Below are 72,089 nucleotides of genomic sequence, written 5' to 3' on the forward strand. Positions count from 1 at the left end.
GTTCCTAAAGATCCTCTGCTACATCCAATCGATTAAGATCAACTCAATTTCTTGATTCAGTTATTCATTTAGATATATGCTCTATCCTTTGTAAATCTCGAAGTAAATTCATTTATGATTTGATGCACAGAACTTGTCAAGGGTAGAGTTGTTCGCTCTTGGCGCTGCTGGTGTGCAAACCCTTGTGGTGCTATTCTCTTTGACTACTCTAAATTGGTTTCAGGTACTATGTTTATTTCCTCTGTCTTTATTTAAATTTTTGACTACTCCAAATTGGTTTCAGGTACTTTGTTTATTTTCTCTGTCTTTATTTAAATTTAATGTAATTTGTTGTTAATGTAAATTTGTTGTTCTCATAAAATCTTTATTTCATTTTCTTTAATTAGTTTAACCTCCTTAGCCTTAGTTTAGTGTCTTTAAACCGGGCTCCCATCCTTGCTGATTTTGATAATTATTTTATCATGTTCGATTTAGGTTTCATTTTTGTATCGACTTTCAAATTTGTGTGGGTTGCAACAAAAATAACTTGTAATATTTTGAGGGTCTCTCTTAAGTTAGGCTTTAATAACAATTATAAACTCATTTTTACATATTAGTGTAAAATTCATAGAGTTCTTGATATGAATTTCAACTATCCAACCTAGGATTGAAATCCAAAACCAGAGATCATGAGACAATGCTTATTTTTCATGAGGGCCACACGAGATTGAATCTGTCATTGCAATTTTCGATAGATTTCAAGGAAACTGCACTAGCTGTATGGTGGCCCAGTATGTAAAACATAGGCTATGTTTGGAACTCATCTCATCTTCGGAGGAGATAATCTTCCATCTTCATTTAATTCGTCCAAGCCCACACGAGATTGAATCCTTCCTCAGATGTGCAAGCAAGATCAGAAAAAATTGTTGGAATGCTTAACTTATTTCATGATGGCTGGCTATTCGATCTTGGAATCTCATTATATGATCTGATCTGTGTAGGAATACATCGTTGGAGTAGATGAACTTTCATGTTCAGCACATAAATATATTTTCCCACCCTACACAACACCTATACTACTACATAATCAACATAAATCATAGGCTTAATATCTTAAAAATAATCAATATTTTTATAACATATAGTTGCATAGAAGTTGCTTATCGATAGCAAGATAGGCCTTGTTTTCTGCAACTGTTGATAGCATTTATGGATAATTTGAAATGTTGAGCTCTTGTTTATAATTATTTTTCTGCATTTATAGGACACACTTATTGACATTTATAGGAAAGTCTTAGCACTTAATCATCAAGATTCGTCCATCCTCGCACTCAATGAACTAAATTGCCTCTGTTTTTCTATAATCATGATCAATTAGTTGAAACATAGAGAAGGTATTGAAATACACCTATACATTAGGAGGGAGGAATTGATGGCATACTATTTTTTTTGTAATCTTGTGTTTCACCCACCGTAACCTTATTTGGTCTAATGAAGAGGAACATATCGTAGTTCCATTTGAGACTATATATGTCAGATTATAATATTATTATTATTGTAGAACATGCATGGTGCTTTTCCATGGTAACACTAGGTTTTCTGAAGTTTTGTTATGTTTTGTGTTTGAATGTTACTTATATTTATATTTAGGGTTTCCAAATTATTGTTTATTTTATTTATTAAATATTTTATATAATGAATTTATTGATTTTAAATAATACTAGATATACAGAATAAATATTGATTTTTGTGTGATCTCTCAATATCATTACATATTATTTATATAAAATTTACAATTTTTTATTAATTAAATTGTTGTTCTCATAATTACTAATTTATATGGCAATTTTTTTTACATATTATTTGTTACATTATCATGTATATATTGATCTCAATTATCATGGTAAAGAATGGATCAATAAGTATTATAAATAAAGAGAATGAAATGATATACAATTTTAATTTATTCTTTTTACCTTTCCCAGGAGGAGGAGGAAACAATGACTCAATAAGTATTCTAAATAAAGAGAATAAAATCATATGAAATTTTAATTTTTTTTTTTAAGTTTTTGACAGAGGAAGAGGAGGAAGTCATGGTGGATGAGGAGGAGGAGGAGGCAGTGGAGCAGGAGGAGGTAGAGGCGCTGGAGGAGAAGGAGGAGGAGGTAGTGGAGGTGGAGATTGGGGAGGAGGAGGAGGAGGAGGTGGAGGTGGAGGTGGTGGAAGAGGAGATGGTCGAGGTGGAGGTGGGGGAGGAGGAGGAGGTGGTTGTGGTTGTGGTGGAGGTGGAGGTGGAGGTGGAGGTGGAGGAAGTGAAAGCGGAGGTGGAGATGGTGGAGGAGGTGGAGGTGGAGATGGAGGTGAAGGAGAAGGAGGAGGTGGTCGTAGTGGTGGGGGGGGGAGGAGGTGGTGGAGGAGGTAGATTTTGTGGGGGTGGAGGAGGAGGTTGAGTTAGTGGAGGAGGAGGAGGTGGATGTGGAGGAGTAGGAGGAGGAGGAGGAGGAGGAGGTGGAGGAGGTGATGGTGGAGGTGGAGGAGATGAAGGAGGAGGAGTTGGCAGAGGTGGAGGTGGAGTTGGATGAAGAGGAGGTGCTCGAGGAAGATGTGGATGAGGAGAAGGAGGAGAAGGAGGAGGAGGAGGAGGAAGTAGAGGAGGAGGAGGAGGAGGAAGTGGAGGTGAATGAGGAGGAGGAGGTGGAGGAGGTAGAGGAGGAGTTGTAGGATGTGGAGGTGAAGGCGTAGGTAGTGGAGGAGGTGTAGGTGGATGTGGAGGAACAGAAGGTGGTGGTGGAGGATGTGGAGGAGGAGAAGGATGAGGAAGCAAAGGAGGAGTAGGTGTTGGAGGTGGAGGCAGAGGAGGTAGAGGTGGAGGTGGAGGTTAAGGAGGAGTAGGAGAAGGACTGGGTGGAGGTGGAGGAGGTGGTGGAGGAGGTGTAGGTAGAGGAGGTAGTGGAAGAGGAGGAGGATGATCAGACGGAGGTGGAGGATGAGGTGTATGGGGAGGAGGAGGTGGAGGTGAAGGTTGAGGTGGTGGAGGAAAAGGAGGAGGAGGTAGTGGAGGTGGAGGTGGAGGTTGGGGAGGTGGAGGTGGAGGAGGAGGTGGTGGAGGTGGGGGTGTGAGAGGAGGAGGAGGTGGTGGAGGTGGGGGTGCAAGAGGAGGAGGAGGAGGAAGAGGTGGTGGTTGTGGTAGAGGAGGAGGAGGAGGTGGTTGTGGTGGAGGTGGAGGAGGACGAGGAGGTAGTTATGGTGGAGGTGGAGGTGGAGGAAGTGGAGGTGGAGGTGGAGGAGGTGTAGGAGGAGGAAGAAGAGGATGAGGAGGTGGCAGAGGTAGAGGCAGAGGTGGAGGTGGAGTTGGAGGAATAGAAGATGGAGGTGGAGGTGGAGGAGAAGGAGGAGGAGGTGTTGGTGGCGGAGGTGGAGGAAGAGGGGTTAGAGAGTGTGGAGGTGGTGAAGGAGGTGGATTTTGTGGTGGTGGTGGTGGAGGTGGAGGAGGTTTCGATGGAGGTGGAGTTGGATCAGGATTAGGAGGAGGTCTAGGTAGTGGAGGTGGAGGAGGTGGTAGTGGAGGTGGAGGAGGAGGAAGTGGATGTGGAGGAGCAGGAGGAGGAGGAGGTGGACGTGGTGGAGTAGGAGGAGGAGGAGGAGGAGGAGGTGAAGGTGGAGGAGGAGGAGGCAGAGGTGGAGGAGGTCATGGTGGAGGTGAAGGAGACAGAGGAGGAGGAGAAGTTGGTGAAGGTAGAGGAGGTGGAGATGGAGGAAGAGGAGGTGCTAGAGGAGTGTGTGGAGGAGAAGAAGGAGGAGGATTATGAGGAATAGGAGGAAGAGGAGGAGGAGGGGGAGGAGGAGGTGGTCGAGGAGGTGGCAATGGAGGAGGTGGAGGTGGAGGTGAAGGAGGAGGAGGAGGAGGTCGAGGTTGTGGACGGGACGGTGGAGGCAAAGGTGGAGGTGGAGGAGGTCGAGGTTGTGGACGGGACGGTGGAGGCAAAGGTGGAGGTGGAGGAGGTGATGGAGGGATAATGGTGGCCTAAAACCATAATTTATTCAGCCATCTGGGCTGTGATCCTTTGGAGAGAGCCCTCTCTGACTTGGTATGGCTAGCTACCAAGTCAAAAGATTGGTCTATTGTTACCTCAGCTCAACACTTCCTCAGCCTTAGAGATTCAAAGGAGTGATAACACCCCCCGAGGAACCTAGTAGAGACATTGGGCCTAGGTATGTTAAGAATATTTATTTATACTTTTTTATTCCTAATCCTCGGTTTTTTCCATGTTCTTCTCTTGTAGAAATTTTAGGCCTCAAGATGGCTCTTCCAATAGAAGGTATTGGCAAGGATAGGGTGTTCTGTTTGGGTTTCTCCACCCTTGTTGAACCATTCGAGTCTAACATAGGTCTCTCATGTTTTGTTGTTGTTTTCCATGCCTAGACAAAGTGCTAGTGCCTAGCGAGGAGCATATTACTACTAAGAGATATGTTCTTCTAGAGCTCAGATTCGACTTGAGAGTGCAACCAATCATTAGTGGGATTTGAACACTTAACCAATTCAAGAAGAGATCACTTAGGTGGGAAGGGAACTTTCCGATGAGAGACATAATCCTAAAAAACACCGAGGTGTTTGCTGATATGGAAGGTTTGATTATTGATGTTTGTCATACAAGTTGTGTGGTTGAAAGAATTTAATGGAAAATGGGGCCTCCTCCTGGTCCTAGGTGCACTCATAGGAGTAAACATCCAATCCCAATAAAGATTATCGATCCCTGGAAATATGCATGCATGCCTATCAGCCTATGTATCTTTAGTTTTCATTTATGTTTCCTTGTCTTAGAGCTGTTGTTTCTGGCCATATAGATAAATCTCATGTCTTGTATCTGAGAGCCATCAAATATATATTTTCTTTTCATATTTTGAAACATTTTTGGTTACTTGTTTGGTCGGGTTTCCAAACAAAAAATGGTTACATATCCCAAAAATTAAGCAAAAAAATTCAGGAGGGAAAGGAGGGAATGCTCGAGGTATTTAAATGTAAATAAAATACATAAGCCTCATTAATCATATGAAAACATAGAAAATGGAAAGAAGACTATTTAATACTTAAATGTGGGTTGTTCTCTACAAAATAATCTCAATACCATGATATAAGGGCTAGTGAAATAAAGAGTTCATTTAAAATCAAATGAGAAGGGAGAAATGGGTACCATAAATCCATGTCCTTGAAAATTGGGGTAAATGGAAATTAGTAGTTCCTGCATTGAAATAAGGCTATGCTAATCTCCATACCTATTTTTCTTATAAAATAATCTTGGGGCTACTATTAATAATGCAATATGATCCAAATCTGATTTCCATTCAAAATTTGAAGCCCTCTAATTTAGACCAAGGGCTAAATTTCACTGCTAAAATTTTCCACTAAGATTATTTTTTGTTGAAATATCCATGCAAAAAAATATTATTATAAATAATCAAACTGTAACTTGTAATAAAGTTATAATTTTGTTAATTTCTATTTTTTTTAATCTAGGAAATGTGATAGGGATTATGGGTTACTGGTTTTGATGACTATCATGGATTGAATTTTATTTTCAATTAGATCCATTTAATTTATATGGCTTCCCTACTTTGTCAATTTAATGTTAATATATTATTTTATCTTAAATTGAAAATAAATTCCAAAATAGATATGTCTATAATTGTGCTAATTGGAAGAATATATCTTTCATAGTTATAATTTAATTATTAGGTTGATGGCATATATCTAAACCCCATGGAATATGTTGGAACATTCATAGTAATATTGACATATTTCACCACTAAAATCTTCCACTAAGATTTTTTGTTGTTTTTGAAATATGGATGCTTTTTTATTTTTTTTTAAATAATCACAATATAATTTGCGATAAAGTTATAATTTAGTTAATTTCTATGTTTTTTTTATCTATGAACTGTGATAGGAATATTGGGGTAACCATTTTGGTGGTTATCATGGATTGAATTTTATTTGTGGTTGATACATTTAATTTTTATGGCTTCCATTGTTTGTCTTAATTTAATGTTAATATTTTCTTTTAACTTAAATTGAAAATAAATTCAAAAATATATATGCCTATAATTATGCTAATCATAATACAAGATCTTCCATAGTTATAATTTAATTATTAGTTTCATCGTAGATATTTAAACCCCATGAAATATGTTGGAATATTGATGGTAATATTGACGTAACAATCATAAGATTTATGAGCCGATGGAATATGTTGGAATATTCATGGTAATATTGACATATCAATGATAAGATTTCTGAACCCACGAAATATGTTGGAATATTAATGGTAATATTGACATATCAATGATAAGATTTATTTTCAATTTAAATATACTCTATTAATTAAATTATCTCACATTAATTAATTTAAGAAGATGGCATATGAACACATCATATTGGGCATGTGGTATTTCTAAGCCATGGTAATGTAGGAAGAACTATTTCCAATTAAAGGATTCCCATAATAATATTGGGGATGAATCTACATTGATAAACATATTTTTATATATTATATAACTCCAATAATAATAATAATAATAATAATAATAATAATAATAATAATAATATATTTTAGTTAACTTTTATGAATTTTTTAATCTGGTTAATGCAATATGTATAATGGGGTTAGTGTTTTGATTTTTATCATAGAGTGATGACTATAGCAATTTTCAATCCATTTAATTATATGGTCACAATAGTTATAATAAAACCAATAAATCATTTTATAGTCAAAATATTCTATATACATTATATTCTAAATTAATTTTGAAATAATTTATTTAATTAAATTGTGACACAATTGAGATCATAACTACATTTGAAATAAATCTCAATATTCTATTCATGGTTAATATTAAAAATATTAATTACTTATTATTGAATATCTAGCATCAAACTATTGACTATTGATAATTAAATTAAAATTCTAGAAATCATATACGCATGTATCAAGATAACAAAATAAAGGAATCATAAATATTTTTTTCACAAATTTAGCTATATGTATTTTAGAATTTCAAATTATGTATTCCCATATATTTTTTAATCACTAATATTTATTTTCATATACATATATTTATAAGTTGATTTTTTAATATTTAACGTTTTGTTTTGTTTTTGTTTTCATTTTGTCTAATCAATTTTAAGTTAAATGTTGAGGATTTGTATTTAAATCTAAGGTATTGTTGAGTTCAATTACAATGAATTTCACTAAGATTATGCAAATATCGAATGCATTGCTATTTATTTATTTAGAAATAGAATTTTAAGGATACAAATAAAAATATATTGAAACCATTATACACCTTAATGTTTACCTAACCTCATTATTCATGAAAATCCCCCTTTGAATGAATGTGAGACATGGAAGAAACGAAGAGAATGGTATTACAATATAAAAATATATTTTTTTATGGTTATTGACAAATTAATAAATATATTTTAGGAAAAACATTAAAACATATGGAAATCTAATAAAATATATATCAACTCAATGGGAAAGGTAATAATTTTCATTAACATGGAGACAATTATTCAACAATACACATTGTTTAGGATAGATAACGCCTACATCACCTCCTATTGCAACCCTTCTACTAAAAATGATCATATTTTTATTATATATGCACAATTACAAATTCCTTAGTTCTCCTTGCGATCAAAAGAAGCCATGAAGGTGAAATAAACTTGGACATACACAAAAAAACTTTGAAGAAATAAAAGAAGAATCCAATGTTTCTTTCAGTAAATTGTAATATAATTACATCTATGCATCCTAAATTATCTTTCATCATTTCGAAGAAAAATATCATGAAATCTACACACCCTTTGAATTGATGATTTTCATCACTACTATGTCACAGAGGCTCAAAACAGGAAAATATTAAATTACCCACAAATTTGTTCCTTGTTAGTTTTATTCAACAATGTATCATGTTCTTCTTCTCTTTTACTCACATAATTATTTTATATTTTTCCACAATTGTAACTAAAGACATGTTCTTTTTGTAACTAATATTAGTACTCCCTAATATGCATAATGTAAAATTTTTAATGATATTTTGCTAAAAATAATTAGAGTTGTAATGATTTTTAAGTTAAAATAATTTTAAAGTATAAACTTTGAGCAAATAAATGAAAAAAAAATGTAAAAATTGACAACTATTTATTTTTATTTTTATTTTTATTTTGAAAATACATTGAATACTAACCCACTCTAAATATTACCCCAAAAAAATTTCTCTACTACATGGAAAATTATTGTGCTTATTTACATTGGAACATTGTTTTTTCTACCAAGAGCTCATATAATATCCATCAATATTATCTCATTTTTTTCTCTACTTGGACATGCCCCTTTCTCTTTAATGGTGATTTATATCCCAAAGAATGAGAACTCAACACGTTTCTTTTCTTCTACCTAACTACTATAAGCATTAAATATGTTAATTGAGTACCCTACTAAATATATGTGGGATTTTCCACTTCCTTATTTGTATGGGTCTATAGCTATGCATAATCATTTCTAACTTCTTCCTCTTTGTCTCCTATTATAGTTGGGATAACTTGCTTCTTGTTCACATTCGCTAGCAATTTAAGAACTATATTGTTCCTTGTTCACATTCGCTAGAAAGGTCGCTTTATTCATGGAGAAAATTTGGACATATATATTTGGATTTGTGTGGTACTATGCATTTTCCTTCTGCTAATGAAATTAAATGTACGAATAATTATGTTGATGATTATGCTAGAGTGTGTTGGGTGTACTTATTGAAAAGTAGATCTCAAGATTTCAAAACTTTTAAGTATCATTACGTATGGATTAGATATGAAGCATAATCACATATTGGCTCTCTTCATACTATTAATTGAAGATAACGTAATCTAATGAATATGAAAAATATTTCCGCAAGTATGGTATTCAACAGCAGAGAATACTTCCATACAATTCTCAACAAAACTATGTAGTTGAAAGAATGAACATTAATATATTGAATATAGTTCATTCAATGAGGTTTTTCAAAAACATAACATTGATGTTTTTGTATGATGTGATTCTATGTTCAATGCATGTGAAAAAAATAGTTCCATCTCTTGCTCTTAGAAAAATATTTCTTGTAGGGGTGGATGCAATCCTTTGGTAAGCCATAATTTTCATTCTATGATTAAACCGTAACTTGATTTTAATATCGGTATAGTTTTTCTTTGGACAATAATATATATACAACACTAATGTTATTCCCTTTACAACAAAGCATCAGATTGAAGGATGTCATCTATATTACTAAGGTTAGACTCTACTAATCTCAAAACCATCTGTAACATTCGTTGCCTGATTAATTTAAAGTGATTCCAATCCAAACTAAGCCATTCCTTTCTTGTGTGCGTAGGTTAGTCTATGACCAACTTGTGTTATCTTGTAACATTTTTCTCGGGTTAAAATCCATGCAAGTTTTTTGTCCTATGCTTTGGCCTTCAAGTACTTATCCAATGCTTCTTTTTTAATAATTTTTCAAGAATCATAACACAAAAAACAAAATTTTATTTTATATTAATAAAAATAAATATTTACACTATCATATGTGGAGTGCCACATCTATGACACATCATTTGATCCACTTTGACTTGTTAGGGGCATATTCAATTGAAAAGGTCATAATATAAATTTACAAAGGCTTATTAGAGTTCACTTTTGTAATTAGAGGCAACATAAGAACCTTGAAAAAGACATCTTTAGCATGTTTAGAAAAGATAGTTGTATATTTTGTAACTTTTGTGTAAGTGTTTATTAAAATAATTTACTAAAGTGTTATAAACCCTAAACCATAAACACAAAACCCTAAAACCTAAACACAAAAACATAAACCCTAAACCTTATAACCTAAACACTAAACCTTAAACCCAAAATCCCAAACCCTAAACAATAAACCCTAAAACCTAAATACTAACCATTTTATAACATTTTAAAATTTATTTTGTAACTTTTATTTAAGTGTTTATTAAAATCATTTACCAAAATTTTGTAGAACTTAAACACTAACCCCTAAAACTAATCGCAAATCCCAAAACCTTAAAACCTAAACCCTAAACTCTAAACTCTAAATCCCAAACCATAAACCGTAAACCCTAATCAGTTTATAACATATTGAAACATATTGTGAAACATTTATTTAAGTGTTTATTAAAAGAATTTACTAAATTGTTATAAACCCTAAACCCTAACCTCTAAACTCCAAACCCTAAACCCTAAATCAGAAACCTTAAACCCTAAACTCCAAACTGTGAACATTAAACCCTAAACCCTAAGCATTTTGTAACATTTTAAAAAGAGTTTTGTAATTTTTATTTGAGTGTTTATTAAAATAATTTACTAAAGTGTTATAAACCCTCAACCCTAAACTGTAAACTACAAACCCTGAACCCTAAACTCTAAACTTGAAACCATAAACCCTAAGCTCTAAACCCTAAACCCTAAACCCTAAATGCTAAACCCTGATAATTTTATAACATTTTAAAAAACATATTGTAACTTCTATTTAAGTGTTTATGAAAATCATTTACTAAAGTGTTATAAACTCTAAATCCTAAACTCTAAACACCAAACCCTAGAACATAAACCATAAACCCTAAACCCTAAGAATTTTATAACATCTTAAAAAATTTTCTAACTTTTATTTAAGTTTTTATTAAGAGGATTTACCAAAGTCTTATAATCCTAGGCTCTTCACCCGAAACCCTAAGCAATTTATAACATTTTAAAAAGTGTTTTTTAGCTTTTATTTAATAGTTCATTATAAGAATTTACTAATGTCTTAAAAACCCTAAACTAAGCATTTTATAGCATTCGAAATGTAGTTTTGTGACTTTTACTTAAGTTTTTATCAAAATAATTTACTAAGGTGATATAAACCCCAAACTGGAAAACATAAACCCTAAATGCTAAACCCTAAGCCTTTTATAACATTTCAAAAATCATTTTGTAAGTTTTATTTAAGTGTTTATTAAAACAATTTACTAAAGTGTTATAAACCCTAAACCCTAGACCCTAAACCTCAAACCCTAAACCCTATACCTTATACCCTAAAACGTAAACCCTAAGCATCTCATAACATTTTAAAAAGTGTTTTGTAACTTTTTTTACTTGTTTATTAAAATAATTTACTAAAGTGTTATAAACTTTAAACCCTAATCCCTAAAACCTAAACCATAAAACCTAAATGCTAAAGCGTAACAATTTTATTACATTTTAAGAACTATTTGTAACTTTTATTTAAGTGCTTATTAAAACAGTTTACTAAAATGTTATAAACCATAAATCCTAAACCCTAAACCCGAAACCCTAATCCCTAAACCATAAACCCTAATAATTTTATTAGTATCCATAAATCCTAAACTCTAAACCCGAAACCCTAAATCCCAAACCGTAAACCCCAAATGGTAAACCCTAAACACTAATAATTTTATAACATTTTGGAAAGCATTTTGTAACTTTTATTTAAGTGTTTAATACAAGAATTTGTTAAAGTGCTATAAAACCTAAACCCTAAAACCCAATCCCTAAACCCTATATCATAATGCCTAAAACCTAAAGGATAAACCCTAAAATCATTTACTAAGGTCTTATAAACCCTAAACCCTAAAGCCTAAAGCTTGAAATCATTTACTAATGTCTTATAAACTCTAAATCCTAAACTCCAAAACCTAAACCTTAAACCCTAAGCCCTAAACCTCGAACCCTAAAACCTAAGGATTTTATAACCTTTTAAAAAGTGTTTGTAACATTTATTTAAGTGTTTACTAAAACCATTTACTAAAGTTCTATAAACCCTAAACATTATAATCCCTAAACCCTAAAAACCCATAAACCCTAAAAACCATAAAAAACCATAAACGATAAAAAAAATAAACCCTAAAAAACCCAAAAACCTAAAAAAACCCTAAACCCTAAAAACCCCAAAACACCATAAACCCTAAAAACCATTTTTAACTTTTTTATAAGTGTTGACTAAAAGAATTTATTAAAGCATTATAAACCGTAAACCTTAAACCGTAATACCCACACCCCCAACCTAAACCCTAAACCCTAAACCATAAGCATTGTGTAACATTTTAAACCCCAAACTGTAAACCCTATGTATTTTATAACATTTTAACAAGCGTTTGTAACTTTTTTTTAAGTGTTTATTTCAATAATTTACTAAATTGTCATAAACCCTAAACCCTAAGCATTTTATTACAATTTAGCAAGAATTTTGTAACATTTTAAAACCCTAAACCTAAACATTTTATAACATTTTAATAAGTGTTTTGTAACTTTTTAAGTGTTTATTAAAAGAATTTACGAAAGTGTTATAAACCCTAAACCCTAAGCATTTTATAACTTTTAAACAAGTTTTTTGTAACTTTTTTCTAAGTGTTTATTAAAAGGATTTACTAATGTTTTATAAACCCTAAACCCTAAGAATTTTATAACATTTTAAACCATAAACCCTCAACATTTTATAACATTTTAAAAAGTTTTTTGAACCTTTTTATAAGACTTTATTAAAAGAATTTATTGAAGTGTTATAAGACCTAATCCCTAAACCCTAAACCCTAAACACTAAGCATATTATAACATTTTAAAACGTGTTTTGTAACTTTTTTTTAAGTGTTTATGAAAAGAATTTACTAATTTCTTGTGAACCCTAAACCCTAAAAATTAAGCATTTTACAAGATTTTAAACCCTAAACCTAAACCCTAAGCATTAAACGAAATTTTAACAAGATTTTTGTAACTTTTTTTGAAGTGTTTATTAAATAAATTTAAAAAAATGTTATAAACCCAAAATCCCAAACTATAAGCATTTTATAACATTTTATACCCAAAACACTAAACCCTAAAGAATAAACTCTAAACCCTAAAGAATAAACTCTAAACCCTAAACCATGAGCATTTTATATAATTTTAAATGCTAAACCCTAAAGCCTAAGTAGTTTTTAACATTTTGACAAGTGTTTTGTAACTTCTTTTATGTTTTTATTAAAAGAATTTATCAAAGTGTTATAAATCCCAAACCCTAAACCATAAACCCTATCCCTAAACACTAAGAATTTTATAACGTTTTAAAATACATTTTTGTAACTTTTTTAAGTGTTTATTAAAATCATTTAATAAAGTGTTATAACACTAAACCCTAAACCCTAAACCCTAAACTCTAAACCCTTGACTGCAAACCCCAACCCTAACTGCAAACCCTAACCCTAAACCCTAATCATTTAATAACATTTTAAAAAGTGTTTTGTAACCTTTTTAAGTGTTTATTAAAAGCTCTTAAAAAGTTTTATAAACACTAAAATCTAAACCCTAAACCTCAGACACTAAACCCTAAACCCTAAACCCTAAACAATAAAACATAAACCATAAACCATAAACCATAAACCCTAAGAATTTTGTAATAGTTTAAGAAGAATTTTGTAACTTCTATTTAAGTGTTTACTAAAAGAATTTACTAAAGTGTTACAAACCCTAAACCCTAAACACAAAACCCTAAGCACTAAACATAAAAACATAAACCCTAAACACCAAAACCTAAACCCTAAACCCTAAACCCGAAACCCCAAAATCTAAACCTAAACTGTAAACCCCAAACCCCAAAACCTAAACCATAAACCATAAACCCTAAGCCGTAACCATTTTATAACATTTTAAAAATTGTATTCTAAATTTTATTTAAGTGTATTAAAACAATCTACCAAAATGTTGTAGACCCTAAACCTAAGCCCAAAACCCCAAACCTTAGAACCTAAACCCTAAACCCTAAACCCTAATAATTTTATAACATTTTAAAAAGTATTTTGAAACTTTTATTTAAGTTTTTATTAAAAGCATTTACTAAAGTCTTATAAACCCTAAAACCTAAATCATAAACCCTAAACCCTAAACCTTAAACCCTATACCCCAAATCGTGAACATTAAACCCTAAACCCTAAGCATTTTATAACATTTTAAAAAGCGTTTTGTTATTTTTATTTAAGTGTTTATTAAAATAATTACCTAAAGTGTTATAAACCACAAACCCTAAATCCTAAATCCTAAACTCTAAACCTGAAACCCTATACCCTAAAGCCTAAACTCTAAACCCTAAATCCTAAACCCTAAACCATAAACGGTAAACCCTAATAGTTTTATAACATTTTATAAAACATATTGTAACTTCTATTTAAGTGTTTATTAAAATAATTTACTAAAGTCTTATAAACCCTAAAACCTAAACTCTAAACACCAAACCCAAAACCATAAACCCTAAACCCTAAAACCTAAGCATTTTATAACATCTTAAAAAAAATTCTAACTTTTATTTAAGTGTTTATTAAGATGATTTACTAAATTCTTATAAACCCTTGACTCTTAAGCCTAAACCCTAAGCAATTTATAACATTTTAAAAAGTGTTTTTTAGCTTTTATTTAAGTGTTTATTAAAACAATTTACTAAATTTTTATAAACCCTAAACCCTAAACCCCAAACCCTAAACACTATGCCTTATACCCTAAAACCTAAACCCTAAGCATTTCATAACATTTTAAAAAGTGTTTTGTAACTTTTTTTATGTGTTTATTAGAGGAATTTACTAAAGTGTTATAAACTTTAAACCCTAGTCCCTACGAACTAAACCCTAAAACCTAAACCCTAATTAATTTATGACATTTTAAAGAGTTTTTAGTAACTTTTATTTAAGTATATTAAAAAAATTTACTAAAGTGTTATAAACCCTAAACCCTAAATGCTAAAACCTAATAATTTTATAACATTTTAAAACTATTTGTAACTTTTGTTTAAGAGCTTATTAAACGAATTTCCTAAAATGTTATAAACTCTAAATCCCAAACCTTAAACCCCAAACCATAATCCCTAAACCATAAACCCTAAGAATTTTATGAGTATTTATAATAAGGGAAGACCACACATGGGAATGTGAGTGTAGGAGGGAGAAAATTGTGGTATATGAGATACCTCGACCTTTATTTTTCCATCCTTCTTCATAAAGTTGTTTCCTTTTATTTATTTTTCTTCATAACTACTCGAGGCCCAATGAGATGAATGCATTATGTGTAATATGTAGCAGCCTATACTCCCTTAAGGTGGGATGGTTCATCCCTACACCATAAACCCTAAACCCTTAACAATAAACTCCAAACCCTAAACCATAAACCCTAAACCCCAAATCCTAAACACTAGACCCTAAGAATTTTATAACATTTAAAAAAGTGTTTTGTAACTTTTATTTAAGTTTTTGTTAAACCAATTACTAAGGTGTTATAAACCCGAAACCATGAACCCTAAAACCAAAACCCTAAACCCTAAATCGAAAATCTTAAAACTTAAACCCTAACCATTTTATAAATAGTTATAAACCCTAAGCCATAAACCCTAATCCCTAAAGCCTAAATCGAAAATTTTTAACCCTAATCGCTACACGCTAAACCCCAAACCCTAAATCCTAAACCTTAATTTATAAACCCTAAACCCTAAACTCTAAACCATAAACCCCTAACCCTAAACCCTAAACTGTAAACCCTAAATCCTAAGTATTTTATAACATTTTAAAAAGTGTTTTGTAACTTTTATTTAAATGTTTGTTAAAAGCATTTACTATCGTGTTATAATCCCTAATACCTAAACTCTAAACTCTAAACCCTACACTTAAAACCCTAAGCCCTAAACCCTAAAACCCAAACCCTAAACCCTAGCCATTTCATAACATTTTAAAAACGGTTTTGTAACTTTTATTTAAGTGTTTATTAAAAGATTTTACTAAAGTGTTATAAACCATCAACGCTAAGCCCTATAGCCTAAACCCTATACCCTAATCATTTTTTAGCATTCTAAAAAGTGTTTTGTAACTTTTATTTAAGTGTTTATTAAAAGAATTTACTAATGTTTTCTAAACCTTAAAACCTAAACCTTAAACCCTAAACCCCAAACCCTAAACCCTACCCTATATACCCCAAACCCTAAACCATAAATTCCAAACCATAAACCCTAAACCGTAAATGCTAGACATTTTGTAAATTTTAATTAAATGTTTATTAAAGGCTTTTACGAAAGTGTTATGAACCGTAATTTCAAAACCCTAAACCCTTAACTCTAAACCTTAAACACTAAGCATTTCATAACATTTTGAAAAGTAGTTAGTAACTTTCATTTTGGTGTTTATTAAAAGCATTTACTCAAGTGTTATAAACCCTAAACTCTAAAACCGAAACCCCAAACCCTATAGCCTAAAGCCTAAACCTTAAATCCTAAGCATTTTATAACATTTTAAAAATCGTTTTGTAACTTTTATTTAAGTGTTTATTAAAAGAATTTACTAAAGTGTTATAAACCCTAAAACCTAAACCCTAAACCCTAAACCTAAAACCCAAAATAAAAACCCTAAACCCTAAACCCTAAGCATTTTATAATAGTTTAAAAAGCGTTTTGGAACTTTTATTTAAGTCTTTATTAAAAGAATTTACTAAGGCCTTATAAACCCTAAACCCAAATGCGAAAGGCCTAACCATAAACACTATACCCTAATCATTTTATATCATTTTAAAGAATTTTGTAACTTTTATTTAGGCCTTGATTAAAACCTTTTAATATAGTCTTATAAACCATAAACCCTAAATGCTAAACCACCCTAAACCATAAACCCCAAACCCTAAACACTAAACCATAAACCCTAATAATTTTATAACATTTTAAAAATCATTTTGTAACTTTTATTACAATGTTTATTAAAATAATTTACTAAAGCATTATAAACCCTAAAATCTAAACCTTAAATCCTAAACTCTAAGCATTTTATAACATTTTAAAATTTGCTTCGTAACTTTTATTTAATTGTTTATTAAAATCATTTAGTGAACCCTTATAAACCCTAAACCTTAAACTCTAAACCCCAAACCCTAAGCATTTTATAACATTTTAAAAAGAGTTTTTTAACTTTTATTTAAGTGTTTATTAAAAGAATTTACTAAATCCTTATAAACCATAAATCCTAAAACATGAACCCTAAACCCTAAACCCCAAACCCCAAACCCTAAATACTAATCATTTTATAACATTTTAAAAAACATTTTGTAACTTTCATTTAAGAATTTATTAAAAGAATTTTCTAAAATGTTATAAGCCCTAAACACTAAACCCTAAAAGCTAAACCCAAACCCTAAGTATTTTATAACATTTTGAAAAGTGATTTGTAACTTTTATTTAACTTTTTAGTAAAGCAATTTACTAAATTGTTATAAACCCTAAAACTTAAGTCCCGAATAGTAAACCCAATACCCTAAACCCTATATCCTAAAACTTAATCATTTTATAACATTTTAAAAATTATTTTGTAGCTTTTATTTAAGTGTTTATTAAAATCATTTTCTAAAATGTTATAAAATGTAAACCCTAAGCCCCAAATGCTACATGTGAAACCCTAAAACCTAAACTGTATGTAACTTATAACATTTTAAAAACCATTTTCTAAATTTTATTTAGGTGTTTATTAAAAGCATTTACTAAAGTGTTATAAACCCTAAAACCCAAACTGTAAGCATTTTACAACATTTTAAAAAGTGTTCTGTAGCTTTTATTTAAGTGTTTATTAAAAGAATTTACTAAAGTGTTATAAATCCTAAACCCTAAGCCCTAAACCATAAACCCTAAACCCTAAACCCTATTTTTTTTAATATTTTAAAAAGCATTTTGTAACTTTAGTATTATAAAATGTGAACCCCAAAACCCAAACCATATACCCTAAAACCTAAATCCTAAACCCGAAACCCTAAATCCCAAACCGTAAATCCCAAACGGTAAAACCTAAACCCTAAGAATTTTATAACATTTTAGAATGTGTTGTGTAACTTTTACTTAAGTGTTTATTAAAAGAATTTACTAAAGTGTTATAAAAGCTAAACCCAAAACCCTATATCCTAATGCTTAAAGCCTAAAGGATAAACCCTAAAATCATTTAATAAGGTCTTATAAACTCTAAATCGTAAACTCCAAAACCTAAACCCTAAACCCTAAGCCCTAAACCCCAAACCCTAGAACCTAAGGATTTTATAACATTTTAAAAAGTATTTTGTAACTTTTATTTAAGTGTTTACTAAAGCCATTTACTAAAATGTTATAAACCCTAAAGCCCTAATCCCTAAACCCTTAACCGTAAACCCCAAACCCTAAAACCTAAAAAACCCTAAACCCTAAAGACCCTAAAAAACCATAAACTATAAAAACCCTAAACCCTAAAAAACCATAAACCCTAAACCATAAAAACCCTAAACCCTAAAAACTCCAAAAAACCCGAAACCCTAAAAACCATTTTTTAACTTTTTTTAAGTGTTTACAAAAAGAATTTATTAAATAATTACAAACCATAAACCGTAAACCGTAATACCCACACCCCCAACCTAAACCCTAAACTCTAAACCATAAGCACTTTATAACATTTTAAAACCCAAAACCTAAACCCTAAGTATTTTATAACATTTTAACAACCATTTGTAACTTTTTTTTAAGTGTTTATTTAAAGAATTTACTAAATTATTATAAACCCTAAACCCTAAGCATTTTATTAGAATTTAGAAAGCATTTTGTAACATTTTAAATTCATAAACCCTAAACATTTTATAGCATTTTAATAAGCATTTTGTAACTTTTTTAATGTGTTTATTAAAAGAATTTACTAAATCCTTATAAACCATAAATCCTAAAACATCAACCCTAAACCCTAAACCCCAAACCCCAAACCCCAAACCCCAAACCCTAAATACTAATCATTTTATAAGCGTTTTGTAACTTGTTTTAAGTGTTTATTAAAAGAATTTTCTGAAGTGTTATAAACCCTAAACCCTAAAACCTACGCCCTAAGAATTTTATAAAATTTTAACAAGAGTTTTGTAACTTTTTTTAAAGTGTTTATTAAAAGAATTTACTAGTGTCCCTCAAACCTAAACCCTAAGCTTTTTATAACTTTCCAGCAAGTGTTTTGTAACTTTTTTCTAAGTGTTTATTAAAAGGATTAACTAATGTTTTATAAACCATAGACCCTAAACTCTAAACCCTAAGCATTTTATAACATTTTAAACCCTAAACCCTGAGAATTTTATAACATTTTAAAAAGTGTTTTGTAACCTTTTTTTAGGTGTTTATTAAAAAAATTTATTGAAGTGTTATAAGACCTAAACCCTAAGCACTAAACATTTTATAACATTTTGAAAAATGTTCTATAACTATTATTAAATTTTTATAAAAAGAATCTACTAAAGTATTGTGAACCATAAACCCTAAACCTTGAGCATTTTATAACATTTTAAACCCCAAACCCGAATCCCTAAAACCTAAACTCTAAGCCATAAGTATTTTATAAAATTTTAACAAGCGTTTTCTTAATTTTTTTAAAGTATTTACAAAAAGAATTTACTAAAGTGTTATAAACGCTAAACCCTAAACCATGAGCAATTTATAAAATTTTAAATCCTAAACTCTAAAGCCTATGCATTTTATAACATTTTAACAAGCATTTTGTAACTTTTTTTATGTTCTTATTAAAAGAATTTAATCAAAGTGTTATAAATCCCAAACCCTAAACAATAAACCCTATCCCTAAACACTAAGAATTTTATAACATTTTAAAATACATTTTTGTAGCTTTTATAAGTGTTTATTAAAATAATTTAATAAAGTTTTATAACCCTAAACCCTAAACCCTAAGAATTTTGTAACATTTTAACAAGAGTTTTGTAACTTTTATTTAAGTGTTTATTAAAATAATTTACTAAAGTGTTATAAACCCTAAACCCTAAACACTAAACCGTATACCCCAAACCCCAAACCCCAAACCCTAAAGACTAAGAATTTTATGAACTATTAAAAATTATTTTGTAACTTCTATTTAAGTGTTTACTAAAAGCACTTAATAAAGTTTTATAAACCCTAAACCCTAAGCATTTTATAACATTTTTAAAAGTATTTTGTAACTTTTATTTAAGTGTTTATTAAAAGAATTTACGAAATTGTTATAAACCTTAAACCATACACCCTAAAACCTAAAACCCAAAACCTAAACCACAAGCCCTAAACCCTAAACCATAAACCCTAAGAATTTTATAACAGTTTAACAAGAATTTTCTAAATTTTATTTAAGTGTTTATTAAAAGAATTTACTAAAGTGTTATAAACCGTAAAACATAAACACAAAACCCTAAACCCTAAACACAAAATCATAAACACTAAACCCTAAAACGTAAACCATAAACTCTAAACCCCAAACCCCAAACCCAAAACCTAAATTGTAAACCCTATACCCTAACCATTTTATAACATTTTAAAAATAGTTTTGTAACTTTTATTTAAGTGTTTATTAAATGCATTTAGTAAAATTTTGTAGAGCCTAAACACTAAAGCCTAAACCTAAACCCAAACCCCAAACTTTAAACCCTAAACACTAAACCCTAATCATTTTATAACGTTTTAAAACGTACTTTGAAACTTTTATTTAAGTGTTTTCTAAAATCATTTAATAAATTCTTATAAACCCTAGTTTTGAATAATGAACCCAAGCTTTAACCCTAACATTACAAAAAAAAAGGCTACAATATGATTACATCAAGAAGATATGGATGATCTGGTGACTATGGCATGAGAATGATGACACTCTTCCCATTTTATTAGATAGGTCAGTTAAGCAAATAATAGGAAATGGATCAATTGCACATAAACCTAATATAAGTAATTACAGTATATCCACATGAGGGTAGTTTAGTGAAGATGTACAAGTGTCATGTGGTTGTTAGAAGCCAGCTCCAAAGTTTCGTGGTATTTAACCTAAGGATCAACATTTCAAGAACTCCTCGTGACATGGTTTTATGGGATCCAAGACTTAATTCTCCTCATCATGTCCTAATTGAAAACAAACTCCAAGTATTTCACTCTCCAAGAAATAATCCCTCAATACAACCACTCAACATCTTAGACTCTGACATGTGCTTGTAGTGGTCCTAGGGAGGAGTGATTTTACTCCTAGTGCATGTTATGATGATCCAGACTTATGCAGGAATGCAACAGAATAAAAATATAAACACAAACATAGAGTTGAAGTAGAAATAAAACTTCATGTCATTAATATCAAAGAATTGAAATATGCTTACATACAAATTGGAAATAAACTAGCTTGGGCAATGGTAGCTTATCTCAAAGAAGAGATGTGGCGGCTGCATGTTGTAGTTATGCCTCTAAATCTCCAAAAATTGTTCTCGAATATATCTATAATATATGTACATAGTAATCATTTTAGGGTGGGCTACAAATATGGCCACAAAAGTTCACAATATATATATGAGGTTTTATTACGTGACATAAACATCAAAACTATGTCATATTATATTAACACTAAAATTTAAACCTAAATAATTTTAAGGGTGTGGTATAAATATGGCCTCAAAATTTCAACTACATTGTAACACATGTTTTAATGGGCATGGCTATTTAAATTGTAACACATATTTTACAGTAAGAGGCACACATTAATATCAATGTTAGTAGTAATATTAACTTTAGTTAAAATACTAATGTTAATTTATTAACAATGATATTAATATATATTGTACTAGTATTAATATATTAATATTAATATATATTATATATTATATTTACTAATATAAAAAAAATATATGTTGTTATTTATATTACTTATATTAATGCTTTAATGAAATTATATTAATAAATAATCAATAGTATTCATATTCATAAATTATGGTTTTGTATATTAGTTAAAAATCAAACTATTAATACTTCATGTGGCTTAATACATTAATAAATGATTAATTACGACCTACTATAATTGTTAGTGTTTAATAAGATTGAAAATGATTAATTATAATTAATTAATGTTAACCATTAATGATTATGTTATCCACATTAACAATTTGATCTAGTTAACAAAAGATATCAAACTATGACATTTAAAAATATTATTACATAAATAATTATTATATGAAATTATTAAGAATATATTAACCTTATTATTAATCACATTAATTTTAATATTTGTATTGTCAATATTATATTTAATTATTATTATTGTTAATGTCTAAAATGTAACTATTACAAACATTATTTATGAATATTAATGATAATACATAAATGTTATTAATTGACATTTATTAATGTTAATATTATAGCTTAATTGTTATTAATATTAGAAGTATTTCTAATAATGTATAATTTTTTATATATTAATATATGTGTAATATTTGTATTGATAGATAATAATATATTTATGATAAACCTAATTTTATAGAGTATATTTACTAAACATATTTTATTAAGTTTATTTTACTAATAATAGATTTATTGAGTTTGATTTAATATATTAGTGAATATTATATGGAAGAGATCCACTCATTTTGGCCAAAAATTGTTTACTCTAGAGTCATTAGTGGGATTTGATTCAGTTGTTCCAATATGAAGGGGTTGGGAATATCGTGTGTCTGATCGGGTGTTATTAAGGCAACACATTCGCCTTTGATGATATCTTTGAACAAAAATCCTCCATCTATATTTTCTTGATTCGATTCTGTTCCTTTGGGAATACTAGATTTAGACACTCCCCCTTTGCCCTTTGAATTTCTTGGTTGAGGGGATGTTATAATCTTGTAACATCAGAACTTCCTCCATGGATTTCCCCCCAAAGATCAGACTTTGTAAGAGCATCATGATACCTAGAGTGTTCATGATATTGTTATTTAATTATTTGATATGATTTGTGGCCTGAACCCAAAATAATATTGATTTTCCATATGGGGATTTGATAAAAATATGGAAGGCTACCATAGTTCCCATATCGAGTGCCCACACTTGACAATCACTTAGATATTTAGTCGAATCAATAGATAAGCATGGAGCTGCAAACAATGAGATGGATTTTCATGGCAGTATTGACTTCATAAGCGATGACTAGATCAATGAGCACACCCACTGTGGGGGAGAAAATTTTTGATCCGGCAAGAAACAAAGTAGACTCTCTAGATCTAATGCTACTCCTCCATTTTGACAACCTAATGTGCTCAAGGGATTGCGAATTTCTAGATCCATGATCTTTAACAACGAATATATTAAATGAAGCTTTCGAGGTGGAAGATTTGCTTCTTTATCTAGATTTTTTCCTTCAGAACTGACCAATATTTCTCCTGTGACTAAGAGCAGACATGGATAAGATTTCTTCTCTAGAGTCGCCTTAATCCTACATAGATCCATTCCCAACTCATCAGTGTGATTCCCTTTGCTCCGTTTTGTGCCATTGTGAATGTAGGAGGTGAGAATATACTCTGCGTCCATGATCTGGTAAATGATACTATCAATCACTCGAGTTGTCAATCTCCATCTCCAGACAGGAGACCGAAACCAGTATTCAGGCCATTCAAAAACTCCATTGTCAAACCCACGAGCAGTGAAATCATGCCCTAGTAATGAATTAGATGTTTTATCTGATGTGTGAAGAAACGTAACCGCATAAGGAAAGAAAAAATACTGAGAAACCCTAGCCATCGCACCGAGATTGTCCTTTTTGACACAATTCCCGTATCAATCTTTAATTTGATTTTTTAATTAATATATTCTTATCTTACATTTTAATCAATTTTTTTATTTATTTCAATGAATGTAAGTTAATAATTAGTGTATTAGTTAATTAATTTTTATGGTACAAAATGGTTGGAGTTTATAACTTGTTAAATATATTTCATATAAAATCAAAATTTCACGAATACTTTTAGTCAATAAACTGTATAGATACAAATGACCATGACAATACCACAAGTAACAATGGCTATGGATTTTCCTTGTAATCATCAGCACTAGTTTTTGTATGTTTGAAAATCGCAAGTTTTCATGATTTATTTTAATCAATATATACTTTTCAACAATACAAATAATGAGAAGATCACAATCAGAAGATCATAGGTGACTATGACCATGAATTTTTTTAAACCATAATCATTCAATGTCAAATTAAAAATATCAAATGGCCCTAATGATGATGATAAGTGCAAACAAAATAATCATAAAAATTAAAAATTAATTTAAAAATTTATGTTTTATGATGATAGCATTTTAAATGCATGTGCTTTTATTTTATGACATGTATTTGTTTGTGGCACTTTTGTTTGCATGTGGTTGTTTTTTTCTATATAATATTTCTACAAATATGTAATACCGTTTACAATAATTACTTTTAGAATGAGAAGAATTCGTATATTAACTTATTTATCTTTAAATTTTTGTTTAATTTAATAAAATGTTATTTTTTCAACATAAATTTTTGTAAGCACCAATATTCAATGCACAATATTTTTTATAATTGTTTTTAATTAATATTATTTCTATAATTAGTTACAGGTTGATGTTTTATGATGAATTTTAAATGTTTGTGTTTTCATTTTATGTAATATATGTGTTTGTTTGTTTATGCTCTTTCTTGTGTATAATTTTAGAACAGAATAAAGTCTTTCATTAGGATAGCCCTTATGGAAGGTCATTGCACAAATTATCTGTTGACTTGATACAAATCATGTTTATGATGATTTTACACAAATAATATATAATATGAAATAATTACGGATCCAATTAATTGAATGTGTGTTAAACTATATATGTTCAAATTAGCATTTAGTATAACAAAATTCCATTTATTTTTGCAAATGACCATTACATCATGAATGACTATGAATTTTTTCTAGGTATAATTATTCAATGCATTGTTTAGAATCAAATTATTTTATAAGAATTTTTAATCAATATATATTCATAATTAGGTACAAATCCATGTTTTATGATGGTAGAATTTTAAATGTTTGTGTTTTTATTTTATGTAATGTATTGGTTTCTTTGTTTGTGTTTTTATGTCTATAAATTCTTGAACAAAAAAAAAATAGAAAATATTAGAATAACTTGATACAAATAACTTCTATAATGATTTTAAGCATCCATAGTATCCAATGCAAGAATTACACTTCAAATGAATTGAATACTTGCATAGCTTATCTATGTTCAATTTAATAAAAGTTCACTTATTTTGGTAAATTACCATAACATCATGAATGAAAATGTATTCTTTTTATAACCACCACTATTCAATGTGTGTATTTGAAAATCACAATTATTTTTAATTAATATATTCTCATAATTAATTACAATTTTATGTTTTATCATAGAATTTCAAATGTTTCTGATTATAGTTTATTTTGTATATATGTTTGTGTTTGTGCATATATAATCGTTTTACCCATACATAAAGATCATATATAAAAATTACACTTTAAATTAGTTGAATTTCCATGTTAACGTATCTTATGTGCAAGTTGATATTCAATTTAATGACATTCCATTTATTTCTACAAATGATCATAACATCCATTAATTAACATATATTTCAATAATAAAAATAACTATAATATCACAAAAGGTTATGATGATAGACTTTTTGCATGCACAATTACTCAATAAATTTAAAAAATATACCAGAAAACATTTATCACAATTTGCAAGAAATTATATACTTTAGAAATTAATTAGCTATAAATTGATGCTTTATCATGATTAGAATTTTAAAAGGTGTTTTTATTTTTTATTATGGGTTTATTTATTGTGTTCTTTTTTTCCTTTTTGTGTAATGATTTTACACATACATAATATCAAACTAAAAAGAGGAAAAATTTGAATATTGTATTTTAACTCACTTATGTTCATTTAATTTTCTTAAAAATATTTTAGTCAAAATATATTTCAAAAATACAAATATGGAGTTGATCTTTTATCCTTTGATTTATATTTGTGTTTAATTTAATAAATTAATTTTCAAAGAAAACATATAATTCATTTAAAAAATATACAACTATATTTTCTAAACATGCTAAAGATGTCATTTTCAAGGTTCTTATGTTGCCTCTAATTAGAAAAGTGAATTGCAATAAGCCTTGGTAAATTTATATTATGACCTTTTCATAGACAATGTAAATATTTATTTTCATTGATATAAAAGAAAATTTGGCCATAAACAACAAATCTGAGACAAGGAAACATAAATGAAAACTAAAGATACATAGGCAAATAGGGATGCATGCATATTTCCGGGGATCAATAACCCTTATTGGGATTGGATTTTTACTCCTAGGAGTGCACAAAGGACCAGGATTTTCCATTAAATTCTTTCAATTACACCACTTGTATGACCAACATCAACAATCAAACCTTCCACATCAGCAAACATCTCGGTGTTTTTTAGGATTATGTCGCTCATCGGAAAGTTCCCTTTCCACCTAAGTGATCTCTTCTTGAACTGGTTAAGTGTTCAAATCCCACTAATGATTGGTTGTGCTCTCAAGTCAAATTTGAGCTCCAGAACAACCTATCTCCTGGTAGTAATATGCTCCTTGCTAGACATTAGTATTTTGTGAAGGCATGGAAAACAAAAAAAAATGAGAGGCCTATGTCAGACTCAAATTTTTCAACAAGGGTTGAGAAACCCAAACACAACCCCCTATCATTGCCAAGACCTTCTAGTGGAAGAGCCATCTTGAGGCCTAAAACTTCTACAAGAGAAGAACATGGAAAAAACCAAGGATTAGGAATAAAAATGTATAAATAAATATTCTTAACATACATAGGCCCAATGTGTCTACTAGGTTCCTTGAGGGGTGTTATCACTCATCCAGATCTCTAAGGTTGAGGAAGAGTCCATATTAGGTAACCATAGACCAATATTTTGACTTGGTTGCTAGCCCTACCAAGTTGGAGAGGGCTCTCTCCAAAGGATCAAATCCAAGAGGTCTAGATAGATTAGGGTTTAAGGCCACCATCATCCCTCCATTACCTCCTCTACCTCCACGTCCACCTCCACCATCTCATCCACAACCTTGACCTCCTCATCCTCCTCCTTCACCTCCACCTCCACCTCCTCCACTGCTACCTCCTCGACCTCCTCCTCCTCCTTCTCCTCCTCCTCCTCCTCCTCCTCCTCGTCTGCCTCTTCCTCCTCATCCTCCTTCTTCTCCTCCTCCACATCCTCCTCCAGTACCTCCTCTTCCTCCACCTCCACCTCATCCACCTTCGCCAACTCCTCCTCCTCCCCCATCTCCTACACCTCCACCATCACCTCATCCCATCCGCCTCCTCCTCCTCCACCTTCACCTCCTCCTCCTACTCCACCATGTCAACCTTCTCCTCCTCCTACTCCTCCATGTCCACCTCCTCCTCCTCCACCTTCACTACCACATCCTCCACCTCCACTACCTCGACCTCCTCCTCCTCCTGATCAACCTCCACCTCCACCTCAACCTCCTCCACCTCCACCACCTCCTCCTCCACACCCTCTAACCCCTCTTCCTCCATGTTTGCCACCAACACCTCCTCCTCCTTCTGCTCTACCTCCACCTCCAGGATCTCCTCTTCCTCCACCTCCACTTCGACCTCCACCTCCATCTCCTCCACCACCTTTGCCTCCGGCTCTGCCTCTGCCACCTCCTTGTCCTCTTCTTCCTCCTCCTACACCTCCTCCACCTCCACCTCCACCTCCACCATAACTACCTCCTCCTCGTCCTCCTCCACCTCCACCAAAACCACCTACTAGTACAATTCTACCACAACCATCACCCCTTCCTCCTCCTCCTCTCGCACCCCCACCTCCACCACCTCCTCCTCCTCCTCATCCTCCACCTCCACCTCCACCACCACCTCCTCCTTCTCCTCCACCATCTCTACCTTGACCTCCACCTCCACCTCCTCATCCTCCTCATCCTCCACCTCTGCCTGCTCCTCCTCCTCCACCTCTATCTCCTCCTCCTCCTCCTTCAACACTACTTCCACCTCCACAACCTTGACCTCCACCTAGTCCTCCTCCTAATCCTACTTTGCCTCCACCTCCACCTCCACCTCCTCTGCATCCACCTTAAACTCCTCCTCCTCCTCCTTCTCCTCCTCCTCCTCCTCCTCCACATCCTCCTCCACCACCTATGCCTCCACCTCCACCTCCTCCAACTCCTCCTCTGCCTCCTCCACCTACACCATCACCTCCTCCACCTCCTCCTCCTCCACCTCTACCTCCACCTCCACCTTTACCTCTGCCTCGTCCTCCTCCTCTACCTCCTCCTCCTACTCCTACTCGTCCTCCATGTCCACCTTCTCTTCCTCCTCCTCCTACTACTCCACCTGCACTTCCACCTCCACCTCATCAACATCCCTCAACCACCTCCTCCACCTCCATCTCCACCTTTGCCTCCACCATCCCATCCACAACCTCGACCTCCTCCTCCTCCTCGTTCACCTGCACCTGCACATCATCCACCACAACCTCCTCCTCCTACTCTGCTTCCTCTTGATCCTCCTCCTTCTCCTCCTCCATATCCTCCTCCAACACCTCCTCTTCCTCTACCTCCACCTCTGCCAACTCCTCTTCCTCCTCCCCCATCTCCACCTCCAACTCCTCCTCCCACACCTCCACCTCCACTACCTCCTCCTCCTTCTCCTCCACCACCTCCACCTTCACCTTCCTCCTCCTCCACTGCCTTCTCCTCCTCCTCATGCTTCTCCTCCGTCTTTGTCTCCATCTTTGGGTCTGCCACCTCCTTCTCCCCCTCATCTGCCAGGACTTCCTCCTCTTCCTCGATCGAAAACTTAAAAATAAAAATAAAATTGCATATGATTTCATTCTCTTTATTTAGAATACTTATTGAGTCATCCTTTCCTCCTCAAAATGATAAAAAAAGTAAATTAAAATTGTATATCAATTCATTCTCCTTATTTATAATACTTATTGATTCATTCTTTACTGTGATAACTGAGATCAATATATACATTATGATGTAACAAATAATATGTAAAAGAAATTTCCATATAAATTAGTAATTATGAGAACAACAATTTAATTAATAAAAATTTGTAAATTTTATATAAATAATATGTAATGCTATTGAGAGATCGCACAAAAATCAATATTTATTCTGAATCTCTAGTACTATTTAAGATCAATAAATTAATTATATAAAATCTTTAAGAAATAAAATAAACAATAATCTGGAAACCCTAAATATAAGTAACATTCAAACACAAAACACAACGAAACTTTGGAAAACCCAGTGTTACCATGCAACATCACCATGCATATTCTATGATAATGATAATATTATGATCTAGCATATATGGTCTCAAATGTAACTACAAATATGTTCCTCGTCATTAGACCAAGTCAGGTTACGGTGGCTGAAATAAAAGATTACAAAAACATCAGTATGTTGTCAATCTCTTTGCTCCTAATGTATAAGTGTATTTCGATACCTTCTTTAACAGCCTTGAAAGCTATTGAAAATGGAAATGAAGGATAGTATTCAAGTAATTGAATAGTTCTTGTGCTTCATCAAAAATAAGCATTATCTGCTGATCTAGGGCTTCATATTTCAATCCTAGGGTGCTGGTTGAAATTCATATCAAGAACTCTGTGAATTTTACTCTAATATGGAATAATGAGTTTATACTTGGTCTGGATGCCGAACCTGAGGAGACCGTCAAAATCTTACAAGTGATTTTTATTGCAACCAACATGAATTTGAAAGCCAATACAGAAACGAAACCTAAATAGAACATGATAAACTAATTATCAAAATCAACAAGGACAGTTGCCTGGTTTGAAGAGACTAAACTAAGGCTAAGGAGGTTAAACTAATTAAATAAAATGAAATAGAGATTTTATGAGAAAAAAAAAATTACATTAAATTTAAATAAAGGCAGAGGAAATCAACAGAGTACCTGAAACCAATTCGGAGTTGTCAAAGAGAATAGCACAACAAGGGTTTGCATAGTAGCAGCGATAAGAGTGAACAGCTCTACCTTTGGCGGGTCTTGTGCATCAAATCATAAATGAATTTACTTCGAGATATACAAAGGACAAAGCGTATATCTAAATGAATAGCTGAATCAAGAAATTGCATTAATCTCAATCGATTGGATGTAGCAGAGCATCTTCTGGAACATGCCAAATCCATTGTGCTCATGAACAGAATAGAGATCCAGATCGATTTTCATCCTCTTCTGTCAATAAACAAATTTTAGACATTAAAATTTTACCGATTGTCGTCCTCTTCTGTCAACATACAAATTTTAGACATTAAATTTTACCCACAGAGTGTTTGATTTGGAACGTCATACTCTCCACAAAGACACAAAAACCAAACACCCAAATGGAGGCACTTTGAGGATGAAGGAGGGTGAAGATTTGAAATTTATAGATTCTTCTGCCTCTTTTTCCTTTAACATAAAAATAGAAAAAGATATACCTTCCTTTAACATAAAAAAGAAATAGATACCTGATTATCTGTACCTCATCCGTTTTCTTTGGCTTTTTCCAGATTAACGAATATACTTTAGGGCACAGCTTTCACACTGATTTCTTAACTCTCAACATTCACTCTGAATATTTAGGTGTTTTGAGCGAAGTCATCCATCATAATTATTTCTATTTTAGGGAGGTCCCCCACTCCCACTTCTTCCAACGGAAAATATTTTTCAGCCCACTCATTTTTCTTATAACCTAATTGATGTGGTGCTTAATTATTTCAAAAGGAACTTACTAATTGTATTCATGTCATTTTCTAAGTGAACAAAATTAGGTAATCAGTTAACTTCTTACACATTGAATTTCCATTAATTTTGGAGTTTTTTTGTTTTTTAATTATTATTATTAATATGGTTTGGTAAGATTTTTAAAACACTATAAGTAAAAGTAAGATTCTAAAAATTAAAATACATTTCAAAAATAATAACTTATAAATTAAAATAGATTTTAAAAAAATGCATGAAAAGTTAAAACAAAAAATCGGAAAACATAAAAATGTATTAAAACTTTACATATTAGAAAAAATTTTTTAATTTAAAATAAGAAATAAATAGATGGTAATTTTGTTTGCATTTCATATACAATTTTCAACAAGTTGCATGAAAAGGTTTACATAATTTTATGATAACATTTTATCTTCAATGGACATAATGATGGTATATTCATAAAAATATGGAATTGAAAGCATTGCATTTCAATTGTACATCTTAGCTATGCTAAAATTTAAAAATATGTAATAAATGTTTTATATTAATAACATGATTTTTATTTTTTTTACATTTCAATTATTCTTTTTAACAAAATCAAAATTTTGATATGATTTTTTAATCTTAAAAATGATAAACGAAATATATATTTAATGTTGAATAGTGAATTATTATTTATAGTTTTATGAATTTAAATTTTCTTATATTTAGTTTATTTTATACACAAAAATCATAATAAAAAAATATTTATAGCATAAAATTAATTTTAGTGTTTTTATGTTACATAAAATACTTTTTGTAACTTAATCATATAGTAAAATAATTAAATTTTATGATGTAATATTTAAAGAAATATTAGCAACAATAAGCAATTTTTTTTATGATAATTATAAAGAAAGTACGAAGCCTTACTAACCACCATCAATTTAATTATAGGTGATGTGTCTTTCCATGAATAATGATGAGTAAATCTGAATTAAGAGATAGTAGTACTAAGAAATAGCAATCTGTGATGGCTATCCCTAATCTTAGTTTAACAACTAAAATAACATAAGTTTTCTGACTGTTTGAGAAAACTTTAAATAAAATATTTTAATAATCCTTTAATATGATTGTTTTAATAATAATCATTTTTATAGTGTATGTTTATCTTACGTATAAATATATGAAAATATTTAATTTATATTTTAAATTTGTTGGCTGTTTTATTTTAAGTTAGATCATATAATTTTAAGATTGAGATTTCTTGTATTTTAAAATGAATCTTTCAACATATAAATGAATTAAAACCTTTATATTCTATAAAATATATGTTATATTTCAAGAAACATTGATTTAAAAAATGCTAAAAAAATACCAAAACATGTATTCGTCCAATTACAATTTACTTTGAATGTGTGAATGGATAATATATTCCCATATACATAGTTATTTATTACCTCAATAGAAAATTGATTGTTGGTCACTTAAATTTATCACAATAAGCTTGAGTATATTCCTTACATAACCTACCAAATAAATTTTATTTTTATTTAATAAGTTCTTTACATTATGGATATATGTTGTGACTTAATATTAGATTGAAAAGTAATGAAAATATTTACATTAAAAAAAGAATCAAATTAATAACAATGATAAAAAAATTGAATTTCTTTTTAGTTCTTTAGTACAAAGAAAATGTGTAAATCTTTAACAAGCTAACATGAAATTCAGATGACGTTTAAATTAATATTCATATTAAATAATAAGTAAACAACCAAAATATTTTAATATCCATAGTAACTAACAAATTTTTATTTCAATTTCAGAGATATAAAATAATTAAAAAAAAATATTGTTGCCTTTTTTCTTTTCAATATTAGGAAGATGTTTAATTCATTTATTTAGAATTGTTTCAATACAAAAATTGGATAAAATATTTGAATATTCATACCGGCTATTATATTTCAATATCAACTCTATACATATTCTGACAAAGATAGAGTGAAAGAAATATTATGATGTTGATAATATATAAAATATTTTAATGTGAACATTAAATAAAATAATTATATCTATATCTATATCTATATCTATATCTATATCTATATCTATATATATATATATATATATATATAAGCTTGTCAAATTTACGCAACCAGGTGGAACCAGGTTTGGAACCATCTTCCCACCATGGGGAAACCAATAGGTCATTGCTTAAAAGTTAGAATAAAAGAAATATCTATTCATGGACAAATCCAAAATTAGTAGCATACATAACTAATTATCATAATACAGGAAAATCCTGTGAGAATTTTGTTGAGTGCTAAGCATAGAATCCATTCAAAAAGACATTTCAAAAAATTTTCATTCCTTTCGAGGTTGTTGAGTCCTCAAGTGTGTTGTTGGGCCACAATTGTCCTAGTGCATCTTCTGGCTTGTCCTCAACGATAAGACAACCATAAGAACGCAACAATTGCTATGCTTGTGCCTTATTAGCTCCTCCACTCACTCATATCGTCAATCACTATTGAAGGGGAAGGTACTAGGGGAAGCAGGTGAGATTGAAAGGAAGTCTATGCCATCTCGAGAGTTAGTTCGGGAATAGGAGAGTGTGATAGGAGAGAAGGAGATTTTGAAGGAGTGGATAAGGTCTCATAGAGATTCGTGGAGACTAATAATACATTAGAATTAACATCCTTCCTTATGGAAGCTTATTTGGCTTGTCGTTGCTTCCATAACTATCTCACTAGTAAACTTTTGAGGCCCAACGCCCATCACCTAGGCACCTTAATTCATCATCTTCCATGGGGGATACATTGTGTGGTATACTTTCATGAATATTTGGGATGAATAGATTAGATTTTTTGTCAAATTCTACGTCATGGGGATGACACTCACTACCACATCCATCACCTCCACTACTTACACATCTACTCTCCTGAACCATAGTAGCGGGTGGGAGAATGAGGATGAGGAATTTAGAATCACTAAGGGAATGGTAGCTTTTCTTTAGGAAGGAAGTAAGAGTATGACAAGGTGAGTGATGAAGCATGAGAAAGTTGGGTGAAAAAAGAGCTAAGAAATATTTAGACAAAAAATTTGTTTTCCATCGCCAGGTAGGTTAATGAGGTGTTAATGTTAAGTACAAGTAGATCACATAGAGGATATGGAGAAGTGGATCACGCATCATGAAAATCAATGGATTTGCTGACTGAGTGAGCATATTAAACATGGATGAGAGCCACTATCTATGTGAATGTATGGTGATGGTAAATGCATTCAAGAAAATCATCAATTGCCATGCAAATTAGGTGGAATTTTATATCAAAATCACATTTATAAAGAGAAAAAAATTGAATGTAAAATATTTTTTCCTTTGTTCAAAATTATTTTCCACTCAATAATATCATGGACATGTTAAATTTATTTAATACGTAATAAAATTTCATACCAAACATTTAGAAAATATTGATGGCAAGAAGAAATTTATTTTAAAAATAAATAAATAAAGTGAAGGATATTTCTTATTTAATTAATTTGTGCTTTCTAATTAAATGACATCATGAAGATGTATAATTCCTTCAATATTTGATATGACTTATAATTTAAAATACAATTAAAAAAAGGAAGATTGAAATATGGCAGGAATGTGTGTGTCTACGTGTCTATGCTGTAGTAGTATAGATAAATATTCTAATTTCAACTATCTATATATTATATTGGTAAATGAAAAAGTAAATTATGATTAAAACATTTTAGTGGTTCGTAACTCAAAATGAAAGAGATATCCAGTTCTTTTTTCATTTAGTTGGTAGTTGACACATGAAATATATATATATATATATATATATATATATATACCTCATATGGAATATATAACATTGTACTTGTTATACTTATTATTTATATATATTATAAAATTAAGATAACATGAAGGTTAAATTTTACCTTGATCAACATGGGAAAACATGAGGGACAAATGGGGAGAGGGGCCATAGACAAGTGGCATAGGATACCCAAAAGCTTATAAAGACATGTGATTGTGATTATTTCCTAAATGATAGGTTTTTTTACAGAAGCTAATTTTTCTAGATATAGGAGTTTGGGAAGGTGGTAGGGGAATGGTTAATATGCATACAGCCCCAACCTATGTATGATCATTCAAGTGGTTCCTTTAGAGTGAAAGGATAATGTAAGCTAGAGGGGCTTGTGCTTTGGTCACTATGGTGTGCTAACTTACACAGTTTGACACCTCGGTGAGATGAATGGTGGTGAGATATCATTTGGATCATGAGAACTGGTGAGGACAAGAGCACTAATATATTTTCTTGCTACAGGAGTTAAAATGGGATGGTTTTATTATCTTCCTTTTCTGGTAAGAAATATGGCTCTACCTCTAGGCCGTAGGATTTCCTTTGTAAATGGAAGTTTGGATGAGGTGGTCATCTATTCTTTCTAGGTTTCCTCATGTTTATGATCTCAAGAATTTTTCATGGTCTCTGTTGCCTTTAGTGGTATTTGTTGCATGTCTCTATCTCTAGATTTCCTTGGGGTTGAGATTGGTAGTTTGAGGTCTCAGGATCACTACCTCTATCCTTGGTTTCTTGCGGTACTCTATTCAAGAGGAAATCTTGTAATCATCGAGTTTCCTGTTTAGTAATATTGGTGGAAGAATATGTTATTTTTGACAATTTTTATCTTGTTGAGTTTTGAAGTGGGACTCCATTCCCAAGCTACAACATTTGGGTGGTTGAATTAAATTGGTCTTTATGGTATGGATTATATAGTGGAATTATTAGATGAAGGGGCCATGTCAGGTGAGTTGGGTGACCTCACAAAGTCCTAGTTGACCATGACAGGTGGGTGGGAGAAGTTGAAGGTGATGGGGGCATTGAGGTTATTTGTGAGGGTGAATTAGCTGATGAACATGTTTCCTCACCTAGCCATGTGGAAGCACCACCATATTTAGAATTTTTGTATAGGCAATTGTAGAATGTTACCACACTGTTGGAGGAGGTAGGGAAATAGAGACATGATAAATCGAATGAGGTGATAACACTCATGAATAATAGAAAACATAATAAACAAGAAATTATCGATAAGATGCCTTCACTTATTATGAGCCAAAGATGGACTACTAAGTTAATAGATAATATTGAGGGTCATATTGACCACCTAGAGATGCATGTTTACGGGGTCCCTAGACCCCCAAACATTTTTAGTTATGGATAGGAACTGGAACCCCCTCACAATCCATGATGGAAGTTATTTTCATATGTATTCTTTGTGTGTTTTTGATGCTTTACGCATTTAATTTATGGACACAATGTAAATTTTGGCACTTTGGTATCATCTTTTGCATCTTTCTCCTAGTTAATAAATTTGGTAGGAATGAGGTCAGGGGAGAAGAAGACCTCAATAAAAATTGTCGTGGTATTTTAAATAACTAAGAGAAGCTATTTGATAAAAAAAAATATGAAGGGTAAATTTCCAGTCTGGATTATAACCATAGCTTTAAAAAGGTGATTGGTTTCATGTGTTTCACATGTCATCTCATCATAGATTTCCATTCAAAATGTTATGTTTCTACTTGTTGGAGTTACATTTCAGATGTTCTGATAAAATTATAAATAGTTCGAACCTTTAGTGATTACATAACAACTAGGTGAATTTGAATGTCATTTAGGACACTCTATACTACTTTATTTTGTCACATTCTATAATACTTTATTCAATTTTTTTACCCTCTATTTTGCTTAAGATTATATATGAATTTTATGGCTTCTATTGTTTGTCTTATGGAAACACTTCTTCTTAGTTTAAAGTATTTATGAAAACGTTCCAATTCACATCATCGAAGTAGTGATATTGGATTATTCCACAATAGATATAATATATTAATCTATTACAACATTTATGATAAAACGAATTTCATTCTCCATGTCTTGGTCCATTCCTCGGGAAAATAGTGCCACCCCCATAGTTTTCCAAGTGATTTATAATCGTATCATTTATATGTCCATGATAGTACTTATTCACAGTACATGTCAATAAAATAAGTGATTATACTCTCCATATAAATTGGCATTTTATTTATACCTTATTGATTGTGGGTATTATTCTTCTTCAATCTAATAATTTATTGTACACTCCATATAGATTTGCATTTACTTCTCAATTGAATAATAATTTTGTTTTTAATATTTCAAAAAATATATTTATTTTAATAATTATATTTAAGATAATTTTTAACCTTATCTTATTGAAAATTTAATTATAAACCAAAAAATATATAATTTTAAAATATTAAATTTATATAATATGAATTTAATTTTCTTTTTAACACTAAATTTATGAAACAACACAACATTATTTTAATATCCTATCCAATATTTTAGGTAATTTTATTGTTTTACATTTAAATCCATCATAATCTATTATTTTCGTCTCTAAATTCCTAAATACTTCTTTTCTTGGAATTTAATTATATAATTACTAATATATATTTTTCAATAATCAATGAATTTATGAGAATGTCATCATATTGTTTTGCTTTATTTATTTTAAACATATACCATGATTTTTTCTATATTTTATTTTATTTTTTAATTTATTTAAATAGTTTAAATAAAATAAATAATTACAAAAAATTCAATAGTATTTTGTCATTTTAATTACGCTAAATACACACATATATGTAGTTAAATTTTAAAATGAACTCAAAAAGGCCTCAAGATGTGAGGTAAGGGCTAATGAGTGCTCCATATTATCACATACAAGCCATCAAAGGTATCTTCATGCGAAGACATCATGACCATAAATTCCCCTACATCACCCATAGAAGAGGAAAAGGGTTGATGTGGAAGTAACTAGCTCAAGTGTTGGCACTCCAATGTGATGTACAAGCCATGTCTTGTAATCTTAAGGATGACCATCATCATCTATTGGGTGGATCAAGTGATTTGTATCAAATAATATCAACATCATGCTAGGGAAATCCTAGGTTCACTGGCCAAATCATTAATATCTCGAATGCTTAGAATCATGGGCTCAATGTTCTAGCATTTGGTGATTCCTTGTAGTGTCAAGAATTATATAAATCCCTCAATTAGTATAATTCTCTATCATAGGTAGGAAACTCTACACCATCAAAACTAATCTCTCTCTTTTCTGCTTTGTATCGTACAACTTGTACTCCACTATTGAGGACGTGGGCAAATCACCAATAGCATTTTCTATTACTGTGATGTCAAACATCTCACAAAATATCCTTATAATAAAGTGTCTGTCAATTAATAATTAGGTAACTCAAGCCATAGTGGCATCATAGAGGATTATACTTAATGTTAGATACACAAACAATACTTCACACAATGCTCAACATCAAGTATCTAACTAGACCAAGTGTCATGTTGGTGTTCCCTCTCTTATATTTGTGATGGATAGTTGGATAACCCTATTATGTGTTTCTAACCCTCAAGGGGAAGTTGTAGGTCCCATTCCAACCCATTAGTCCATGTGTACAACTGCATATGGTGGTAATGTATTGGGAAAGACTTCAAGACTAGGTTCCATAGGTAAGTGACCAGCTAATGGTGGTCCAACATATAGAGTGTATATATGTAAGTAGGGATTAGTCATGGAGGCACTAGTTACTCTATTCTTAGAATAATATTTCCACCACTCTATGAAAACATTTACTTCATTATAATAATGCTTTGATATTGTTGGATAGTCTACAATCCCAAGTTTTCGTTTGATAGATTTAAAGTTGTTATAAAAATAAAAGTTACAAGACAATTTTTAAAATGTTATAAAATTATTTGGTAAAATGTTATTTGGTAACTTTTATTTAAATTTACAAAAATGTTGTAGACCCTAAACACTAAACCCTAAATTTACCAAAAAGTAATTTGAAAATTTTATTCAAGTGTTTATTAAAACCATTTGCTAAAGTCTTATAAACCCTAAACGCTAACCTCTAAACCCCAAACACTAAACACTAAATCATAAACCCTAAACCCTAAACCTTAAACCCTAAACCCTAAGGATTTTATAACATTTTAAAAAGCGTTTTGTAATTTTTATTTAAGTGTTTATTAAAAGAATTTACTAAAGTGTTATAAACCCTTAACCCTAAACTGTAAACCACAAACCCTAAACCCTAAACTATAAACCTGGAACCTGAAACCCTAAACCCTAAACCATAAACCCTAAACGCTAAACCCTAATAATTTTATAACATTTTAAAAAACATATTGCAACTTCTATTTAAGTGTTTGTTAAAATCATTTACTAAAGTGTTATAAACTCTAAAACCTAAACTCTAAACACCAAACTCGAGACCATAAACCCTAAAACCTAAAACATAAGCATTTTATAACATCTTAAAAAATTTCTAACTTTTATTTAAGTGTTTATTAAGAGGATTTACTAAATCTTATAAACCGTAGAATCTTAATGATAAACCTTAAGAAATTTATAACATTTTAAAAAGTGTCTTTTAACTTTTATGTAAGTGTTTATTATAAGAATTTACTAAAGTCTTATAAACCCTAAACCCTAAGAATTTTATAGCATTCTAAAAAGAGTTTTGTAACTTTTACTTAAGTTTTTATCAAAATAATTTGCTAAGGTGTTATAGACCCTAAACCATAAAAACTAAACCATAAACTATAAACCCTAAACTTAAAAACCTAAACCCTAAATGCTAAACCCTAAGCCTTTTATAACATTTCAAAAAGTGTTTTGTAACTTTTATTTAAGTGTTTATTAAAACAATTTACTAAAGTGTTATAAACCTTAAATCCTAAAGCCTAAACCCTATACCTTATACCCTAAAACCTAAACCCTAAGCAGTTCATAACATTTTAAAAAGTGTTTTGTAACTTTTTTTACGTGTTTATTAAAACAAGTTACTAAAGTGTTATAAATTTTAAACCATAATCCCTAAAACCTAAAACATAACTAATTTATAACATTTTAAAGAGTGTTTTGTAACTTTTATTTAAGTGTATATTAAAAACATTTACTAAAGTGTTATAAACCCTAAACCCTAAATGCTAAAGCCTAAGAATTTTATAACATTTTAAAAACTATTTGTAACTTTTATTTAAGTTCTTATTAAATAATTTACTAAAATGTTATAAACCCTAAGTCCTAAACCCTAAACCCCAAACACTAATCACTAAACCATAAACCCTAAGTATTTTATGAGTATCTATAATAAGGGATGACCACACCTGGGTATGTGAGTGTAGGAGGGAGAGAATTGTGGTACATGAGATACCCCTACCATTGTTTTTCCACCCTTCTTCATAAAACTTTTTCCTTTTATTTATTTTTCTTCATAACTTCTCGAGGCTCCATGGGATGAATGCATTATGTGTAATATGTAGCAGCGGATACCCCCTTAAGGTGGGGTGGTTCATCCCTACACCCTACACCCTAAACCATAAACCCTTAACCCTAAACCCCAAACCCTAAACCATAAACCCTAAACCCCAAATCCTAAACACTAAACCCTAAGCATTTTATAACATTTTAAAAAGTATTTTGTAAGTTTTATTTAAGTGTTCATTAAAACAATTACTAAGGTGTTATAAACCTGAAACCATGAACCCTAAACTCTAAACAAAAAATCTTAAAACTTAAACCCTAACCATTTTATAAAGTGTTATAAACCCTAGACCATAAACCCTAATCCCTAAATCCTAAATCACAAACGCTTATCCCTAAACCTTAAACCCCAAACCCCAAACCCTAAATCCTAAACCATAAATTCTAAACCTTAAACCATAAAACTTGAGCATTTTATAACAATTTTAAAAATGTTTTGTAGCTGTTATTTAATTTTTTACTAAAAACATTTACTAAAATTCTATAAACCCTAAACCCTAAACTCTAAACCACAAACCCATAACCCTAAACCCTAAACTCTAAACCCTAAACCCTAAGTATTTTATAACATTTTAAAATGTGTTTTGTAACTTATATTTATATGTTTATTAAAATAATTTACTAAAGTGTTATAACCCCTAAACCGTAAAATCTAAACCCTAAACCCTAAAACCCGAACCCTAAACTCTCAACATTTTATAACATTTTAAAAACGGTTTTGTAACTTTTATTTAAGTGTTTATTAAAAGAATTTACTAAACTGTTATAAACCACAAACCATAAACCCTAAACCCTAAACCCTATAGCCTAAACCTTATACCCTAATCATTTTATAACATTTTAAAAAGTGTTTTGTAACTTTTATATAAGTGTCTATTAACAGAATTTACTAAAGTTCTATAAACCTTAAAACCTAAACCTTAAAAACTAAAACCTAAAACCTAAACCATAAGCATTTTATAAACCTTAAACACTCTATCATAAACCCTAAACCCCAAACCCTAAACCCTACACCCTAAACCCCAAACCTGAAACCCTAAACCCCAAACACTAAACCCTAAACCATAAATTCTAAGCATTTTATGACATTATAAAAATCATTTTGTAAATTTTATCTAAGTGGTTATTAAAATCTTTTACGAAAGTGTTATAAGCCCTAAATTCAAAACCATAAACCCTAAACCTGAAACAATAAACCTCAAGCCCTTAACTCCAAACAATAAACACTAAGCATTTTATAACATTTTAAAAAGTAGTGCGTAACTTTTATTTAAGTGTTTATTAAGAGCATTTACTCAAGTTTTATAAACCCTAAACCCTAAATTCTAAGCTCGAAACACTAAACCATAAACCCTAAACCCTAAACCCTAAATCATAATCATTTCATAACATTTTAAAAACCGTTTTGTAACTTTTATTTAAGTGTTTATTAAAAGAATTTACTAAAGTGTTAACCCTAAAACTAAACCCTATACCCTAAACCTAAAACCTAAAATCAAAACCCAAAACCCCAAACCCTAAGTATTTTATAACAGATTAAAAAGCATTTTGGAACTTTTATTTAAGAATTTATTAAGAGCATTTACTAAGGTCATATAAACCATAAACCCTAAATCCCAAAAGCCAAACAATAAACAATAAACTCTAAGCATTTTATATCATTTTAAAAAGAATTTTGTAACTTTTATTTACGCCTTGATTAAAATCATTTACTAAAGTCTTATAAACCCTAAAACCTAAGCCCTAAACCGTAAACCTTAATTATTTTATAACATTTTAAAAATCATTTTGTAGCTTTTATTTAAATGTTTGTTAAAATAATTTACTAAAGTGTTATAAAACCTAAACGCTAAGCCCAAAAAACTACACTTGAAACCCTAAAACCTAAACACTAAACCTGAAACCCTAAATCCAAAACTGTCAACACCAAATGGTAAACCCTAAACACTAAGAATTTTATAACATTTTAGAAATCATTATGTAAATTTTATTTAAGTGTTTATTAAAAGAATTTACTAAAGTGTTATAAAAACTAAACCCCAAACCCCAAACCCTATATCCTAATGCCTAAAGCCTAAAGGATAAACCCTAAAATCATTTAGTAAGGTCTTATAAACCCTTAACCCTAAAGCCTAAAACTTCAAAGCATTTTCAAAGGTCTTATAAACTCTAAAACATAAACTCCAAAACCTAAACCCTAAACCCTAAGCCCTAAACCCCAACCCTAAAACCTAAGGATTTTATAGCATTTTAAAAAGTGTTCTGTAACTTTTATTCAAGTGTTTACTAAAACCATTTACTAAAGTGTTATAAACCCTAAGCACCTAATCCCCAAACCCTTAACCTTAAACCCCAAACCCTAAACCCTAAAAACCCTTAAAAAACATAAACCATAAAAAACCCTAAACCATAAAAAACCATCAGCCCTAAACGTTAAAAAACCATAAACCATAATATCCACACCCCCAACCCAAACCCTAAACCCTAAACATTAAAAGAATTTACTAAAGTGACCCTCAAACCTAAACCCTAAGCATTTTATAACTTTTTAGCAAGAGTTTTGTAACTTTTTTCTAAGTGTTTATTAAAAAGATTTATTAAATTTTTATAAACCCTAAACTCTAAACCCTAATCATTTTATAACATTTTAATCCCTAAACCCTGAGAATTTTATAACATTTTAAAAAGTGTTTTGCAACCTTTCCTTAAGTGTTTATTAAAAGAATTTATTGAAGTGTTATAAGACCTAAACCCTAAATCCTAAACACTAAGCATTTTATAACATTTTAAACCCTAAATATAAACCCTAAGCATTCAATGACATTTTCACAAGCTTTTTGTAACCTTTTTTGTAGTGTTTATTAAAAGCATTTACTAAAATGTTATAAACCCTAAATCCCAAACCGTAAGCATTTTATAACATTTTAAAACCAAAACCCTAAACCCTAAAGCCTAAACTCTAAACCCTAAATATTTTATAACATTTTAACAAGCGTTTTCTTACTTTTTTTAAAGTGTTTATTAAAAGAATTTACTAATGTGTTATAAACCCTAAACCCTAAACCATGAGCATTTTATAGAATTTTAAATCCTAAACCCTAAAGCCTAAGCATTTTATAATATTTTAATAAGCGTTTTGTAACTTTTTTTTATGTTCTTATTAAAGGAATCTATCAAAGTATTATAATTCCCAAACCCTAAACCACAAATCCTATCCCTAAACCCTAAGAAGTTTATAACATTTTAACAAGAGTTTTGTAACTTTTATTTAAGTGTTTATTAAAATAATTTAGTAAAGTGTTATAAACCCTAAACCCTAAAACCTAAAGTCTCAACCCTAAACCCCAAACCCCAAAGTCAAAGCCCTAAAACCTAAGCATTTTATGATCTATTAAAATAATTTTGTAACTCTTATTTAAGTGTTTATTAAAAGAATTTACTAAGGTGTTATGAAACATAAACCCTAAACCTTAAACCCTAATCATTTATTAACATTTTAAAAAGTGTTTTGTAACCTTTTTTAACCATTTATTAGAAACACTCAATAAATTGTGATAAACACTGAACCTTAAACCCTAAACAATAAACAGTAAACCCTATAAACTAAATCCTAAACCCTAAGCATTTTATAACATTTTCAAACACGTTTTGTAACTTTTATTTAAGAGTTTATTAAGAGAATTTACTAAATTGTTCTAAACCTTAAACCATACACCCTAAAATCTAAACTCCGAAATCTAAACCCTAAACTCTAAACCCCAAGCTCTAAACACTAAACCATAAACCCTAATAATGTTATAACAGTTAAAATAGAATTTTGTAACTTTTATTTAAGTGTTTATTTAAAGAATGTACTAGAGTGTTATAAACCCTAAACCATAAACACAAAACCCTAAACCATAAACAAAAAAATATAAACACTAAACCACAAAATGTAAAGCCTAAACCCTAAACCCCAAATCCCAAACCCTAAACCATAAACCATAAACCCTATACCCTAACCATTTTATAACATTTTAAAAATTGTTTGGTAACTTTTATCTAAATGTTTATTAAAAGAATTTACTAAAATGTTGTAGACCCTAAACACTAAACCCTAAACCTAAACCCAAAGCCCAAGCCTTACACCTTAAACCCTAAACCCTAAACCTTAAATCCCAAACCCTAAACCGTCATCATTTTATAAAATTTTAAAAAGTATTTTGAAACTTTTATTTAAGTGTTTGCTAAAATCATTTACTAAAGTCTGATAAACCCTAAACCCTAACCTCTAAACTCCAAACCCTGAACCCTAAATCATAAACCCTAAACGTCAAACCCTAAATCCCAAATCATAAACCCTAAACCTTAAACCCCAAACCCCAAACCGTGAACACTAAACCCTAAAACCCAAAAGCTAAACCCTAAACCCTAAACTCTAAACCCTAAACCCTAAACCCTAAAAGCTAAACCCTAATAATTTTCAAACATTTTTAAAAACATATTGTAACTTCTATTTAAGTGTTTATTAAAATTGTTTACTAAAGTGTTATAAACCCTAAACTCTAAACACCAAACCCCAAACAATAAACCCCAAACTCTAAACCCTAAGCGTTTTATAACATCTTAAAAAAATTATAACTTTTATTTAAGTGTTTATTAAGAGGATTTACTAAAGTCTTATAAACCCTAGATTTTTCTTAGAGCTTTTTTGTAGCTTTTATTTAAGTGGATATTGAAAACATTTACTAAAGTGTTATAAACCTTAAACCCTAAATGCTAAAGTCTAAGAATTTTATACCATTTTAAAAACTATTTGTAGTTTTTATTTAAGTTCTTATTAAAAGAATTTACTAAAATGTTATAAACCCTAAATCCTGAACCCTAAACCCTAAACCCCAAACCCTAATCCCTAAACCATAAACCCTAAGAATTTTATGAGTATCTATAATAAGGGAAGACCACACCTGGGTATGTGAGTGTGGGAGGGAGAAAATTGTGGTACATGAGATACCCCAACCTTTGTTTTTCCACCCTTCTTCATAAACCTTTTTCTTTTTATTTATTTTTCTTCATAACTCCTTGAGGCTACATGAGATGTATTCATTATGTGTAATATGTAGCAGAGGATACCCCCTTAAGGTGGGGTGGTTCATCCATACACCCTAAACCCAAAACCCTAAACCATAAACCCTAAACCCCAAATCCTAAACACTAAACCCTAAACATTTTATAAAATTTTAAAAGGTGTTTATTAAAACAATTACTAAGGTGTTATAAACCCGAAACCATGAACCCTAAACCGCAAACACTAAATCCTAAACCGAAAATCTTAAAATGTAAACTCTAAGCATTTTATAAAGTGTTATAAACCCTAAATCGCAAACTCTAATCCCTAAATCCTAACCCACAAATGCTTAACCCTAAACCCCAAACCCTAGATGCTAAACGCTATATTCTAAGCCCTAAACCCTAAACCCTAAGCATTTTATAACAATTTTAAAAATATTTTGTAACTTTTATTTAAGTGTTTACTAATTTTTTTACTGAAGTGATATAAACCCTAAACCCTAGACTCTAAACCATAAACCCCTAACCCTAAACTCTAAACTGTAAACCCTAAACCCTAAGTATTTCATAACATTTTAAAAAGTGTTTTGTAACTTTTATTTAAATTTTTATTAAAAGCATTTACTAAAGTGTTATAATCCCTAAACCATAAACTCTAAACCCTAACCCTAGACTTCAAACCCTAAACCCTAAACCCTAAAACCCAAACCCTAAACCCTCAACATTTTATAGCATTTTAAAAACGGTTTTGTAACTTTTATTTAAGTGTTTATTAAAAGAATTTACTAAAGGTTTATAAACCATAAACCCTAAACCCTAAATGTTATAGCCTAAACCCTATACCCTAATCATTTTATAACATTTTAAAAAGTGTTTTGTAACTTTTATTTAAGTGTTTATTAAAAGAATTTACTAAAGTGTTATAAACCCTAAAACCTAAACCTTAAACCCTAAACCCTAAACCTTAAACCCCAAACCCTACACCCTAAAACCCAAACCCTAAACACTAGACCCCAAACCCTAAACTCTAAACCCCAAACCCTAAACCCTAAACTCTAAACCCGAAAGTTGAAACCCTAAACCCTAAATACTAAGCATTTTATAACATTTTAAAAGTTGTTTTATGACTTTTATTTAAGCATTTATTAAAATCATTTACTAAAGTGTTATAAACCCTAAAACATAACCCTAAACCCTAAACCTAAAACCAAAAATCGAAACCCAAAACCCTAAAACCTAACCCTAAGCATTATATAACAGTTTAAAAAGTGTTTTTCAACTTTTATATAAGTCTTTATTGAAAGCAGTTGCTAAAGTCTTATAAACCCTAGAATTTTCTTAAAGTTTTTTTGTAGCTTTTATTTAAGTGGATATTGAAAACATTTACTAAAGTTTTATAAACCTTAAACCCTAAATGCTAAAGTCTAAGAATTTTATAACATTTTAAAAACTATTTGCAGTTTTTATTTAAGTGCTTATTAAAAGAATTTACTAAAATGTTATAAACCCTAAATCCTGAACCCTAAACCCTAAACCCCAAACCCTAATCCCTAAACCATAAACCCTAAGAATTTTATGAGTATCTATAATAAGGGAATACCACACCTGGGTATGTGAGTGTGGGAGGGAGAAAATTGTGGTACATGAGATACCCCAACCTTTGTTTTTCCCCCCTTCTTCATAAATGTTTTTCCTTTTATTTATTTTTCTTCATAAGTCCTCGAGGCTACATGAGATGTGTTCATTATGTGTAATATGTAGAAGAGTATACCCCCTTAAGGTGGGGTGGTTCATCCCTAAACCCTTAACCCTAAACCCCAAACCCTAAACCATAAACCATAAACCCCAAATCCTAAACACTAAACCCTAAGCATTTTATAACATTTTAAAAGGTGTTTATTAAAACAATTACTAAGGTGTTATAAACCCAAAACCATGAACCCTAAACCCCAAACACTAAAGCCTAAACCAAAAATCTTAAAACTTAAACTCTAAGCATTTTATAAAGTGTTATAAACCCTAAATCATAAACCCTAATCCCTAAATCCTAACCCACAAATGCTTAACCCTAAACCCCAAACCCTAGATGCTAAAACCTAAATTCTAAGCCCTAAACCCTAAACCCTAAGCATTTTATAACAATTTTAAAAACATTTTGTAACTTTTATTTAAGTGTTTACTAAAAAAATTTACTGAAGTGATATAAACCCTAAACCCTAGACTCTAAACCATAAACCCCTAACCCTAAACTCTAAACTGTAAACCCTAAACCCTAAGTATTGCATAACATTTTAAAAAATGTTTCATAACTTTTATTTAAATGTTTATTAAAACCATTTACTAAAGTGTTATAATCCCTAAACCCTAAACTCTAAACCCTAAGCCTAGACTTCAAACCCTAAACCCTCAACATTTTGTAGCATTTTAAAAATGGTTTTGTAACTTTTATTTAAGTGTTTATTAAGAGAATTTACTAAAGGTTTATAAACCATAAACCCTAAACCCTAAACCCTATAGCCTAAACCCTATACCCTAATCATTTTATAACATTTTAAAAAGTGTTTTGTAACTTTTATTTAAGTGTTTATTAAAAGCATTTACTAAAGTGTTATAAACCCTAAAACCTAAACCTTAAACCTTAAACCCTAAACCCTAAACCCCAAACCCTAAACCCTACACCCTAAAACCCAAACCCTAAACTCTAAACCCCAAACCCTAAACTCTAAACCCCAAAACCTAAACCCTAAACCATAAATTCTAAGCATTTTATAACATTTAAAATACCATTTTTTAAATTTCATTTAAGTGTTTACTAAAAGCTTTTACAAAAGTGTTATAAACCCCAAATTCAAAACCCTAAACCCTAAACCTCAAACAATAAACCTCAAACCCTTAACTCTAAACCATAAACACTAAGCATTTTTTAACATTTTAAAAAGAAATCTGTAACTTTTATTTAAGTGTTTATGAAAAGAATTTACTCAAGTGTTATAAACCCTAAACCCTAAACTCTAAACCCAAAACTTGAAACCCTAAACCCTAAATACTAAGCATTTTATAACATTTTAAAAGTTGTTTTATGACTTTTATTTAAGCATTTATTAAAATCATTTACTAAAGTGTTATAAACCCTAAAACGTAACCCTAAACCCTAAACCTAAAACCCAAAATCAAAACCCAAAACCTTAAAACCTAAACCCTAAGCATTCTATAACAGTTTAAAAAGTGTTTTTGAACTTTTATATAAGTCTTTATTGAAAGACTAAACCATGAGCATTTTATATCATTTTAAAAATAATTTTGTGAATTTTTTAAGCCTTGATTAAAACCATTTACTGAAATCTTACAAACCATAAACCCTAAATTCTAAACCCTAAACCCTAAACATTTTATAACATTTGAAAAATCATTTTGTAACTTTTATTACAGTGTTTATTAAAATAATTTTCTAAATCCCAAACGTGAAACCCTAAACCATAAACCTTAAATCCTAAACTCTAAGCATTTTATAACATTTTAAAAAGTGTATCGTAACTTTTATTTAAGTGTTTATTAAAATCATTTACTGAACCATTATATGCCCTAAACCCCAAACCCTAAACCCTAAGCATTTTATAACATTTTAAAAACAATTTTTTTAATTTTATTTAAGTTTTATTAAAAGAATTTACTACATCCTTATAAACCCTCAATCCTAAAACATGAACCCTAAACCCTAGGCTGCAAACCCCAAACCCTAAATACTAATCATTTTATAACATTTTAAAAAGCATTTTGTAACTTTCATTTAAGTGTTTATTAAAAGCATTTTCTAAAGTGTTATAAACCCTGAACCCTAAACCCTAAAACCTAAACCCAAAACCCTAAACCCTAAGTATTTTATAACATTTTGAAAAGTGCTTTGTAACTTTTATTTAACTTTTTGTTAAAATAATTTAATAAATTGTTATAAACCCTAAAACCTAAGCCCTGAACGGTAAAGCCCAAACCCTAAACACTATACCCTAAACCTTAATGATTTTAAAAATCATTTTGTAGCTTTTATTTAAGTGTTTATTAAAATAATTTACTGAAGTGTTATAAAACCTAAACCCTAACCCCCAAACACTACACCTGAAGCCCTAAAACCTAAACCCTATGTATTTTATAAAATTTTAAAAACCGTTTTAGAAGTTTTATTTAGGTGTTTATTCAAAGCATTTACTAAAGTGTTATAAACCCTAAAAAATAAACCCTAAGCATTTTACAACACCTAAATCCTAAATCCTAAACCATAAACCCTAAAACCTAAACCCTAAACCTGAAACCCTAAATCCCAAACCGTAAACCTGAAACGGTAAACCCTAAACACTAAGAATTTTATAACATTTTAGAATGCTTAAAGCCTAAAGGATAAACCCTAAAATCATATACTAAGATCTTATAAAACATAAACCCTAAACCATAAACCCTAAAATCATTTACTAAGGTCTTATAAACTCTAAACCGTAAACTCCAAATCCTAAAGCCTAAACCCTAAGCCCTAAACCCCAAACCCTAAAACCTAAGGATTTTATAACATTTTAAAAAGTGTTTTGTAACTTTTATTTAAGTGTTTACTAAAACCATTTAATAAAGTGTTATAAACCCTAAATCCATAATCCCTAAACCATTAACCTTAAACCCTAAACCAAAAACCCTAAAAAACTATAAACCCTAGACCATAAAAAACCATAAACCCTCAACCCTAAAAGCCATTTTCTAGCTTTTTTATAAGTGTTTATTAAAATAAATTATTAAAGCATTATAAACCATAAACCCTAAACCCTAATACCCACACCCCCAACCTAAACTATAAACCCTAAACCATAAGCACTTTATAACATTTCAAACCCCAAACCCTAACCCTAAGTATTTTATAACATTTTAACAAGCGTTTGTTACATTTTTTAAGTGTTTATTTAAAGAATTTACTAAATTGTTATAAACCCTAAACCCTAAGCATTTTATTACAATTTAGCAAGCGTTTTGTAACATTTTAAATACCTAAACCCTAAATATTTAATAACATTTTAATAAGCATTTTGTAACTTATTTTAAGTGTTTATTAAAAGAATTTACTAAAGTATTATAAACCCTAAATCATAAAACCTACACCCTAAGAATTTTATAAAATTTTAACAAGAGTTTTGTAACTTTTTTTATAGTGTTTATTAAAAGAATTTACTAAAGTATCACTCAAACCTAAACCCTAAGCATTTTATAACTTTTTAGCAAATGTTTTGTAACTTTTTTCTAATTGTTTATTAAAAGGATTTACTAAAGTTTTATAAACCCTAAACCCTAAACTCTAAAACCTAAGCATTTTATAACATTTTAAACCCTAAACCTTGACAATTTTATAACATTTTAAAAAGTGTTTTGTAACCTTTTATTAATTGTTTATTAAAAGAATTTATTGAAGTGTTATAAGACCTAAACCCTAAACACTAAGAATTTTATAACATTTTGAAAAGTGTTCTATAACATTTTTCAAGTGTTTATAAAAAGAATCTACTAAAGTCTTGTGAACCATAAACCCTAAACTTTAAGCATTTTATAAGATCTTAAACCCTAAACCTAAACCCTAAGCATTCAATGACATTTTCACAAGCTTTTTGTAACTTTTTTTGAAGTGTTTATTAAAATTATTTACTAAAGTTTTATAAACACTAAATCCTAAATGGTAAGCACTTTATAACATTTTAAACCCCAAACCCTAAACCCTAAACCCTAAACGCTAAACCCTAAGTATTTTATAACATTTTAACAAGCGTTTTCTTACTTTTTTTAAAGTGTTTATTAAAAGCATTTACTAAAGTGTTATAAACCCTAAACCCTAAACCATGAGAATTTTATAGAATTTTAAATCATAAACCCTAGAGCCTAGAGATTTTATAACATTTTAACAAGCGTTTTGTAACTATTTTTATGTTTTTATTAAAAGAATTAATCGAAGTGTTATAAATCCCAAACCCTAAACAATAAACCCTATCCCTAAACACTAAGAATTTTATAAAATTTTAAAATACATTTTTGTAACTTTTAAAAGTGTTTATTAAAATAATTTAATAAAGTGTTATAACCCTAAACCCTAAGCATTTTATATCATTTTAACAAGAGTTTTGTAACTTTTATTTAAGTGTTTATTAAAATAATTTACTAAAGTGTTATAAACCCTAAACCCTAAACCATAAACATTAAACCCTAAACCCCAAACCCCAAACCCTAAACGCTAAATCCTAAGCATTTTATGATCTATTAAAAATAATTTTGTAACTTTTATTTAAATGTTTATTAAAAGAATTTACTAAGGTGTTATAAAACATAAACCCTAAACCCTAAACCTTAAACCCCAAACCCTAAACCCTATAAACTAAGCCCTAAACCCTAAACATTTTATAACATTTTTAAAAGTTTTTTGTAACTTTTATTTAAGTGTTTATTAAAATAATTTACGAATTGTTATAAACCTTAAACCATACACCCTAAAACCTAAAACCCAAAAACTAAAACCTAAACCCTAAACCCCAAGCCCTAAACCCTAAACCATAAACCCTAAGAATTTTATAACAGATTAAGAAGAATTTTGTAACTTTTATTTAAGTATTTATTAAAAGAATTTACTAAAGTGTTATAAACCCTAAAACATAAACACAAAACCCTAAACCCTAAACGCAAAAGCATAAACCCTAAAGCCCAAAATGTAAAACATAAACCCTAAACCCCAAACCCAAAAGCCTAAGCCCTAAACTGTAAACCCTAGAACCTAACCATTTTATAACATTTTAAAAATTGTTTTGTAACTTTTATTTAAGTGTTTATTAAAAGAATTTACTTAAATCTTATAGAGCCTAAACACTAAAGCCTAAACCTAAACCCAAATCCCAAACCTTAAACCCTAAATCCTAAACCCTAAACCTTAAATCCCAAACCCTAAACCCTAACCATTTTATAACATTTTAAAAAGTATTTTGAAACTTTTATTGAAGTGTTTATTAAAATCATTTATTAAAGTCTTATAAACCCTAGTTACGAATAATCCACCCAAGCTCTAACCCTTGCAATACAAAGAAAGGGCTACAATATGATTACATCAAGAAAATATGAATGATCTAGTGACTATAATGTGAGAATGATGACACTCTCCCCATTTTATAAGATAGGCTAGTTATGCAAATAATAGAAAATGGATCAATTGCACATAAACCTAATATAAGTTATTACATTATATCCACATGAGGGTAGTTTAGTGAAGATGTACAAGTGTCAGGTGGTGGTTGGAAGCCACCTCCAAAGTTTCATGGTATTTAAGCTAAGGATCCACATTTCAAGCACTCCCCGTGACATGGTTTTGTGCTCTCTAAAAGAGGATCCAAGATTTAATTCTCCTCATCATGTCCTAATTCAGAACAAACTCCAAGTATTACACTCTCCAAGAAATATTCCCTCAATACAACCACTCAACATCTTAGAATATGACATGTGCTTGTAGTGGTCCTAGGGAGGAGTGATTTTACTCGTGGTGCATGTTATGATGATCCAGACTTATGTGGGAATGCAAATGAATAAAAATATAAACATAAAAATAGAGTTGAATTAGAAATAAAACTTCATGTTACTAATATCAAAGAATTGAAATATCCTTACATACAAATTGGAAATAAACTAGCTTGGGCAATGGTAGCTTATCTCAAAGAAGAGATGTGGTAGCTACATGTTGCAGTTACGCCTCTAAAGCTCCAACAATCATTCTAGAATATATATATAATATATGTACATAGTAACCATTTTAGGGTGTGTTACAACTATGGCTACAAATGTTTACATATATATATATATATATATATATATATATATATATGTATGTATGTATGTATATGTATGTATGTATGTATGTATGTATATACATATATATATACATACATATATATATACATACATATATATACATATATATATATATATATATATATATATATATATGTATGTATGTATATATATATATACATATACATATATATATACATACATATGTATATACATATATACGTGTATATATATATATATATATATATATATATATATATATACACGAGGTTTTATTACATGACATAAACATCAAAACTATGTTATATTATATTAGCACTAAAATTTGAAACTAAATAATTTTTAGGGTGTGCTATAGCTATGGCCTCAAAAGTTCAACTGCATTGTAAGGCACATGTTTTAATGGGCATGGTTATTTAAATTGTAACATGTATTTTAGAGTAAGAGGCACACATTAATATCAATGTTAGCAGTAATATTAACATTAATGATAATACTAATGTTAATATATTAATAATAATATTAATATATATTATACTAGTATTAATATATTAACAATGATATTAATATATATTATATTTACTAATATAAAAATATATATGTTGTTATTTATATTACTTATATTAATTCTTTAACGTAATAATATTAACAAATAATCAATAGTATTCATATTCATAAATTATGGTTTTATATATTCAAAATTGCGTCGAACTAATTAGGCAGAATAAATTTGTAATTAGGATTTTTCACACAAAAATCAATCGGGAACCTCGGGACCTAACTTAGTGCACTAACAAATTAATATCATAAAGGATATGATCCACAAAATTGATAAAATAAGGTGAATGTAGTGATTAATCAAGAACCTTGGGTATAAAATTTTGTTTGACAATAGTTGCAAATTTTTTGCAGAGAGCCTAAAACATTGTCCTTACAATATTCTCCACAACACCTCCTTCACACCAATAGAAGAAACAAATACCAATTTGGAAAAAAAATAATTACATAACAAAAATATTCTCATACTTGTATATATTCCTTGACCCTTCGTTACCAGAGTTATTCCCAAAATGACATTGATACCAAGAAAGAAATCATAATTGCTCACACACACATAAAATTGTTTTTTCTATTACATTTCACACCAATATACATAACACTAATATAGTGCATATGAGACCTAATAGATTCTAAGCTAGGAGATTGTTTGTTGAGAAAATATCTAACAACCCAATCCAATCAACAAATCAAATCTACTTGTATACTATTGTAAGCATTAGTTCTAAGTTAAATTCCCACAAGTGACATCACAAACGTTTTATATATATATATATATATATATATATATATATATATATATATATATATATATATATATATATATATATATATATATATATATATATCCACCTCATATGGAATATATAACATTGTACTTGTCAAATATATATACATAGATATATGAGAATTATATATATTCCTCATATGCAATATATAACATTGTACTTGTGTTTGTATGCATGTATGATCCAAATACAAAATAAAGAGTTGCAACAAAGTTATATATTTTTGAATTGCTTGGACATTGTCCTAGTTACATATTTTTCAATTGTTTATATTGTGTCCTAATTATATTTTAAATTGGTCCAAAGAAAAACTATATAGAAACCAAATATTTTTGCACATACTTTCAATAAAACATAGCCAAATTTTGACAAACTATAAACCATTTTTAATTTAAATTGAAGGATTATCAACACTATTCCTTAAGTTATCTAAATCAAATACTATCAAATTGAATTTTGGAATACTTCTAAGAACAAATAATTAAATAATCTAATATATAAAACCTTTCAATATTACAATATATTTAGAATTTGACACATATAAATTTGATGGAGAAGAATAAATTAAATTACTTAATACTATATTTAGGATATTTAAAATCATTAAACTAGTCAATAATTTATACAACTTTCATATCTATGTTTAATGACAAACATAGATGAAGAAAAACTCTTTGTCACTTTCTAGCATCGAACATCTAGGAAGACATTTCCATATATTCTCCCCTAAACTATAAACAAGAACCTCGATACCACAACAACTCCCAGATTTTATGTAAACCAAATTGTTGATTCCTTCACAATCAAACATTAGGACTCCATACTCGAAGAAAAATCCTTTTTCCCTAAAATATTGCACAATATATTGTGGCATTATTGCAATCTCTCTCATCACTCTAACCACTTAGCATCCTAAATCTAGTTTGGAGTTATCAAACTTGGATATAATAATATCAGCTGAATTGAATAGATATGAAGCTAAAAGCACTCGTGAACCACAAGTGAATAGAATATTGTCCCTTCTCTCATACTCTAATGGGAATGACATGTAACAATGCATCTTGTTTTGAAATTTGAATGCCACAATGTCCCCCTAAAATTAATTTACTCTCAAGCCTTTAATACAGGAAATCCTCTTAAACAGTAATCAATTTCTCACACATGATTGAAAATGGTCTAAATCTCTGTGGCAGGTGTCTCACTGTACTCCATGACTTTAGACTCAAATCCTAAACTTTTGCTCTAGGTCTTCCCCCCTCCATCCATCCCATGAATTGAATCATACCATTCAACAAAAGGAGGTCATTCTATTCTTTAAATATGTCGCAATATATACATGAGCTTTCCTGTGGAAACCATGCACAATTATCCTATAGATTGTTAGGAAATTAAGACCGCCATATTGAGCATTGTCACAAATATCTCCTTTCTATTTTGTGAGAAAATAAAATTTCCACTTTTAATGGTCCGAAACTTTTCATCTTGAATTGATGAAGCTTGAAACTAGGATTTACACTTTGCACAAGAAATCTACAAACATAGAGATATTTTTATAGGAATATGTTTATGCTTTATGATCTTCGTAGTCAACCCTTCTCGTTAAGAGGGGAGGTGGAATCATCCCATCAACCTATTTAATTTTTCCTCAAACCTCATGCCATTACACAAGTCAATTTTGATATTTTCCTACCTAGCACTCATGAAGATATCCCTGGTAAGTATAGCTATCTCAATGCTGAAGAGGGAGAAGTGTTATGAATATGTAATTAGTAACTTAACAATTTTATCTTGGAAGTTTGGGAGATTGTAGAAATGGCCATGTGCTCTTCAATCACACATCTCTCCTCTAATTTTGGAAAGTTATTGTTTCTCTAGTTATCTTTTCGAAAACCAATATTCTTAGTGCTCTTATACTATGATGTTGGTTTCTATAATCAAGTGGTGGACTCTATATTGGTCAGTGTGTGGTTTAGTGATATCAGAAGCTAATTAGGTCGGTTTCTTCTTACAAACGATCAATTGGCATCCCCTTTCTGCTCGATGTGGGTGGTTCTCTCTCTAGTTCTAAAGCTCCAATTGAGGTGTCCGTCTCGTGAGTTGTTATGACGTTATCTATCTATTTGCTTCTTGTTGGCAACAAGATAACCATAGCATTATATATTTCTATATAAGCCTTTATATCCTTTTATGAAATCATGTTTAGTCTTAATTGTCATGTATGTAGTGAGCTCAATAGTGTTCTAACAATTTATCAATTTATTACTATAGCTTTTCTTTTACCACTAACGTAGTTTCTAATCACAAATCATAACTAGAAAAACTATAAAAGCACTTTCTATTTTCTATTAATTAAAAACTCAATAACCTTAAAAAATGTATACATATTTTAGGAATTTTTGTTCTTAAAAAAATTTAATTAAATAAAAAATATGTATAAATATAATCATAAATAGTTTTCATAATTTAAAAAATTTTAAATCAATTTTTCACAATCTTAGTTACATTTTCATCCAAATATATCCTTCGTGCGAATACTTAAATTACAAAAATCTATATTTAATATTGATAGTTTAGAAAATCTAATTGATGTAAAATTTTCATTAATAAAACTATTAACATTGGATACAAATTTTTATAAATAAAATATGTTTATGAATCTTTGAGGTCTAAAATTATATATTTAAAATTTCAATTTTTACAACAATTTTTTTTTTTACATTTAACATCTTATTATTTATTAAGTTTTTAAATAAAATATATTTTAAAAATATGAATTTTAAAACTATATACTTTAAAGTTTCAATTTTTATTTTTTCATACAATATTTCAATTTCTATCAAATTTTTCTCTTTCCATATTTTTAAAATCATTGATTTTAAATAAATTTTCTATTTGTATCTTTTTACTATTGTGATTTGACTAGTTACCAGAAAGTTAATTATTGTATTATCTACGCAATGCTAATTGCTTTGTAATCCTTGAAAAATAAGATTGGAAAAATATAAATATGGACAAATAACTAGATTTTGCGACCTTTTAACATATTTTTATAGGCAATGCATACATTATTTAAATCACATATTATATGTTTGATTTAAAAATAAATTAACTTTTTTCCTTAATTTGAGTAAAATTTGGTTAAAAAATATTTGCAAAGCAGATGTATTTAAAAAAATTTCATAAAATTATTATTTCATATTTCTAGAAGAAATTCAAAATCAAAAAACACTTTTAGAGTACCAGAAAACCCTAATCCAACAAAACAGCTGCACAACTGCTGAACTTATCACGATCACATGCACTGCGGCATTGGAGGCCGCACTCAGGATCTGCACAGTCGCCTCGACTCATCTTGCTGTCAAACCATTTTTTTCACAATTACCAGATAGGTTGCCCCGCCAATTTAATCACGATTTGCAGAAATCACGATTTGCAGAAACCCACCGGCTCATCTCGCTGTTATGTCGTCTTACATTGCCTGAAGTTTACGCGAGCTTTAATATTCAGCTGAACGCGTACTCTAAGACATAAATTTAATCAACGCTAAGCAGCCATGGACGCATCCCTCAATATAAGTTGCCCGATATGCGAGCTAACTGCTCTGATATGGGAATCATCAATGAATATGCGATTATCAGTGGATACGCGAGTTTACACTGGATATGTGAGGTCCCACAGGCGCATATGCGGATTACCGCTGCTAAGTATGCAAGTTAACTACCTAGGATACGCGAATTATCATTAACGTTTATACCATTATCAGCGAATACGCGAGATTCCAATGGATACGCGAGATGTCAGCACTGGATATGCCATTTATATTCGATACGCTGATTATCACCACAGGATAGGTGGGTAATTACGCTGATAAGCGAGGTCGCTACCTTTTATGCGAGTGCTTTCGGACGGATAGGAGAAAAAGCACCGCCGAATATGCGGTAATCTCATCGATAACTGGGCTATTACCTCAGTTACGCGAGCTCTGACACCCAATACACGAATTATCATGAATTGATACACGACATCTCACTGAGTACGCGAGTTATCAGGTGATACGCGACGTATCGGAGAATACGCGAATTATCGCAATATGATATGTCAATTAGAAAAAAATACGCGAGTTATCACGGCCATACATCGGTATCGTTAGCGTGATAGGCGAGTTATGTAGGGTTTTGCGAACATTAAATTAGATATAATTTGCTTTAATCTTTGGTTGAAAACGGGCGCACATACCACAAGATATAAATTTAAATAAGGGTAAGCAGCCATGGATGCATCTCTGTTGCGAACACGAGCGTGACCCACGGCCAAGAGCCGAGTCTGATCCCCCTGTCAATCGGTTTGATCTGTCTGCTTAAACAGAGTTTCAGAAAAAGGCTCTGCCTTCCGCCTGGTCTGACTGGATGGCCTGTTATGAGCAGCCTTCCACTTCGATTGCAGGTTTCTGGCCAGCAATGTCGACGTTAGGGGGAGAGCGATCTCCAGGTAATTCCATTCGGCGCATGGTTCAGCTCATGCTTGCCACCTTAATTCAAATACTATAATATAATATTTATAAGTGATATAGCTTCAAAATAGCCTATAATCTATAGATTAATTTATTTAAGTGGGCTTTATGATCGTTGTTTATGCTTTAGATCAATGGGCAATTGAGACCAGCATTTTGAGCACAAATACGGATCTCGACTTGAAATTTTCAGTTTTAATGACCTCAAAATTTTCAATTTAGGTTGATGAAAGCTCGGAACTTGGATTTACATTTTTCACACCAATGGGGTTAGGGTTGGAATTTCAAAATAAACCCATTCTTTAAATTTGACAATTTTCACATTTCTTTGACTTACTTTCACTATTCAAAAAATGTTTTTACAAATTTTAAACTGTATTTGACAAGTAAATCACCCCATAACAAGCAATTTGCTCATCAAATTCCATCTCTAACTCTATAGGTACATATTTTTTATAGTTTATACAGTGTATGCTCTTTGTACACATCATCTTCACAAAATAGCTGAACTTTTCTACACTTACGAATATTTTTTATTATGATAAATACAATATTTAATCAAATATATTTATTTTCAATAATGTAGCATAAAAGTCAAACTCATTTGACACTTTTTTTTATAATTACAATGGAATGATTCATTCAAAACGGCTTTTAACTATGCGATTAGATTAAACTAATAATGAAAATCTAAATTTTAATATGGGAGCGGTTAATAAATAATATTTATTTTTATATTAAGATATGAAAATTATTTTATATAATATATTGGAAATTGTGAAGAATAATAATAATAAATAAAAATATATATTGGCAGTGATAATGGCAATTGGTCTAATGCTTGAGTGGGTTTAATGGTCAAGAGCATGTGTTTTCTCCTAAGAGGTTACAATTTCAAAGCCAGAGTGGGATAGGTTATATTTGTCTTCATAAACATTAGTGGTCAAATCTCTGCACAAAGCATGGTCCATTGTCCCATAAACAAGGAGGTCTCATACATCAATTCAGTGTTTGGCTTGGTGGTGACCTTAAAATTGGGTTGTTATTATTATTATTAATAAGGAAATCGGTAGGGGCCACATGAGGGAGAAGAGTGTTATATGACGTCGAAGAAGTAATAGCATCATATTCATGGAGCCCTCGATGTATGTCAAACATCCCAATCTAATATTGTGTCCTTCTTAAGGGGATTCAAGTTATCAAAGAATGTCACGTCACCTATCTCAAGTGTTGTGAACTCTCTCCTTCTCATTCAACACTTACTGAGAGGATCTTCTCCAAAAGATAAGGCACTAAACAATCTCATGAAATGAACTAAAAAAATACTTGAAGATATAAAATTCATATCATATTTCCATGTGCTTGGTGAGAATAATAAGGATAATGAAGGGTGCAACCTAGAAATCAATGACTTGATAATAAATGAACAAATCAAGTTCTCGCAAATCCCATAAGACTCAACACGATGTATTTAAAAAATAAACAAATTTTATGAGTCATAACCATAGTAGGGCATCTATTCAAAAATAAATTAGAGGACCTAATGGCAACACAACCTTCGCTCAGGAGGATAATCATGCAATTAATAGAGAATATAACACCAAATCATCCCATTGGAGCTCACAGAGCACCTTAGAACCTATGGCATGCAAAGTTTTTTACTAATTGTTGACTACATTATAGATCAAACCCATGTCTTGAGGCTCTATGACAAGTCGGTTGATGGTCTCACTATGAAGGGAGATGGGCATGCTGTAACCCATAGGTGTGGGATTAATGGAAAGATGACACCAGATTCCTTTGGACATGACTGCAATGAATTAAGGGGTAGTATGACGCAAGCCATAGGAATATATGGCAATGACCAACAAGTTTCCTTAGAATAGGGAGCTTTTGTAAGGAAACCAAATTGTTCGCCATTCAATTCAAGCTTGAACTGAAAAGAGAACCCATTGTAATAAATTTTTCTAATGTGATGCATTATTTGGCTCTAGGACATGGAAAATTTCTCTGTGGCTAGATACAAAGACCCAACATGATGTGGATGAATAAACCCTCTCCCAAAAGGATGTCTGCTAAAACGATAATATTTTCTTGGTACCTTTTCCTCTACAAATTTAAATTCATTTAGGAAAAAAGAATAACGATATCATTCTTTTTTTGAGTTATATGTTCTTGGGCATAGGATATGGAATCCATCCTCTCGATCATGGAAGAGACCAAGTGCTTCTTATTCTATGTAAGCTTGCATGTAGCGGTGTGGAAGAATTAGTGTCAAGGGAAGGTAACAATCACTTTGCAGAGATGAATGACAAAGGCATTGGGTTGGGTGGAAAGTGTTACTATTTATGCTTAGCTTCAGTTGTTAATTATGTCTTGCTCGGAGTCCAATTTTTGAAGAATTGTAGGATCATAATTAGGGGAGGTGGTGGCTAATATCAATCACAAGCCTAGGGATAAATAGAACTTTGATACTTACGGTTTGTATGTAGAGGGAACTTCGATACTTCTGGTTTATATGCAGAGGCACAACTAAAGGCTAGAGTGGAAATAGGAAGTGGAATCCTTTCAGTAACAAGGTAACAATGAATGATAATTTAACGAAGATGATAAACTAGCTCATTGACAGATCATTCTGTTCAACTTGATTTTCTTAATTCGAACTTAAAATGCAATGAGAATTTCGCTACTCCAACATATCCCATGGGAAAGCAACAAAAGATCAATGCATTTTTAATTAAACTTGATGACATTTTAAATGCATTGTGGAGGAAAAATGAGGACAAGAAACAAGAAATAAATCATCTCAAGACAGGGGTGAAAAGCTTGGAGGATTGCCCTAGTACTCTTTATGCTTGATATCCCCACTTGAATGAAATTGCTCGAAGGTGAGTAGGATTATCTGCATGAAAAGCTAAGTATTTAAAGTGATCAATGAATTGTAATTTTTTTCATTTGTGTGGCAAGTTTTGTGAGGTATATACTTACAAACCTCCCTTGTTTGGGGTACACCTTGAAGTATGATCCAGATTTAAACAAGAACGCAACAAATTACAGAGATAACCATATACACAAAGATGCAGCGGAAATAATACTTCATTTCATTAATGGAAAATACTGAAATATGCTTACAACCAGAAATGGAAATAAACCAGCTAGGGCGACGGTAGCTTATCTCTGAGAAGAGATGTGGTGGCTACATGCCTCTGAACTGTAAAGGCTACATTGTGGCGGACCGTTTGTCCTTTTACAAAATGTGACTTGTTACTTATAGTATTTTTCAATTACAATACCACAGGTCAATTCCATGGGTGAATGAATACCATGGGTGGATTCTACAATACCACGGGCGGATGCCATTTACAATACCATGAGTGAATTCCATGGGTCGGTGAATAATATGGGTGGATGAGTACCATGGGTTGATGCCATTTTCCATTCGGATCATTCCTCCCTCCTTAAGAAGCAATGGTCCCCATTGCGTAAAGTTCCCTCCTGCGAAGCCTTTGTGGAATATGAAGAGCCGTTGAAGATAAGGGCTTTATGTGGTTAACCCAAAACCCTGATAAACGAAGATCCGAGGATAGAGATACCCTGTAATACTTGTGACCAACTGTGATTCTGACAGTGTGCGGCCTAGTAAATGGACCTCAATGACAAGGATTTTATGCGGTTGACCCATAACCATGATGTTGGTTGCTGATGAAGTAGCAGGTGCCTACATACCCTGGGGTGGGAGGGCACGTCTCCAAATAACCCAAGCCGAATGCTGCTATGTTGAAATTGATGAATGTGAAGTAGGTGCCTACTAAAGTGGGGTGGGAGGGCACGTCTCCGATGGAAACCCACTTTGAATGCTGCTCCAAAGTTGAAATGGACATAACTTGACCAATATAACTTAGAATATTTATTATAACTTGTTTTTAGAAGTATAAGGATCATTTTGCATCTTCCCATGAGTTGGAAATCCTTATCTCAACACTTTGAGATCTCAGATTCACGTTGCAACAGTTCCGCAGTCACAAAAATTCCGATAAAATAGGTGATTTTAAATCAGCAATATCTCCCACATCCGAACTCCGATTCGACCCATTTTTTTTTGAAATTGGGTGATTTTTTGAGAGGAATCCAGATCTGGAATTTGTTTTTGTAAATTTTGTACCAAATGTTTCAGATCTGATCTTCAAAGTCGCCGCCCAAAAAAAATTTCCTGCAAAAAAATGAGAAAAAAAATCTTCCTGCTTGACCCAAGAAAGTGCTCTGTGGAGGTTGTAGCACATGCCTGAAGTTTGTTGAATATTGCTACAAAATTTGAAACTAAAATATGCGTCAAATTCTCATTCCCATGGAATCATAACCTGCTCTGATACCACTGATCCAGATCTTGAGGGGATGCCCCCAAGATCTAAAAGATTGAAATGGATCTTTGGAGGAGAGACCCCCAAGATTTGAAAACATACAATGAATCTTGGGGTAAAGGACCCCAAGATCTGAAAACTTGAATTGCGAGAAGAAAAATAGGAGAATGCCCAATAAACAAACCACAAAGAAACTTTTTATTAAAACCCGCTGTTCCGGATTTAAATAGGAATGCAACAAAATACCGAGATAACCATATACACAAAGATGCAGCGGAAATAATACTTCATTTCGTTAATGGAAAATACTGAAATATGCTTACAACCAGAAATGGAAATAAACCAGCTAGGGCGATGGTAGCTTATCTCTGAGAAGAGATGTAGTGGCTACATGCCTCTGAAGTGTAAAGGCTACATTGTGGCGGACCGTCTGTCCTTTTATAAAATGTGACTTGTTACTTATAGTATTTTTCAATTACAATACCACGGGTCAATGCCATGGGTGAATGAATACCATGGGTGGATTTTACAATACCATGGGTGGATGCCATTTACAATACCATGGGTAAATTCCATGGGTCGATGAATAATATGGGTGGATGAGTACCATGGGTTCATGCCATTTTCCATTCGGATCAAAGTATTTGTTGGAAATGTTATAATTTTGATAGATGAGATGGATAAGTAACCAATACTAAATATATAGCTATGTACCTCCTAGTGAAAATGTTTTGAAACCCATGCACAATCTAATACAAATACATATTCTCATTGTGTTCAAAAGAAAATAATATTAAACAAATTATTTGTATAAATATAATAACAAAAATTTCTGTGAGAAGTGAACCTGAAGAATTTCATAGCTTCTAATTTGAATATAATACTATTAATAAAATATTAATTACACAACCTATTTATATTGTAATAAAGCTTCTAAAATTTTAATTTAATTATCGATAATTATTAGGTGGATGGTAGGGACTTAATCCATGTAATATTCTAGAATATTAGTAATAGTACACACAAAGAAATGGTTCATATTTATCTTCAAAGTAGTTATTCATTTTTTATGTTTTTAATTAAATTGATTAATTAAAAAAAATATCATATGAACTAGTGTAATATGAAGTGACGCGTGGTTTTATTGGGCATGTGATATTTATAAGTCATGCTATTGCAAAAAATCTTATTTAAATAATAAAAATCTCCATGACAATAGGGTAAAGCTCCATGTTAAGAATCTTGTATATATTTATGGAACAAGATTCTTAACACACACACACATAGGTGATATATTAAATATTTTTATAATTAAAAGTAATTTTAAAATAAATAGATAATTTGATGGGTTTTTATTATTTTTTAAATTTTAATAAACTTGTATGATGAAATAAGTGTTTTGATGTTTATTATAGATTGATACATATTAATATTCACTAGCCATTTAATTTATATAACTTTTCTAATATTTAATATTTAATATTTAAATTTTGATAATAAAAAAATGATATTATTTTTTCCTTGATATTTAATATAAATTATTTGAAATCTACCAATATGTATGTGTAAATTATTTTGTATAATAATAAAGATTTTTTTAATTTCAATTTACATTTTTAATAATTCCTAATTCATTTTACATTGTTTTGATTCTTTCCAAACTTCTATATAGGGTGCCACCAAATAGGCGTGCATAAATAGCAAAAGTGCACACTTATTCTAAATATGGATACATCAATTTTAATATAAAATATGTTTTAGCAACTTTTCCATAACTCTATATTCATCTATTCCTTTTGAAGTTTTATAACTCCATGCAAAATATTTTAAGCCCTCCACATATTTACTTTATAATGCTTTATGTTTTTGCATAAACATTTAATTTTTTCAAAGTAATAGAAAATTAATGTTTAAGTTAAGATTGATACTTCAAACCATCAATTTTCAAACATTAACATTTGACCTCCAATCATATATCAGTTCTTAAGAGGAGGATAAGTTTTGGGGATTTTGACATTACAAGAGGAGGAAAACAACATAATGAGCCCCAAAAGAAGCTTTTATGGCTCATGCATAATAAGAAAGGTCCCAAATCACCATATAAGCCCTATCAACATGATATTTTTTCTTCAAGTGGAATGGTGTTTCACTAAAGTGATTTGGATAGTAGGGTTAGGCCTTATGACATTATGTTTTGGTGTGGGAGGAAAATAACATCCTTAGATCATACAGGGGGGTTCTTGATGGTCCGTAATTTTTTTTCAATGATGTTGTAGCCCTCAACATATCAACTTCAATATGTCAACCCGGGGTTCATACAAGTTGAAGAGGTGTCACACATTATATATACAATTTATACTTTTTCCTTTCTTTTAATACACACTAATCTATGATAACTATTACTTTCTTGATCAAGTTAGAAAGTGGTAATGATAATTAATAGTCACTTTAATGAATCTAGCCTAGCAAGATGTTAGGATTCATGAACCTAAGTGTAGGAATTGTAATTGTGAAATCAAGGTTCCAAGAATCAAAGGAAGCAAAGTTGTGAAAATGAAAATGATGGAAATAAAAGATGCAAGAATCCTAAATACACCAATGGAACTCAAGGAACTATACTATGTTGCAAGAAAAATAATGTTATGTTATTGTTTCATAAAAGTGAAGAAATACATTAAGAAAAAATAAAAAAGATGATCTGTGATACTATGAGCAATGATATTGCTATGAAAAAATATTCAACTCCTCAATGTTCGCTTAACCATGCTACATTGACTAATTGAGGTGCTTGATAAATAACCTACATGGAATCATAAAGAATAATGCAAAAATAGAGCTCTCATGTTTGATTGATAGGAAATTATTTACTTCTACAGGAATACTTATAACCCTATAGGAAACTCTAGAAATGTCATAAGTGCAGTATTTGATAAAGGAACAATGAAATCAAGTACATGAAGCTAATTATAACTTATGGAAAATATTACCATCACTCAAAAGGTAAGAAATGTTATCTTTAAGCATCTACGAGAACATTAAACTATACCAATATCACTGTATAACAATATGAAATTATAATAGCTTAAGGAAACGTGTGGAAATAAGATACAAAAAGTATGAGAAGGGTTCCAAGGTACCTACGGGTCGGCCCTCTCCAAGGTTCTCCCAAAGATTAAATGAAATCAACAAAAAAAACCCACAAATTTTTTTTACTTTTGATTAATAAAAAATTGTCATGACTTGAACGAAAATTCCAAAACTTATAATTTTTTCGAGGAATTATATGATTATTTCTCGAAAAAATACCTCCTTAACTTAATCATGTTTCCCTTCTTATGGAAAATGTGATGAAGAAGCATGCTCAATAGAATGACTAATTTTCCCTAAAAAATCCCTAGAATCATGGTAATTATTCCACTAGATATTCTTGTGTAGCCACCATGTCATTAACTAATGATAGCTCTGAATTTTTAGTGATCCTGTAGATGTATATTATCAGCCAAGGGGATTGGTTCCCTATATTCATGGTGGAAGGTTGCGGGGCTACTGAAGGAGCTTGTTATCCTTCATAAACTTGTCCAGATTAGGATGTTAATTTTACCAGACATCATAAAAGTCATTAATATTGCTAAATATATTAAATGCACAATTCAACCACAAGGAATGACATGTAAAATAGAAAAATGCATAATAATAAATGTCAGAAATACATGTATTCCTAAGATGTATAAGTTAAATATGCCCGTTTATATGCATAATTCATGCACCCATCAAACCCCCCTACTTAAACGTTTTCCATTTCTCAGAAATTCACCTTTCGAATCTTCTTGATCCTTGAGTTGTTGTTCCCATATCTCTTTAGCAACTTGTCTCAAATTCCATGTTATACCTAAGCAGCTCTTCTAAAAAAAAAACATAGTTGCAACCCCTACTTCCTTTCATTCTCTTGGTTCTTCTTCCAAATTGTTGTGTTCTATCATCCTTAGAAGGAAATGCACGTTGAATCTTAGTATAATCCATTGTATACCAATTCTTTCAGTTATCATCTTGTACAATGGGATCTTATATAAGGAATTACATATGTTCTTGGGTGTGTAGAGTTTCCTCAATTGCAAGATATATGTTATAGCCTACCATATTCTCTTGCATGCCTATATGGCTTCATCAACTAGTAGTCTAATCATGCTCTTGAAGTGGAGTATCACCGCCTCTATTTATGTTTCCAAAATTGGAGTCCAACTTGTTATTCTTCATGAGAATGTTCTGGGCTGTAATAAATATTAGGGGGTTAGTTAACTCTTATATTATCCATAGTGGTTTGATAACCTCTTCACTGAATGTGTTATTCACCTCCTTAGCCCTTATCTCCTCTTTCCTTAGCTAGGATGAAAACTGTGGAGTACTAAAGAAGGTATGTTTTTGATGATTATTTCAGTATCTTTTCATTAGAACTTACAAACCTTTTGCATCATGAACTAGGAAAATGATAAAGAATTATAATAAAACATGTGAGATTAATATGCAAGACAAAAACGCTGACAATTGTCATTTCCTTATGCAGGAAGGAGGAAAAACGAGAAGTTGTCATTCCAAAGGAAAGGACAAGGACGGGTTAACCACTATCCCTTTGACGGGAGACCGTATGTAAACAAGGCAAAGCAAATCAAAGTGAATCAGCCCGAGAAAGGAAGTTGAGATATCAGCTCGGCGCAGGAGAGAAAAGAAATGACTGAGGACTAACGGTTCGGCGAATCCCTCAGGATCCTTGATCCTGAGGGATCACTGTTTTATCTATTTCTACACTTAGATATCTCTGTCGTCACCCTTATAAAAGGGGCAGCACTGTTAGCTTGGGAGAGAGTTAGATACGGTTATGCTTTTATGTAATTTCTTTTAAGATCAAAACTTTGATCATCGAGTCTCATTAAGAACTGGTTTATTGTAATTCTGCTCTACGCATTAATACAAACTTGGTTACTATTTCATCTTTGAGTCTCGAATAACTTCAAGCGTTGTACTCCTCGAGGCTAAGGGCCTGGCCCTAGAGGACACTTGCTCCTGTATTATTATGTTTGGTTTGTGCGTGGTTTGCTTATCGACGTTATTTGGTAATCTGATGTGTTTTATAAGTTTACATCACATGCTCTGTTATGTTTAATTTATTAAGGTTTCTACAGACAGAACTATTGTATTGACTCTGCATCATATTACTGTTATTTTAGGAGTTGATATAATACTGCTAGTCTTTACAGAATACTATTACTGTTCCATTATAGAGCCTTTGTGATGTGCACTTGTTCATTAACATTACGAAATTCATCTTGGAAGTTATGTTCTTTGCGATTGTTGGATTTATGAACAATGTTGTTCTATTTTGAAATGCAGTCGTATTCTTTCTAACTGAGATCAATACTTGGATCAGATTACTATTTAAGTGTGTTGTGTGCATATATGGTCTTCAAGCGTTGTTCCATAATTTATCAGTAATCAGTGTTGTTCCATTGGTGTGTGTTATTCAATCCGCCCTTAAGAGTGAAATATTGTCGTTTGATTCCTGTAGATTATGATTAATGCATTTGATGTGATAGACTAAGATGTTACTGCTTGTGAGACTTAGTTGTTTTTCCATTTCGGATTTGGTGTTCCATTTCAGATTTGTTGTTCGATTTCTTAATTGTTGTTCCATTTCTTATCTGTCGTTCCATTTCTTGGTATTGGCGTGAAGAACGATCTTAGGCTGTAGTGAGCATTGACATCTACTGTCCAGCTCCCAGATCCACAATCTATTCTCTGATTTCCTTTTCCATCAGTTTCCAAAGGGATGGGTTATTGCTACCGAACCCTTGACTGATAAGTTGCTTAGTCTTTTGAATGTGTGATTTAATCTTTTGAAGTAGTTAAGCTATATACAAGCATCCATTTACTCTTGTATTTCTGAACACTATATTACTAGCATTACTCTGGCAAATGATAGGCTCAGAATAAGACACTCTTTGAAATAAAAAAACATTCCCGGATTGACATATTAATGTGAGGTAATTAGAGGTGAAAGAGACCCTTTTTATAGCTCCACATTTTGGCACCATTGCCGGGGAAAGTGTGTAGCCATTTGTTCTTTTTCTCAGAGTAGTGTACGAACCTGCTAGGGAAGAATTGGGTTTTAAAAATCGAAGGTAATAACCTAGGTGTTAAGCATGTAAAAGCCCTGCTCCTCTGCCCGCTTTCCTACAGATTTGCTGCTATTTTGCTTGAGTAGAATTTAGTAGTTAATTTGAGTGCATGACTAAGCAGAAAAAGCCAGAAAAAAATTTGAAACCTCTACCCAAGCTAAAAAAAGCTAAGGGGCCGGTGACCCTTGGCCAACCAACCTTTATAGACGAAATCTACAAGAAAGCAGAATCTCAGCCCTCAGTAGGACCCAGGAAAGTTATTTCTAAATAGCCTACTAGTTCCCTTCAGGCCACAAGATCACCATCTGTAGCCTTTGCTGAGGTGCATAGTCAAACTGAAGAGCATGACTTTCAAGAAATTGAAAATTCTACTCCAGAACTATTGCAGGAAGGGAATTTCAGTAATCTTTGCAAAGGAGGAGGAGAGACAGGGGAAACCGAGGAATCGAGATCTCCTCTCGAGACAACTCAGCCATTGAATAGCCTAGACAAGGGAAGTGCTGCAAAAATCATCTTTGAAGAAACTCAATCTCCTCAGACATTAGGCACTCTCATTATCCCCAATAAAGGAAGTACTATTAAAACTATCCCTATTAAATCCATTCCCTCTCAACCTAGGAATACCCTCCTAGATATCCCAGAAGGTTATTGGCATATATTCGACTCAATGGCTCAAAACCAGCCAAACGCTCAAACCTCTACATTACAATACCCTATAGTGGATTCTGCAGCAAATGCGCCTATGAAAGGAATCCCTCTTCAACATATCCCTACATTCCACGGTCTTACATCAGAAGACCTGGATGCATTTTTATTTGAATTTGATGTACTGTGCAGGGGATAGGATTACACCACTGACCCCTAGAAACTGAAACTATTTCCCTCTACATTAAAAGGGGCTGCTTTAAGATGGTTTATGGGATTAGGTGGCGGGGTTATAAATAACTGGGATCAAATGAAAGAATCTTTTTTAAAAAATATTAGGACTATTGCAGGTCTAGAGAACTGAAGGACGAAATATTCCAAATGACAGCTAGACCAAACGAAACATTAGAGGAGTATGTGGAACGTTTTCAGTATAATCTTCAAAGATCTCCTTATGCATCACTACCTTTACATGATAATGTGTTAAAAACAACATTAATAAGGGGCATGAAGGAACAATGCATTGAAACATTAAACATTATGGGAAAAGGAGATATTTATCAAGAAAATTTTGCTCACGTTATTGATTTATGTATCAGGAGCTCAAGAGGTAGCACAAGATTAAAACCGACAGAACATGATCGGTTTGTAAGAGATAATAAAATTTCGACAGAAGGAGTAACGTGTGTAGAAATTGGAAATTTATTGGAAAATTTTAAAACTGATATACTAGGGACACTAACTACACAACTTGACATTATGCAGGCCAAACAGAAGCAAATGGAGGTAGAATAGAATTTGGAAATCTTCTGTCCCCGATGCAGGAAAAAGCATAGCCATAAGGAGTGTCCACTGGATGCAGTCCAAACATGCACCATCTGCACAAAAGATCATCTTACAGAATGTTGTCCCTCACTTCTCGAATTAAAAGCAGTATATAAAGAGGCAGAAGAAGAACTAGAATCGGTGTATTTGCTCAACCAGTGCCGTCAGTGGCAGCCGAGACAATCTGGTATGTTTCCAGACCCAACTTCTTCTTTTTAGTCTCCGTAGTATAATGTTCAACAATATAATATGTGGCAAAGTCAATCCCAACCCCCATTTCCAAACTGGTCACCACAGTCATTTCCTTCCTCAACCCCGTGGCTGAATCAGGCAAGCCCATCTGGTTTACCGAATTTTCCTTATGCTCCACCATATTGGCAAAGTAACTCATACCCACCACAATGGACTCCCCCTACTTCACAAAGTTTAGCCTGGCAGGGCAACTAGCAGAGACCGATGCATCAGCCAGTAGGAACCATTCCGCTCCCTTAACCTACACTGCCAGCCTTACATCAAAATCCCCAGTCTAATCTGAGACCGCAACTCCCAGCCCAACCCAACCCCAATCCAAATAACAGACCAGTCCAATCTGTCCAAATCATAGAAACACCAGAGATAGGAGCCGATCTGAGGGAGTGTAATGATCTTCAGCTAAGATCTGGGCGTATTATTGAAACCAAGGGAGATAAGACAGTTCAGGTTGAAAATCAGTTACCCAAAGAACATCTGTCACAAGAAGAGGATGTGAATAAACAACAAATCCATAATCAAGCAACCACATCCTCTCCCCCATTCCCAGAATGATTAGTCATACTTCGACCTATACAATATCCTGATTTTGACATTCTGGGAGAATTACAAAATTTGTACATAAAAGTTCCATTCCTCCAAGCCATTCAAGACATCCCGACATACACAAAAACTATCAAAGAATTGTGTATAAAGAAACCAAGGAGGAATATAACAAATAATCCAAGAGTCCAAGTAGTCGGCACTCTATATGACTTACTATCAGGAAAAGAAACACCCACTAAATACGAAGACCCAGGAAATCCAATTGTAACTGTCCAAATTTATGGTCAGACCCTGTCCAATGCCTTAGTTGATCTAGGAGCTACAATCAATATCTTAACAACCACTACGTGCCAAAGCTAGGCATTACATTTGTAGAACCCACCTCTACCTTGCTAGAATTGGCTGACCAATCTGTGGTTAGGCCGGAGGGCACACTACATGATGTCATGGTATCTGTTGATTCCTGGGAATATCCAACTGATTTTTTGATAATAAATCACAAAACCCGACTTGATGGACATCCATTGATTTTAGGTAGACC

The sequence above is a fragment of the Pinus tabuliformis genome, chromosome X, assembly GCF_031772625.1.
Source record: "Pinus tabuliformis cultivar Carrire ecotype Pingquan chromosome X, CPIR1, whole genome shotgun sequence".
In the NCBI taxonomy this organism is placed as follows: domain Eukaryota; kingdom Viridiplantae; phylum Streptophyta; class Pinopsida; order Pinales; family Pinaceae; genus Pinus; species Pinus tabuliformis.